General features: G+C 46.2%; 2 protein-coding genes across 2 annotated transcripts; both read left to right on the top strand.

Annotated features, from left to right (window-relative positions):
* Positions 1-35,042: 35,042 nt before the first annotated feature.
* On the top strand, positions 35,043-37,262 carry LOC147863178 (pentatricopeptide repeat-containing protein At2g33680-like). The gene is made up of 5 exons (XM_087321780.1): positions 35,043-35,157; positions 35,546-35,816; positions 36,128-36,219; positions 36,457-36,803; positions 37,077-37,262. The coding sequence occupies exons 1-5, from the start codon at positions 35,043-35,045 to the stop codon at positions 37,260-37,262; spliced, it is 1,011 nt and encodes a 336-aa protein (XP_087177906.1).
* A 2,058-nt stretch (positions 37,263-39,320) lies between these two features.
* On the top strand, positions 39,321-44,879 carry LOC147863179 (uncharacterized). The gene is made up of 10 exons (XM_087321912.1): positions 39,321-39,455; positions 40,336-40,408; positions 40,504-40,562; positions 41,004-41,063; positions 41,532-41,595; positions 43,753-43,806; positions 43,903-43,955; positions 44,046-44,135; positions 44,226-44,296; positions 44,604-44,879. The coding sequence occupies exons 1-10, from the start codon at positions 39,360-39,362 to the stop codon at positions 44,653-44,655; spliced, it is 672 nt and encodes a 223-aa protein (XP_087178038.1). The 5' UTR covers positions 39,321-39,359; the 3' UTR covers positions 44,656-44,879.
* Positions 44,880-72,089: the final 27,210 nt, after the last annotated feature.

Raw genomic sequence — 72,089 nt, forward strand, 5'->3', positions numbered from 1 at the left:
GCTATGCACTCTTCCAGCTTCTACCTCCATGATATGGCGCCACCGCCAAAGGTGAAAACATAGCATGATGTCGACTTCTGATTGTTCAAATTCCCGGCGTAGTCAGAGTCGGTGTAGCCTTCAACTTCGATCGGGTTTGCCAATTCGAAAGTCAGTTGTGCATCTTCGGTCCCTCTTAGGTACCTAAAGATGTGCTTGATGGCCTCTCAATGCTTTCGTCCTGGGTTTGACATGTACCAACTGACGACCCCTATGCCATAGGCAAGGTTGGGTCAAGTCTCCACCATCGTGTACATGATACTTCCTATGGCGGATGCGTAGGGTATCTTTCCATTAAGCTCTTTCTCCTCATCCGCTGAAGGAGAGTCTCTGTCTGATAGTCGGATCAAAGTCGGAAGTGATGTTGGTGCTGGCTTGGAATTTTTCATGTTGTAGTGCTTCAACACTCTGTGGATGTAGTTAGAGTAGGAGAGTCGGAGAGTTTTTGTCTTCTGATTTCGCTCTATCCTCATGCCCAATATATGTCAGGCTTGTCTAAGTTCCTTCATCGCAAACTTGTCATGAAGGCTCCGATTTAGCTTTTTGATCTCGGTTTGATTGCTCCCTGCAATCATCATGTTGTCGACATAAAGGATCAGATAGATCCAGGACTTGTTGGCTAGTTGCTGAACATATAGACATGGGTCGGAGTCGGATTGGTGGTATCCAAGCTGCATGATGTAGGAGTCAAACTTCTCGTACCACATCCTCAATGCTTGTTTTAAGCCATAAAGGCTTTTCCCCAAATGACATACAAGGTGATTTTCCTCCCTCGTCGTCGTGAAGCCTACCAGTTGAGTTGTGTAGGAATGTCGTCTTTACATTCATTTGCTCTAGCTCTAGGTCCTCTGTCGCCACGACTCCGAATAGGATTAAAGGGTGGTCATCTTGACTACTGGGAAAATATCTCGTCATAGTCGGCCCCATGTTCCTGTTTGACTCCCTTCACGATTAGCCGAGCTTTGTACTTGGGCTTCTCGGAGTCAGATACATATTTGTATCAGAATACCCATTTGCAAAGTAGTTGCTTTCTTCCTATTGGTAGTTCTACCAGCTCCCATGTATTGTTCTGACGAATTGAGTCCATCTCAAATTGCGTGGCTTGCAGCCATGCATCAGCGTCTAGTATAGCTATGGCTTCTTTATATGTGCTTGGTTCGCCTGCATATGTGTAGTTGATGTAGTCAAGGCCCGATTGGCAAAATTTTGTTGGCCTTCGATTTCATCTGGATCTCTTGGGTGCCGATGTTGTTGGTTCAAACTTTTCAGTCGGCTCATTCAGTCGATCGGTATTACTTGAACTGTCTTTAGGAGTCCAATTAGATGACTCACCCCTATAGTAGGATTTTGGTGATGGTGATGTCATGGCATCCTCGTCTTCTTCAGGATTAGTTGACTTAGAGGTAGAAGAATTAGTCGACTCGGGTCTGTTTTTTCCTTTGGCCTTTGGTGTGTCTGTCGAATCCACTATGTCGTTTCCGGTTCGCACCTTGTTGACTTTGCCTTTTTTTACCCTTGTCGATTCGGCTTTGTCTTTGATGGCTTTGTCTTCAAGTTCAACTAGTGGACCTCCTACCGATTTAGAATCAATAGATGTATTGTCGGCTTGGTCGTTTCAACTATTTCTCGAATCTCTGGTTCAGCCCGGTGGGTCGATCTTTCTACGATGTCTCTATCGACCTCGAAGGAGACCTCCTTACCAACTATTTTTTGTTGGTTCCTCGCAGAGAGAATAGAGTCTTCATTGTGCCTGACCATAGTGCATGTGGCACTTCGAGCCTGATTGCTTTCAACAATGACAGGTTGATCAAATATATTGTCATCTACAATGCATCGGCCCAGAACTCTAGCTTTAGTCCAACTTGTTGGAACATTGCCATCGCCCTCTCCTGGATCATTTGGTTTATCCGTTCTGCCACTCCATTATGCATGGGTGTGTATAGAATGGTCTTTTGATGTCGAATCCCTTTGTCAGACAGGTACTATTTGAAGGCTTTGGAGGTGTATTCTCCTCCATTGTCGAATTAGAGTGTCTTCACTCTGTATCCTGACCGGTTCTCCACCGAGAGAAGACCTTGAACACTTCGTCTTTTGACCTAATTGAATAGGCCCAGAATTTCCGTATACAATCATCTACAAAGGTGATGACGTACCGGGAGCCTCCTAGTGATCTCTCAAGCATAGGCCCACATATATCTGTGTGCACGAGTTCTAGGGGTTGTCATACTCTCTCGTAATGGAGAGAGTGTGGATTTCGGGTCGGTTTCTTGTATCAACAATGCTCGCAGAAGTCCGTCTTTGCTTGGAGTTTAGGGATGTAGCCAACCGCTATCAACCGATCTACGATAGGCCGATGTTGTGGCATGGCTCTCCTAGAAACGTAGCGTTATGTAGACAAAAGATAATGTGAAATTGAGGAAGGAATCTACGATAGGCCGGTGTTGTGGCATGGCTCGCCTAGAAGTGTAGCATTGCGTAAACAGATGATAACGTGAAATTGAGGAAGGAATCGCTGGGATTTTGGACGGAAGAGACGAAGAGTAGAAATAGATAAATAGCGATGAACAAGATATGACAAGATAGGATATAGAATGATATTTGAAAGGATAAAAGAGATTTATAACTATTTGATGACAGAGTTACAAAATGGTAATGTGATCGTTGTTGATCCCTCAAACTTTGTTGTCCCACAAAGTAATCGATCTTCTCATTCTTGAGAGTAAATCACAATCTTCCCTTCTAGCTTTAGATGAAGGTAATACTCGAACCTCCGCCCTTTTTGTTGTGAGGTAAGCACCATGACCACCAAGGTAGTTGTTTTCTTTTATAATCTTTCTCTTTCTATCTTATGATATCTCTTATATAATATAATTCTATTTTATTTGATTGATATATAATACAATATAGTTCTTCGATTTCAATTCCTTAGATATCCCTTGTGACCATACTTCCTTCTCCTTTTATAGGGAAGAGATGGTTCTACATGTGGGCCATGTGGCGCACATGCAGAGAGGCTCTTGCATGTGTGCTATATGGTCCACATGTAATACATTTCATGGTTTAAACCATACAATACTACTTCAAATAAAACAACACATATATTTTGTGTACATTACAAGTATAGGCTAAATGGTAAGGTTTGAATGTCATAAGGTTGGGGTTGTTGGTTCAAGTCCTCTTTTGCCCATGTAATATGCTATATAGTGTGCATGTAGTATATAGTACATGGTAAGGTTTGAATGTCATAAGGTTGGGGTTGTTGGTTCAAGTCCTCTTTTGCCCATGTAATATGCTATATAGTGTGTAAATTATTAGTATATAGGTTAAATGGTAAGGTGTGATTGTCATAAGGTGGAGGTTGTTGGTTCAAGTCCTCTCTTGCTCATGTAATAAAATATTTTCTTTATTTGCCTCTATATATAATGTATAATATTATCATAGTGTGTTGTTAATATTATCTTTATAAAACATTATCAAGATTTATTTTATTTTAGTTATGTATTTATCTTATTGTAGACTTTTAATGTGCAGCTTTCGTACTTCACGACATCCACCCCCTCTAGACCTGCACATCCTCCGGCATGTGCCATTATTTTTCATCTTCATGTTGATCTACTAGAGGAGGTTCAAGTTCGAACCTTTCCTTAAGAACTCTTCTCCTCTTTCCAAGTACTACATTCTTTTGGTATCGAATTATCTTGAAGGTCTACCTTGTTCCTCTCTTGATTGGGACGAACTGGCATAAACTGTACAATTCTTCGTCCATCTTGGCTTTGAATCTTCACATACGTAGAACAATTGTCAAGGACTTTGGTCTCCATTCGTACCGCTGTGATGTATAGGTAGATCCTTCCAGCACAAAGAAATGTTGATCTACCTCTATATCACCAATAGTAACCTTTACATTTGGGCATGCACCAAATAAATCTTCGGTGACTAATGTCGTTGCATTTACTTGCCAACCATGCTCAATATCAATTGGCCATCTACCTTTCTTGTAAAAAATCAGCACTCATTATATTTATTTTAGAACCATGATCAATATAAGTGCCATCACCGAGTCGGGAACATCTCCAATCTTCACATGATATTCAATAGTCACTCTTGCCCAGCATTTGCGAGAGTAGTGGCTTCTTGCATCTGTTGAGCTTATCATTGAGGTTGACGCATGTTGAGAGTCAACAACGATATTGTTTGACTCGTTGCTTACCACTTCATATGCCACCTTCGGATTTGTCTCTTTAACCTGCTCATTTACTTGCTTGTTTCTTTGCACAATATCAATTATTTCATCATGAAATTTCTTTTTTGCAATACCTAACACTTCTCTTAGTGTAAATTCTACTTGACTGACTAACATTCTTGTTTCTAAACTTTTCTTTAAATCGGTATCCTTTTCAATATTAGACATTAATTTGAATGAAGGACCATATTTACCTTTTTCGACTTTTGCGTCCATCTCTTTTCTTTTGCTTTATGTTGTTTCATGCTTTTTTGTCGAGCTAATCTCATCATCTGACCCTTTCCTTTTTTCTTCCAGTATCACCTCATGGTCTTCGTGTTCTGGCAACTAAGCATAGACTGTCATAGCATCTACCGGAACATCCCATCCAATATTTTTCCTTACAGAATCTCCGACAACACGGTCTTCCATCTTCATCTTTTGCTTTTGTGCGGAACTTACAACCTTCTCCTAGAATGATGATCGGCATGGCATGTCATCGAGACGCATTCCTACTGTTGCCGAGTAGTACATTGCGGAAGCCTTCTTTGCTTCAACTTCTTCAAATTTAACCTTAACACCACCATCACTAAAGTTCTTTGTAAGTGGACTTCTAGTTTCAATTAAATAAAGTAACCTTTTGCCAAGACAAAGAATTTCTTTCTTCTGGCTTTAAGTTTCCATACAATCTATCAAACTCTTTTTTTGTGTCACCCACAAATAACCCTTTATCTTCTTTTAAGATCCATTCATGGAATGAATGCATAGTAACTCGAGAGAAATCTTCACAAGAATATTTAGACACTAGTTCTTCTTTGAATGCATTCCAATCCAAACTATGCAATGCTTGTATTTCATGAATTCTATCTCTTAATTTCATGTCCACTAATTTATAAAAGTTTGTTATCATAATGAAATCATTCCCACCAAACATTTCCATTTCATCATAATATATATATTGACATACTTTGAGATATTTGTGCCATCAAACACACCAATCTTCTCTCAGACTTCTCGTAAGGCATGAAATAATTGATCTTGATTCAATTTTTCAATAAACAACCTTACCGGATCCATTGTACTTGTACCTGCCATATTGATGTTGATCTTTACTTTAGATGTCCCTTCTACTTCCCCGTTTCACGTCGGGTTCACCAAAGTGTGGCGTGGCGTGGCTCACCTAGAAGCGTAGCGTTGTGTAGACATAAGATAATGTGAAAGTGAGGAAGGAATCGATGGGATTTTGGAGGAAAGAGACGAAAGAGTAGAAATAGATCAATAGTGATCAACAAGATATGACAAGATAGGATATAAAATGATATTTGAAAGGATAAAAGAGATTTATAATTATTTGATGAAAGAGTTACAAAATGGTTGTGAGCGTTGTTGATCCTTCAAACTTTGTCTCACAAAGTAATCGCTCTTCTCATTCTTGAGAGTAGATTACAATCTTCCCTTCTAGCTTTCGATGAGGGTAAGACTCAAACCTCCGCCCTTTTTGTTGTGAGTTGAACACCACAACCGCCAAGCTAGTTGTTTTCTTGTATTGTCTTCCTTCTTGTCTTCCTCTTTCTATCTGTTGAGATCTAGATATGAGATATCTTCTAAAAATAAGTCTTATTGAACGGTGGGGGTAAGCCCCCTTTATATAAGATGAAGCATGCGAGCATGTTCGCCACGTGGCTTCATGTATGCATGCCATTCTATGCATTACATGCTAGTTTGTTTATCGTATAATAATAAATGATACATATCATTATTATAAGTTCTATAATATATAAAGTAAAGGTACAAGGTTCAAATCCCAATGTGCTTGATCCTCAACACTATCTTATGATACCTCTTATGTAATATAATTCTATTTGATTTGATTGATATATCATACAATATAATTCTTCGATTTCGATTCCTTAGATATCCCTTGTGACCATACTCCCGTCTCCTTTTATAGGGAAGAAATGGTTCTACATGTGGGCCATGTAGCGCACACGCAGAGAGGCTCTTGCATGTGTGCTATACGGTGCACATGTAGAGAGGCTCTTGCATGTGTGCTATATGGTGCACATGTAGTACATTTCATGGTGTAAACCATATAATAGTACTTCAAATAAAGTTATATACATTACAAGTATAGGCCAAATGGTAAGGTTTGAATTTCATAAGGTTGGGGTTGTTGGTTCATGTCCTCTTTTGCCCATGTAATATGCTATATGGTGTGCATGTAGTATATAGTACATGGTTTAGACTATAAAATACTACTTCAAATAAAACAGCACATATGATTTCTTGTGAATTATTACTATAGGCTAAATGGTAAGGTTTGAGTGCAATAAGGTGGAGGTTGTTGGTTCAAGTCCTCTCTTGCCCTTATGTAATAAAATATTTTCTTTATTTGCCCCTACATATAATGTATAATATTATTATAGTGTGTTGATAATGTTATCTTTATAAAACATTATCAAGATTTATTTTATTTTAGTTATGTATTTATCTTATTGTAGACTTTTAATGTGAAGCTTTCGTATTTCACGACACCGGCTTGAGACATGGCCGAGTCGACCATGCCATAGGTTCGAGTCAGTCTTTTCGGCTAAGTTCACGGCCCCTTCTGGATTGATTGCCATCATTGGGTACAAGTGTGTTGATAATATTATCTTTATAAAACATTATCAAGATTTATTTTATTTTAGTTATGTATTTATCTTATTGTAGACTTTTAATGTGAAGCTTTCGTATTTCACGACACCGGCTTGAGACATGGCCGAATCGACCATGCCATAGGTTCGGGTCGGTCTTTTCGGCTAAGTTCACAGCTCCTTCTGGATTGATCACCATCATTGGGTACAAGTTGTTGTACTTGTGCCCGCTTCCAATTTTCAGGTTTCCACGTCCACGGCTGATCATCCATGTCGACTCGCTGAAAGTTGTTCTGTACCCGTCTTCGACTAACATGGCAATGGAGACCAGACACCTTTTCAATGCGGGTATGTGCTAAACTTGGTGCAGGACAATTGTGTTGCCATTTGACACTTGAATTGGTACTTCACCTACTTCGGCGATTTTGCATTCCTGCCCGTTGCATAGTCAGACTGTGCCACTAGCGTCAACCGAATAGTTCAAAAACCATTCGATGTATGGGGTTACGTGAAATGTGGCGCTGGAGTCCAGCAACCACGTATGTGCATCTTGTGCACTCTAGAGGACTTCTCCGATCATCAAGTTCTCTAAGGAGAGGATTTCTCCCGATCAGGTGTCGACAACATTGACTTGGTTGCTGACTAGAGAGTGGTTCGAGTTGGATCGTCCTCGATTCCACTCAGATCGTTGACCACTCTCTTTCCTCTTCATCGACCAGCAATCAGAAACATTCTGACTGACTTTTCTACAATGGGTGCAAAAAACGCGTGGTCGATTGGTTCTCGACTTCGACCGTCTCCCCTCATTTTCGATTGACTATGGTGTCGACAGGTTTTGTCGGCTTGTTCTCTCGATCGACTCGGTTGGTCGATCCTCTCAGTTGAGTGGTGGGATTCTACCGATTCGTCGATGGTCAGTCCCATCGATTTTCGCCGAATGTCCTCAGTGAGGACTTGGCCGATCGTCTCATCTAGATTTAGGATCAGACAGCTGTTGGCAAATGTCATGCAGAATACCTCCCAATTTGCCGACAAAATCTACAAGAGGGCAAGGGCTTTCATTGCTTCTTCGAAGTTAATCCCTTGGGAGGAGAGTTCAGACAACACCCGGTTGAAGGTGTTGATGTGGGAGGTTGCAGGATATGACTCTCTCATCTTCATATTGAATAGTTGTCGAATCAATATGAGTTTTGACGAGGAGAACTTCTTCTGGTACACTCTTTGCAACTTCTTCCATAACAAGAAGGTTGTCATCTCCTTGGCCATGTTGAAATAGACATTCTCGACCAGATGCATTTAGATGGTGGGGCGCGCAATTTTCTATAATGATCTCCTGTCTTCGGCTGACATAATAGCGGGTTTTTCGTTGTGTCTAGTAGCTTCGACTTGTCTTCTGAGGATCAACACATCCTACATCATCTCCTTCCATAGGGCAAAGTTTTTGCCATCAAACTTTCGGATTTCAACTCCTATATTGGATGTTGAAGCCATATTCTATTTTGAAAGTGAGGTTTTTGACAGACCTGGTCTTTTCCTTCAAATCTTTTTGTTGTTTTGTTGTTGTCGGGTAGTAGGTTCGCTTTGATACTAGTTGTGAACAAATATGCGTTGAAGAACGTTTGAGAACCTGGTCGGTTATTGTTGGGAGACAGGTCCCTCCGGATGGGAAGGGAGAAGAACAGTGCCGACGAACAATCTCGGCAAACTGGATGAGGAGTACCCGGCTACGGAGAGCTGGATGGTGCAGACCCGGTGTGAACCGGATGAGGAGTACCCCGCTACGGAGAGCCGGATGGTGCAGACCCGGTGTGAACCGGATGAGGAGTACCCCGCTACGGAGAGCCGGATGGTGCAGACCCGGTGTGAACCGGATGAGGAGTACCCGGCTACGGAGAGCCGGATGGTGCAGACCCGGTGTGAGGAGTACCCGGCTACGGAGAGCCGGATGGTGCAGACCGGTGAGAACCGGAGGAAGAGACATATTCGTAAATATGTTTCAGAGAGCCCATCGAGGCTATATTTGTAAATAGCCGAAAAGTCATATTAGTATAAATATGACTTAGGGCAAATATGTGTATAATGTTGTTGTTGTTGTTATTTTTCTTGTTGGTGTAAGAAGAAGAGAGAGCACGTAACAGTGTATAGAGAGAGAGAGAGAGAAAGAGGTCGTTGCCTCTGTTGTAACCGCCGCCTGTGGCGAAGATCGTGAGTACGAGGTCGTTGCCTCCGTGAACTCACTGCTTTTGTACATTCCAACATAGTGATAGTCTGCAGCCTGTGGGCTGCCGTGGTTTTTTTCCCTCTTTGGGGTTTTTCCACATAAACATTCTATGTACCTTTTTTCTCTCCTTTGTGTCGCGTGCATTTGTTTCCCGTTTTTTGTGTATGATCTTAAGCTCGGTTGTGGCCGAGCGTTGTGCATAAGGAGCCTTCAGTTCCTGTCAAGTGGTATCAAAGCCGAAACGACACAGAAATATGGACGAATCGTTTGGCGGCATGTTCAAGCTCACCGGATCCAACTATTCGGTATGGAAGTCGAAGATGAGGGACATGCTCGTGGTTAAAGACCTCTGGCTGCCGGTTCAGTTCGGGAACAAGAGACCGGACAAAATCGACGCTGCGATATGGGAGGTGATGCACATGAAGACAATGGCGTACATACGGTGCTTCATCGACATGAGCCTGTACAACAACTTCAATGAAGAGAGCAAGACTCATGAGCTCTGGGAGAAGATCGGCATAATGTTTCAAAACAAAAATGTTGTTAATCAGGTTTTGGTATTCCGGAAGCTAGTAAGACTCCGGTACCAAGATGGCTCCAGCATGGCGGAGCATATGAATGCCTTCCAGGGGCTGATACACCAAGCAACGTCATTGGAAGTACCTCTCGCCGATGAGGTACTAGCGCTACTCCTGCTCGTTCCCTCCCGGATAGCTAGGAGACGTTGGTTGTCACTTTGGGCAACGCCGGACCGGAAGGAAAACGGTTACCCCTAGCAAGAGTAAAGTCGAGCTTGCTAGATGAGGAGGCGCGTCGGAAAGATAAAGATACGAGCTCCGACTCCAAAGCGCTCCTTACCGAATCGGAACGCGGAAGACATAGAAACCGTAGTCCCCAGAACCGGGAGAAGTCGGGGACACGGTCAAAGTCAAGGGGGAGGCCCACTTGCTTCTATTGCAGCAAGCCGGGACACTTCCAAAAGAACTGTCGGCATTTCCGTAAAGACAAAGAAACCGACGGTACCGATTCGAAGCAAACCCCGGACCGGAAGGGAACGACGGCAATCGCGGCAAGTGAAGAAGAGTTGATGCTCATCACCGAGGAGAGTGACATAAACCTTGCTGGCGACGAGATGACTTGGGTGGTAGACTCCGGAGCATCGTTTCACCTTACCCCAGACCGGAAATGCTTCTCATCCTACTCAGCCGGTGACCACGGCTGTGTCCGGATGGGGAATGAAGGTACATGCCGAATTGTCGGCATAGGAGACGTGTGGCTGTCAACACCAACCGGATGCAAGTTGCTGCTGAAGGATGTCTGACACGTTCCGGAGGTTTGTCTGAACCTGATATCAGCCGGTTGGCTAGATGATGAAGGCTACACGGGTAGCATCCGGAACGGTGTCATGAAGTTCAGCAAAGGGAGCCTGATTGTGGCTCGGGCCCGGAAGGTCAACACACTGTACCTGATGAATGCCCGGTTAAGCCCGGAAGAAGTGAACGTGGCATCCGACACTACCGGTGAGCTGTGGCACAAGAGGCTGTGTCATATGAGCGAGAAGGGGATGAAGAGGCTTGCAGACAACAACCTCATTCCAGTAAAGAACGTGCACTTAGAGAAGTGTACTGATTGTCTGGCCGGTAAGCAGAACCGGACCTCCTTCCGACCAAGGCCACCGTTGAGACGTAATGCACCACTGGAGTTGGTGCATACGGATGTTTGTCAAGTAGACATGAAGTCACATGCCGGAGCGCAGTACTTCGTGACGTTCATAGATGACCACAGCCGGAAGCTGTGGGCCACACCGTTGAAGACGAAGGATCAGATGTTATCCGTCTTCAAAGAGCTCCACGCGAGAGTGGAAAGAGAAACCGGTCGGAAGCTCAAGGCGATACGAGCAGACAACGAAGGAGAATACCGGGGGCAGTTCGAGGAGTACTGCCGCTCGAAGGGAATCCGGCTCGAATTTACCGTGCCGAAGACCCCGGAACTAAACGGACTGGCCGAGAGGATGAACCAGACCATAATGGAGAGGGTCCGGAGTATGCTAGCGCATGCAAAACTACCCAAGAAGTTTTGGGCTGAGGCATTGTCGACGGCGACAAACGTGATAAACAGATCACCCTCAGTACCCTTGGACGGAGACACGCCACAAAGAGTATGGACCGGTAAGGAAGTGTCCTACCGGCATCTGAAGGTGTTCAGGTGTCTCGCGTACGTGCATGTAGCAAATAACCGGAGAGGAAAGTTAGACCCAAAGACCCGGCCATGCATATTCCTCGGTTACGGTGACGATGAGTTCAGCTACCGAGTGTGGGACCTGGTCGACAAGAAGGTATTCCGGAGTCGAGATATTATCTTCATGGAGGACAAGACGCTCGCCGACTGGGAGTCGGAGAAGAAGATAATGAACTCCGAGTTGACCGGTAAGGATCGACTCTACGATGAGCAGACCCAACCGGCAAGAGACCGGTTAGCACTCGAAGAACCAGCCGGATACTGTGAGGATACCGAACCGGCCGAAGAAGAAGTAGAGGAAGCTGAGACCGGAACCGGCCTAGACCCCGAATCGGATTCGGATGAAGAGCAAATGGAGGAGCCGGCTACCGAAGCCCAAAGACGGAGATATCCTCTCAGAGAGAGAAGGGCCCCCCGGAGATTTCCGGATGCAGAGCATGTTCTGCTGACCGATGAGGGGGAGCCGGAAAGCTTCAAAGAAGCGAAGGATGACACCCACAGCCGAAAATGGTTAAGTGCCATGCAGGACGAGATGGATTCCCTGCATGAGAACCATACGTACAAATTGGTGGAGTTGCCGAAAGGAAAGCGGGCACTCCGAAACAAGTGGGTGTACAAGTTGAAACCGGGAGATGCCGGAAACCCCCCGAGATACAAAGCCAGGATCGTAGTGAAGGGGTTCCAGCAGAAGAAGGGCGTGGACTTCGACGAGATATTTGCCCCGGTAGTAAAGATGACCTCCATCCGGACGGTGTTGAGTATAGCGGCAAGCATAGACCTTGAGGTAGAGCAGCTGGACGTGAAGACGGCATTCCTTCACGGCAACCTCGAAGAGGAGATCTACATGCAGCAACTGGAAGGATTTGTGGAGAAAGGGAAGGAGCACCTAGTATGCCGACTGAAGAAGAGCCTGTACGGACTGAAGCAAGCTCCCCGACAATGGTACTGGAAGTTTGATTCCTTCAAGAACGATCAAGGGTACCACAAGACGCAGGCCGATCACTGCGTGTTTGTGAAGAAGTACAATACTCCTCCTGTACGTGGATGACATGTTGATCGTCGGACGTGACCAAGTCAAAATACGGATGTTGAAGAAGGCTCTCAACCGAACCTTCTCAATGAAAGACTTGGGTCCGGCAAGACAGATGTTGGGGATGCATATCATTCGGGACCGGTCAAAGAAGCAATTATGGTTGTCACAGGAGAAGTACGTGACAAAGGTGCTTCACCGGTTCAACATGTCAGAAGCAAAACCGGTCGGATCGACACTTCCGGCAAACTGCAAGCTATCCGGTAAGCAAAGCCCGAAGAAGAAAGTAGAGAAGGAGGATATGATGAAGATTCCATATGCCTCTGCCGTCGGGAGCTTGATGTATGCAATGGTTTGTACCCGACCGTGTCGAATACATGTGTATAATGGACGTATTCACACTATCCCTTTGGGCCATTTGTGTAATTAGCATAAAGGGTAGTTGCCCTAAGTCGGTCACTATATATAGTGACCTTGTAACCTTTTTGTAAGTTTGGGTGTTGTATTATTGCTTTGTGGAATAGAAACTCTTTTGTGTCTCTCTCTCTCTCTCTCTCTCTCTCTCTCTCTCTCTCTCTCTCTCTCTCTGTGCAACGACCTAGAAACTGTCATACGCAGGTATTCAAACACCAATCGAATGCTTCTTGATCTTCCGCATAGACGACCTCGTCTCCAACATCTGGTATCAGAGCCTGCACAGTAGTCGGTCCTTCAATCCGCTGTCGGCCGTCGTCTCAGCCTGCACAGCATTCGGTTTCCTGCGTCATTCGAAGAAGAGAGAAGAAGAAGAGAAACGAGGCTTGCATCTCATCGCGTTAGATCATCTTCGCTTGGAGTAAGCCAGCAGGTTGTACTCTGTCCCTTGTGATCGTAACCGCTCGAGGTGAAATCCCCTTGTGCAACATTGACACGATCGTGCTCCATTCGGTTAAACGGCATCCGAAGAGGTCATCAAACGCTGCTCGCCGCTCATTGTAACCACTCGGTGCAGATCGGTCTCAAGACAACAACCCAAATTCGTGCTTCATCTGGCTGATCGACATTCGGGAGGATCAGTTGGATCCGTCTCTCTCGTTGCTGCAGTCAACCGAAGCAGAATCGGTCCAGATAATCGGTTTCAATAATCGGTATTCGGCATATATATCCGAAGCGAACCGGGCTCACTCCGACTCGGCAACATTCGGGAAGACCAGTCGGTTCTGTCCCTCAAGTTACCGGAGTCAATTCGAGCAAGTTCAACAATACATATATCCGAAGCCGAACCGACTCGGGTTCAAATCCAACTAGAACGATATCGGGTGAGCCAACCGGCTGCACTCCAACAAGGTTCGTAGTCAACTCCGAACCGAGCTTCGTTAACCGAAACCAAATTTGATGGCATCAACATCCGGCTCGTCAGAAATGAGTCTACGAAAGTTCGATGGATCGAACTTCAACTTCTGGAAGGAGCAAATGCAGGACTATCTCATAGTCAAGGGGCAAATCGATCCCATCGAAAATGAAGAACCTCCAGAAGGATACAAACCAATTGAGTGGCAGAAGCTGGACAGAATCGTCCGCGCCACGATTCGGATGCACCTATCGGAAACGGTATACTTTACGGTGCAATCGTGTACGACAGCATTCGAACTGTGGAAAACACTGTCGGACACTTACGAAAAGAAGGTCGCCGCAACGAAGATGTTTCTGATCCGGCGCCTCTACAACTTGCGGATGAAAGAATCCGATTCGGTTCAAGCACACCTTAATGAGTACGAAAGCATAAGCTCCCAAATCTCATCTCAGGGGACGGCAATTGAGGATGAACTCAGAGCAATGATACTCATGAGTAGCCTTCCCTCATCATGGGAAACTTTCGTCACAACCGTGTGCAACGCGTCAACCACGGCTGTCAAATACTCCGAAGTCACGAGCGCAATCCTGACCGAAGCAGCTCGGAGAAAGTCTTTCGCCAAAGACTCAACAGACGACGCTTATGTAGTACAAGGTTCGACAGACCGATCAAACATACGAGGAAGAGATTCCTCACGACCGCCGAACAATCAGCGAAGACGGAGCCAGTCACGGGATAACCGAATCTGCAACTATTGCAAGAAACCCGGACACATCAAAGCCGACTGCCGCGCACTCAAGAACAAGAACAACAAGAAGAGTGGCCGGCATGAGGAGATCAATTACGTCAGCTTCTCAGCTGATGTGCTACCAGACGACCCGAATATACTATCAATCGAAAATCCAGTCGGATCAGAAGTCCTACTCACGACTGAAGAGTCGAGCACATGGCTCTTAGATTCGGGCGCGTCATTTCACGTGACTCCTCATCGATCCCAATTTCGGCAATATACGATCCGTCACTCCGACTCAGTTCGAGTCGGCAACTCACAACACTGTGACATCATCGGAATCGGCACAGTAGAGCTCAACCTTGCAGGTGGCTCTACACTTGTACTCCACAATGTCCGACATGTACCCGAGCTCTCAAGGCCATTGATCTCAGTCGGACAACTAGATGAAGACGGCATTCGTGCCGGCTTTTCTTCGGGAGGGTGGACACTCCACAGGGGGAACCTCCTGCTTGCTAGAGGACCCAAGATACACTCACTGTATCCGTTACATGTTACGCTCAGAGAGGGTAACCTGTTTTTGGTGGATATTCCTGTGTCATCACTATGGCACCGAAGATTAGGACACCTCAGCAAGGCCGGCATTACGCATCTATCTAGAGCCGGATACATCCCCAAACTCTCCTTCTCCGACCATCAATTCTGCGAGCATTGCCAGTATGGCAAACAAGCAGCCGCATCACACCCGACATCAGCACCAAGAGAAACGAGACCTCTCGATCTAGTCCACTCGGACGTCTGTGGCCCAATGCCGCATCAGTCTCTTGGCGGTGCCTCTTACTTCGTCAGTTTTATTGACGATTCGACTCGGAAGGTGTGGGCTTATCCAATTTGCACCAAAGATCGTGTCTTCTCGATCTTCTCCGATTGGCTCGCTATGGTAGAAAATCAAACCGACCGAAAGCTGAAATGCTTTCGGACAGACAATGGGGGAGAGTTCAAATCCGAAGAATTCGTCAAATTCTGCCGACAACGCGGCATCCGACGTGAATTTACGGCACCACACAGTCCGGAGCAAAACGGGATTGCAGAACGAATGAATCGGACAATCCAAGAAAGGATAGTTTCCATGCTCCAACACTCCGGACTGTCGGATGGCTTCTGGGCAGAGGCTCTACTCACGGCAGTACACATAATCAATATGTCGCCAAGTAGACCTCTAGGACTTCAAATTCCTCAGGAACTATGGATCGGCAGTAGGCCGAATTACGACAAGCTGAGGATCTTCGGATGCGAGGCGTACGCCCTTATTCCGAAAGATGATCGCCGAAAACTTGCACCTCGGTCCAGGAAATGCATTTTCCTTGGATATGGATCAGACGGCGAAATGGGATACCGACTCTGGGACCCCGAACGCAGACAAATCGTTCGAAGTTCGGACGTTGTGTTCAACGAGTCGGCTATGAATCCATCAGTCGAAAAACCGATCGAAGTCCGAAGGGTAACATTTTCCGATGTGCCGACCCTTCAAGAAGGCCCCGCTCTTAACACACGGTCAGCTTCACGGGTAGCTGAACCTTACACTACCGACTCGGACAACTCCGACTCGGCACAGCCGAATGACTCGCTTTCGGACCATCCGACCTCGATACCCGATGCGACCAGTCCAATCATACCTCGACGATCCGAGAGACTGTCGCAACCTCCGGAGAGGTATTCTCCTGGAATTTTCTTCACCGACGCCGGCGAACCGACGTCTTACGAAGAGGCATCGACATCTGTCGATTCCGCCACCTGGCATCTGGCGATGGAGTCGGAAATGCACTCCATTCGGGCAAACAAGACTTGGGATCTGGTCGAATTACCTAAGAATCGACGTGCTCTCCCTTGCAAGTGGGTTTATCGACTTAAAGAGACGTCTGATTCGACCACCCCAAAGTACAAGGCCAGATTAGTTGCGAAGGGCTTCCGACAAGAATATGGCGTCGACTTCGACGAGATTTTTTCACCAGTGGTGAAAATGACAACCCTTCGTTTTCTACTCGGCGTAGTGGCAGCCGACAACTTGGAGCTGATTCAGCTAGATGTCAAAACCGCCTTCCTCCATGGTGATCTTGAAGAGGAAATTTATATGGAGCAGCCAAAAGGCTTCGTGGCAACTGGCCAAGAACATCTAGTCTGCCGACTCAGGAAGAGTCTATACGGCCTCAAACAGGCACCGCGACAATGGTACAAGAAGTTCGACGACTTCATCCAATCAATCGGCTTCTCAAAAAGCGATGAGGACCATTGTCTTTTTACCAACACAGCTCAAGATGGATCACCCATCTTCCTCATCATTTACGTGGACGACATGCTAATCTCTGGACGCCACGCGGGCGAACTTGCCGATCTCATTCGGCAACTGCGGTTGAAGTTTGCCATGAAGGACCTCGGTCCGGCACGACACATACTCGGCATGAAGATTAGTCGGCATCGCGATAAACGACATCTTTTTTTGTCTCAGACCGACTATATCCGACGTGTCTTAGAACGCTTCAACATGCAATCAGCCAAATCTGCATCAACCCCGCTCCCCATGAATCTTCGACTCTCTCAGCGAGACTGCCCGACATCCGGTCCGGAGGGGGAAGATATGAAGTCGGTACTGTATGCACCGGCAGTCGGCTCCCTTATGTACCTGATGGTCGCGACACGGCCTGATATTTCTCATGCCGTAGGAGTCGTTAGCAGATTTATGCACAATCCTGGCCGATCGCATTGGAACGCAGTCAAGCATGTGTTCAGATATCTGGCTGGCACAAAAGACCACGGCATTCTTTTCGGTCCGAACCGAACCTCAGGCGTAGTCGGTTACACCGACTCGGACTTCGCCGGCTGTATAGACAGTCGGAAATCAACAACCGGATACTGCTTCAAATTCGGCAATGGAGCAATCTCGTGGAAGTCGAAACTTCAGGAGTGCACAGCGACCTCAACGACCGAAGCAGAATATGTAGCTGCGTCCGACGCAGCAAAAGAAGCTTTGTGGCTCGGTCGGCTGGCGCACACGTTTCGACAAGTCGACCATGACTCGGCTCCAGTTGTCTACAGCGACAGTCAAGGTGCTGTTGCCTTGTCGAAAAATCCGGTTCACCACAACGCCTCCAAACATATCGACGTTCGATATCACTTCGTTCGGGACTGCGTCATTTCAGGGAAAATCGGTCTAGAGAAAATATCCACAACCGACAATGTCGCAGATGGAATGACCAAGTGTCTTTCGGCAGACCGTTTTCGGTCTCTTCGGCATCAGATGGGCGTAATGACAAACCAGTCCGGTTAGAGCCGGACACAGAGCAGGATGGTTCCCGACAACCGACATCAGTTCCTTAATGATCGGCTTCAACTGTTCCGACCCGACCAGTTCGGTCTTCTGCCTTCGGACCCTGCCGACTCGAACAAAGCTGATACGTCCGAGAACCTAAGTCTATACCTGTAATCTTAGACAACCCATGTATACGCCCATTACGGGGGAGTGTCGAATACATGTGTATAATGGACGTATTCACACTATCCCTTTGGGCCATTTGTGTAATTTGCATAAAGGGTAGTTGCCCTAAGTCGGTCACTATATATAGTGACCTTGTAACCTTTTTGTAAGTTTGGGTGTTGTATTATTGCTTTGTGGAATAGAAACTCTTTTGTGTCTCTCTCTCTCTCTCTCTCTCTCTCTCTCTCTCTCTCTCTGTGCAACGACCTAGAAACTGTCATACGCAGGTATTCAAACACCAATCGAATGCTTCTTGATCTTCCGCATAGACGACCTCGTCTCCAACAGACCGGACATAGGATACGCAGTCGGAGTGGTGAGCCGGTTTATGAGCAATCCCGGCAAGGAGCACTGGAACGCGATCAAATGGATACTCCGGTATTTGAAGGGCACTTCAAATATGTGTCTCTGATTCGGCTTCAGAAAACCTGAAATGGACGGTTTCACCGATTCGGACATGTCGGCTGATGTGGATACCAGCCGGTCTAAATCCGAGTATGTAATGACATATGCAGGGGGAGCTGTTTCGTGGTAGTCGAGGCAAGACGGTTGCATTGTCGACCACAGAGGCGGAGTACATGGCGGCTGTGGAAGCCGGCAAGGAAATATTATGGATGAAGGACTTCATCGGAGAGCTCGGTATCCAGCAAGAGGAATACCGACTCTATTGCGACAATCAAAGTGCCATCCACCTTGCTAAGAATGCGACCTACCATTCTCGGACGAAGCACATCCAGCGAAGATATCACTGGATCCGGGAAAGAGTAGATGACCAGGAGTTCGCGCTAACGAAGATCCACACGGCCGAGAACGGGTCAGATATGCTGACCAAAGTTCTGATACCCGACAAGCTGGATGCATGCCGGAAGTAGATCGGACTGATAAGACACCCCATGCCGGAGTGAAGGGGGAGTTTGTTGGGAGACAGGTCCCTCCGGATGGGAAGGGAGAAGAACAGTGCCAACGAACAATCTCGGCCGAGGCCGAAACCGGATGAGGAGTACCCGACTACGGAGAGCCGGATGGTGCAGACCCGGTGTGAGGAGTTCCCGGCTACGGAGAGCTGGATGGTGCAAACCCGGTGAGAACCGGAGGAAGAGACATATTCGTAAATATGTTTCTGAGAGCCCATCGAGGCTATATTTGTAAATAGCCGAAAAGTCATATTAGTATAAATATGACTTAGGGCAAATATGTGTATAATGTTGTTGTTGTTATTTTTCTTGTTGGTGTAAGAAGAAGAGAGAGCACGTAACAGTGTATAGAGAGAGAGAGAGAGAGAGAGAGAGAGAAAGAGGTCGTTGCCTCTGTTTTAACCGCCACATGTGGCGAAGATCGTGAGTACGAGGTCGTTGCCTCCGTGAACTCACTGCTTTTGTACATTCCAACATAGTGATAGTTTGCAGCCTGTGGGCTGCCGTGGTTTTTTTCCCTCTTTGGGGTTTTTCCACGTAAACATTTTGTGTACCTTTTTTCTCTCCTTTGTGTCGCGTGCATTTGTTTCCCGTTTTTTCTGTGTATGATCCTAAGCTCGGTTGTGGCCGAGCGTTGTGCATAAGGAGCCTTCAGTTCCCGTCAATTATGCACAACAAACAACATACACGATATGTAGCTAAAGAAGTAGATAGACAAGAAGTTAAGCTTCAATGGTGATTCTCATTATTCACTGTTTTCTCTCTCGTAGGGACTCAAGATGCAAGATAAGCAAGCAACACGTATTACAACGTTAGGTTAGGGCTTATGTACTCAAGCCCTAACTATTGGATGTGTTCACACTAGTAAGGATACAAAGTGGAAGGAGTCGGCCTTTTATGCCAACATGAACCACCAATAGACGGTTTATTATTGTTATTATTATTTCATTGTTATTATTCTATTTTATTCAATTTTTTATCGACATATTATTATTCTTTTTTTATCTTTTATTATTGTTATTATTATTTCATTGTTATTATTCTATTTTATTCTATTTTTTATCGACATATTATTATTCTTTTTTTTATCTTTTATTATTGTTATTATTATTTCATTGTTATTATTCTATTTTAATCAATTTTTTACCGACATATTATTATTATTTTTTACTGTCGGTTGACGTCACCCACACCAGTTGCCTTTGCTGCATTGTTGGCCACCATCTGTATGTTGTCAACTCTCCACTTGCTACCCGGCAAATCCACCCCTACCAAACCGCACATCCTTCGGCATGTGCTAGAAAAAGAGAATGATTGGCAAGGATAAAGGTAGTCAACTTTCCATTCCTTCATTTCTTGCGCCTCGCTTACACCGTCTTTGTTCCTCCATCTTGACATCAAACTTGAGCATATGACGAACGATTATCAAACACCTTTGATTCCACACTCTTAGTTGTTGTGAAATATTTTTCTTGTTGAGTAGACAAGCTCAACCGGATCTAGATAAGCTGGAGTCGAATTGGTATCCAAAACGAAGAACTGGACTAGTATCCGGAACCAAGAGCCGGATCGGATTGTAATCGGTAGGCCGTTAGAGGGTTACGATCCTAGCCTAGTACATAGCCATATTTTTAGGAGTCAAAGTGAACCATCTCCTCGATTCTTTGCGCAGGGAAAGCACGGTCGAGTCTCCACTACTTGCCAGCTCTTCATCTAATTGATCATTTTGAATACGTCGTTCTTCATTTGGCCCGTTGAGCCGGAATGAGATCAGACTCTCATCTAGAGTACCAAACTTTTCTTCCTCTTTTGTCCGGATTGTTTCGGGCTCACTGACCTCATCTTCCGGAATCAGATCGGAGTCGGGGGTCGTAGTCGGTAAAGAGTACCAGGATGCCGACTCATCAAATTCGACATCTTGGCTTACTCAGACTATCTTTGTCCTGGGTTTATAACACTTATACCCCTTTTTCTCATGTGAGTATGCGACTAGTATGCACTTCTCCGACTTCGGATCTAGCTTCCTCCGTTTCTCATTTGGTACATGCACATAGGCAATGCTACTGAATATCTTGAGGTGTCTTAAGTTCGTGTGCTAACACCTTCTCCCCAATCCGTTTCTAGATGTAGATAGCCATCTGGACCGCTTGGGCATGCTCTTCTCCTTTAGCATTGCACGTGCCGCTTCGACAATCAACCAGTTCTTCCGCTCGGCTACATCGTTATGTTCCGGCATGTATTGGTAGCTGAATTCCCTATGAATTCCTTTTTGTTGCAAATAACTATTGAATTGGCCGGAAAAATATTCTTTTCCGCCATCTGACCGCAAGTACTTCTTGATCTTCCTCTTCGTTTCCCGTTCGACAAGATTTTGCAGGTTCCATAAACAGTCGAAAACTTCGCCTTTCCTTTCAATCAGATAGATCCATGTGTGTCGACTATCGTCGGCGATGAAGGAGATGAAATATCGACTCCTGCCAAGACTAACGTTTTGTGTTGGTCCCCATACATCCGAATGTATTAAGTCAAGCTTATTACAACTCCGGTTTCTTTCAGTGGGGAACGAAAGCCGATGTTACTTCCCGAGCTGGTAGGCTTTGCAAATTTGGGCCTTCCGGCCACTAAATTTCGGTAATCTGAAAACCACATGTTTCGATTGTAGATCTTGAGACCTCTAGTAGTTGATGTGGCCTATTCACTTGTGCCATAAGTCAATGTGTGACTCGACTTTTTGTCCTTTGGTGAATAGAGTAGTGCCGACGTCATTGGTGTCAGGGATGAACATCCTCCTGTCCTAGCGTCCTTCTATGATTATATGGCCTTCTTACTCGACAAATCACCCGAGGTGCAGCGTAAACTACACCTTCATCCCCTGGTCGACGATCTATTCGACCGACACGAGGTTCTTCATGATTGTCGGAACATGTAAAACATTCATTATCTTTCCCTTTCGTCCGACATGACTCAAATGGACTTCTTTGACATGCTCGATCGGGTGCGGAGTGTCGTCTCCAGTTTCGACAACTCCCGGTTGCTCCGACTTCTCTAGATATGAGAACCACTTTTCGTGGCTTGTCATGTGGTTTGATGTTTTGGAGTCAACATACCACACTTCCTCTGATTTGGATGTGGTCTTCTTCATCGAGTTCACCTTGTGCTTCATCACAAAGTCTAGTCCTTTTCCGATCTTTCCAGTTTCGAATCCTTCTGATCCTCCGACGTAGTGTGAGCTTTACCGATTCTCTTGTTCGGCCTTACCGGATCCGGATTTATCCGAATAGGTGCGCTTCTTACATCACTCGATTTCTCAGTGACCCTTCTTTCCACAATCAAACGACGTGAGTGGGGTGACAAGGGCTCATCAGGGGCGGGATCTGTTGCGGCAAGAAAGCTCGAGGGACCCCCGTCGGCATGAAGGGAGAAAACCCGGGATTCGCTAGAGACAGGCTCGACGTCAACCAGCGTGGTCAAAGGCCCGTCCGAAGGAGCAGCTCTGGAAGAGCTAATGCAGATAGTACAAGACCTCCAGATTGCACAAGCAAGGAGGGATGGCGGCGAGCAGCCTCATGACCGAAGGCCTCCGGCTGGGCATCGGTGCTTGTGGTGTGACACGGTCCGTCACATCTGGAAGGACTGCGGGGACTTTGCAGAAGTGCTCAGGGCTAACGTGGTGTACCTATGGACCGTCTCCTCGATTCTTTGCGCGGGGAAAGCACGGTTGAGTCTCCACTACTCGCCGGCTCTTCGTCTAATTGATCATTTTGAATACGTCGTTCTTCATTTGGCCCGTTGAGCCGGAATGAGATCAGACTCTCATCTAGAGTACCAAACTTTTCTTCCTCTTCTATCCGCATTGTTTCAGGCTTACTGACCTCGTCTTCCGGAATCAGATCGGAGTCGGGGGTTGTAGTCGGTAAAGAGTACCAGGATGCCGACTCATCAAATTCGACATCTTGGCTTACTCGGACTATCTTTGTCCTGGGTTTATAATACTTATACCCCTTTTGCTCATCCGAGTAGGCGACTAGTATGCACTTCTCCGACTTTGGATCTAGCTTCCTCCGTTTCTCATCTGGTACATGCACATAGGCTATGCTACAGAATATCTTGAGGTGTCTTAAGTTCGTGTGCTAACACCTTCTCCCCGATCCGTTTCTGGATGTAGACAGTCGTCTAGACCACATGAACCTACTCTAGATGGGTAAATCCTTCAGACCCTCCACAAGTAGGGGGAGTCAAGTCGATGCCGGGAATTGGCAATCGAAGGCCAACATCTATTGCAGCAAAGAGTCAAACAATACAACTAGTACACCAAAAGAGAGAGAGACAGTTAGGCACAATATAAAGAGTATATTACAGCTTAAAGCAACAGCCACTAACTAGGTTACAAAGTCAGTTTATATACTGACTCACTTAGGGCAACTGCCCTTCTCACTATTTACATAAATAGCCTAAGCCTAGTGTGTACAAAAAAAGGAGACGGTATGAATACGTCCATTAGAAGCCCATATTCAACAATATTCCTCGAGTAGGTTTCTTTCAAAAGTTACACAATCCCAGCTTGCTACTTGTATCTCCTGGATTCGAGAATGAAGATTCGAAGGTATGAACTTTGCAAAGTTTGATAATTTCCTTGCCACATGAATGTTCCTCATTAACATTTCAGTTTTATTGGCCTCTAGGTATTGGGTTACATCTTTCCCATCAAAGTGACCATTTACATCTATGATCTTTTTAATTGCTTTGTCAAGGCTTGCAATGTTGTCTCTCTCACGAAACATGTAGTCCATCATCATGGCCATCACTCAACCCAAATTGTCATTCTATTCACCAATAATCGATTCACAGGCCATCCTCCCTTGCCACTCTTTCATGTCGAGTTAACCAACATGTCACATAAAAATGCACGTGTTGGAGGATTGTGTTGTGTCTATTTGCAACCGAATAATAAAGAGATCTGGAAAAGGAATCGTGGTCACAAATGGTGTAGGACATGTTGTTGAGATCATGCACGTGCATGTGCTGCTCGAGCGGGACCAACTAAGAAGACATAGAGGATAGGTCTTGAACTCGAAGGATCCTTAGACGTTGTCGTGAAGAAAACCGGCTAGAAGCGGAAACGGCGAAGCAGGGCGCATGAACTGGCCCTACACTTTTCCACACCAATTAATACCTTGTACATAACTAGGAGTAGGACGGAGGGTGTAAATAGACTAGATGTGATGCATCGAATGTCTAGGAAATCAAAGAGTATCTCTGTCGGAAAGGACAAAGAAGGAATTGATGAGAACGAGGGTGCAACGGCCTACCTCGACGGCCTATAAAAGGGAAGGAAGCATGCGGATGAAGGGATCGCGTTTTGGGGGGCGAGGACAAAGTGCTATCGGATTGGGACCAAGCTCTCTCCTCCATCGTTCGTTGTTCTTTGCAAGATTTTGGACTGAGTTGCCTTTGCTTCGTGGACAGCCCGTGTCGTGTGCTTCCGACAGAGGCTCCACAGTGCAGTCGGGGTTGTGTGCGTGCATGAGCATCGTGTGTGTGTGTGTATTCGCCTGAGTTGGGTCCGTTGCCGGCTTGTTGGTTGTAATCGCTATTAATTTTGTAATTAAGACTTTGTTCTCTCTCTCTTTCTCCCTTTGTGTTTCTGCAAGCTGCTCTCTCTCTCTCTTCTTTCTTACGCTCCTTGGTTCAAGGCCCCCACGGTCTCGCCTCTTTCCGCACACGAAGAGCGTAACAACTCGACATATTTGGTGAACCCGACGTGAAACAAGCGGCAAAGGAGTGAAGCATGAGGGGATCCGAGCTTGCTGAAGCTATGGCCATAGCCGTCGACCGGCTAGTGAGCGCTTGCAAGGGAACGGGTGCCCTTGACAGGGCCATTGAGTCGATCGTCGGCACCATAGGTCGATTCGGTGGGAAGAATGCCACGAGCTACTTGGAGGCCTACCATGCCAAAATGATCATGAGGGATATCTCGGTGGACAGGCAGCAGTCCGGATTCCCTCAGGTGGTGACGCCGAGCATCCACGCAGAGGTTCTCGAGGTGCTGGCCGGATGACAGACTTGGGAGGAGTTCGAGTTGCAGCTCCTCGAGATGTATGGGTTCGATGACTCACTTCGGCTATCGAAGTGAGACTCATGACATGGGTTGAGAGCCCTGGAAAGAGGAGGAACACGTCAGTGCTCCTCTAGGAGTTCGAGAAACGGTTCGCACGGCTGTCAACGTTGGACCGGACCGTGCTCGACACAAGCCGGGTATTACTATTCGTCAAGTCAGTGGACGCCATGGACCGGGAGAAGGTGGGTCTCCTGTTGGAAACGAATGAAGGGTTCTTGGTAGACTGGGCCATGGTAAGGAGGGCCTACGGTCGTTTCGACAAGCAGCGCGAGTGGAGCGACGAGGGCTCGTCAGCGGCAAGGCCAGTCCCGGTGAGGGAGCTCAAGGAGTCGGTGTCGATACCGGCTAGGAAGGAAGAAACTCAGAGTTGGCTTGAGACGGGCTCAGCCCCGAGCGGAGTGGTCAAAGGTTCCTCCGAAGGCGCAGCTCTAGAAGAGCTGTCGCAGATGGTGTGAGATCTCCAAATCGCACAGGCTCAGAGGGACAACGGCGAACAGTCTCGTGACCAAAGGCCGTCAGCGGGGCAGCGGTGCATGTGGTGCGACGTGGTCGACCACATCCAGAAAGAGTGTGCGGATTTCGCCGAGGCACTCAAGACCAATGTGGTGTACCTCTGGAATGGGCGGGTGCACGCAAGCGAGACTCGGAAAGCCCTAGAGTTGAATACGGGGCACGGTGGAATGAAGTGGTTGATGGAAGAGGCCGCGGCACGACATGTGGAGGCCGTTAACTACTCAGCGTTGGCGGGAATCCGGGTCAGGGGTGACGAGGCCCAGAAAGCGAAGGACTTCGGATTCTGGCCGCTGGTGCTAGAAGGTCTCTCCGGAGTACGACTGAAGAAGGAAGAGGCAGACCACGCGGAACAACGGATCCGGGAGGTCACCAGATGGGACGACCTAGTGGAAGAAAAGACTGGCTTCGTGGCAGCCGCATGCCAGAACTACGAGGTCTGGTAGAAGACAAGCGCGCGGGAAAGGCCGGAGGGGCAAGCCCCTCACAACGGTACGAGACCCGGTTCGGACCGAAGCCAAATGATGACGCCAACACTGACGCACCGGAGAAGAAGAAGCAGGCCGGTTTCCGGCTGAGCACCGAAATCGAACGAACAACGGACTTGCGGAAGGTCCTGGAAGAGAGAATTCTTGACAACAAGGTCAAGCTGTCGTTACGGGAGGTGCTGGGAATCGCCAAGAAAGAGTTCCACGACTCCATCGTGGACTTGGTGAAGAGGAAGAGGCTCTCGACGGAGCCGGAACCGGAGAGGCCAGTGGAAGTGCAGACGACACACTTAGAAGACACGGCCCTAGAGGATGAGTTGGCGGAAAGCCACTACGCGAATCCGCATTGGGTTAGGGCCACTACGGAAACCCTTGTTTGGGTCGGCGACATCCAGGAGCCGGGTGGTGGCATTGGTAGAGACCACAGTTCGGAGATCAACCTAATGTCAATGGACTTCTATAAAAAGGGGAAATGGCCAATCAACACCAAGCACGGGTGGAAGATACGCGCGGCGACGCGCGCTACAGAGGAGCTGCATGGTGCATGCCCGAACGTACGCATGAAGATCGGCGACGTCGAGATAGATCAGCATTTCTTCGTGCCGGAGACTTCCTCACACCCGGTAATTCTCGGCGAACCGTACATTACGGCAACATGCATGGAGACAAAAGTACTGAACAATGGTTCGGCGTATGCGCGCATCAAGAGCTAAGACGATCGGCATTCCGTACAATTCATGACAGTGCGACCCAACCACAAGCGAAACCGTGAGACCCTCGGCGCCGACAGTTGAGGGGATTTTTAGAGAGGGCTATCAAGGCGTGGGGCCGCGATAGTCCGGACACCCCGGAAGAACCCCACACATGTATTATAGATAGGAAATTTGGGTCTCCGAAAACAGAGGTTGGACACTAACTGGCATTAGTAGCCAGGAGAGGAAGCGGGCAGAGAGACGACTTAGGGAGTGTGGAGTCCTCTCCCCCGACGAAGAAGTTAGTGGCGCCGTGGAGGCGGTCTCTTTTGATGACACCTTGGGCGAATTACGGGAGGTGGTCGGTAAAGGCCTTAGCGAAGACCGGACCATTCCGGTTAGCTCGATGGGAATGTACAAAGTCATCGCAAACTTCGGGGAAAGGATCGGGTCGGATCGAACGGCCCGCGTGGATACGAAGTACAAGATTGTGGACCGGAAGGTGAGGCCAGTTGCGGCACCCTTGCCGGAGAGCAGCGGAGAGCGGATGAAGGGGGTCGCGTCGGACCCAAGTTTACGGAATCCAGTCGGCATAGGGCACCGGTTCACTGACATAACGCTACGGGAGCTCAAGGTTGATGGGGGTGGCTTTCTACTACCGAAGGAGGAGGACCGGTTTCGGAGGATGCTCGAAAGGCACGGGAAGGCCTTCGCATTCTCACCGGAGGAGATCGGGTGCGTAGACCCGACAATCGTCGAGCCAATGGTGATCTTCACTGTACCGCATGTGTCGTGGAATCTCAAGCCGATTCCGGTGCCCAGGGCTCACATCCCGATGCTGATAAAGCTATTGAAGCAGAAGGTGGATATGGGCATCCTCGAACCGTCGAGTGCCCCATACTCGAATCAGTGGTTCATGGTGCCAAAGAAGAACGGCGCGTTGCGCTTCATACAAGACCTACAAGATCTGTAATGCAAGAATCGGGCCGACCATAAACGAGTTCGCGGAGGCCTTCGCCGGGAGGTCGATCTATTCGGTCGGTGACTTATACTCAGGGTAAGACTAATTCCAACTAGCCGTAGAGAGTAGGGACATCACGACAATGCTGACTCCTCTCGGCTTGGTCCGGATGTGTACCCTACCGCAAGGAGGAACGAATTCGGTGGCGCACATGGTAAACGCAATGAACAAGGTGCTGAGGGACTACATCCCGAACATCACTATGTCGTTCCTCGACGATGTACCGATAAAAGGGTGTCCAGTGGAGGATACATACGAAATGGTCGGGCCGGACGGATGTCGGAGGTTCGTCATGAACCACATCAACGACTGCGAGAAGGTGCTGCAGAGGCTCGAGAGCGCGCGGCTCACCTTCTCCAAAGAGAAATCAGCGTTCGGGTAGATGGAGATCCTGGTAGTCGGACACCTGTGCGGGCCCTACAGTCGGAAACCATCCCCGGCAAAGGTAGAAGCCATGTCCGTGATGAAGGGCAATTGCGGGTCGGTTACGGAGGTCCACCGATTCTTGGGTGCGTGCGCGTTCTACCACATCTGGATTCCGCACTACGCACATGTCGCGGAACCGCTCTACGGGCTATTGAAGAAAGGGCATAGGTTCAAGTGGAGGACGGAGCACACGGAGTCGGTCCGGAGACTGAAGGAGGCGCTTGTTGCGGCACCGGCTCTCCGGAAAGTGGTTTACAACAAGGAATTCCCCATCTACGTGACGGTGGACACGAGCCCGACCGGGATCGGGTGGGTGATCGGTCAGGAGGACAAGGACGGCGTATGGTCCCGATCCGGTTAGGGGCGAAGGTATTGAGCGAGTGGCAGCGAGGATACGCCCAAGTTAAGCGCAAGCTATGGGGTATCATTTCGGCAGTTAAGGTCAACAAAGACTATCTAATCGGGACGGAAGTAATCATTGAGATGGATTGCCTACCGATTCTCGGTATGGTTTTCGGATGCGCGATGCCGGACCTGGCAATGCTCCGATGGGTAGCGTACGTCAAGTCCCTGAATCCGAAAATGCAACACATTTCCGGAAAGGACAATGCCATGGCCAACATGCGTTCGAGGGCGCGGTTCAGCGACAAGGACGACATGATTTCGGAAGACGAAGAAGGTGGCGAAGACTTATTTGGATCAGCTGGCGTGACAACTGGGACGGGGAGCACTCCGGCGCTGAACGAGTTCGACGAGAATGAATACGATGGAGAGTGGCTCCGAATCGGGAGGTTCCTACGGACGATGACGCCGGACACGGTGTGGATGAGAGAAGAGGCCCGCCATGTGCAGAAGAAGGCGTATCGGTTCTTCCTACGGGAAGGGCGCATATGGAAGCACCCGAAGAGGCGAAGCGGCACCCCACTCCGCGTAGTGGCGAGGGAGGACGAGAAGAACGCGTTGCTCATGGCATACCACAAGAGTCCTTGGGCCGGACACCGTGGGACATGGGCCACATTTGAGAAGCTGAAGGGGAAGTACTGGTGGCCGGGACTATACCGGGACGTGCATCCGTTCGTAACGACTTGTGAAAGCTGTCAAGTGCACTCCATAGTCCGACATCGAGACGAGCTTCACCCGACCTACCCTCCGACCATCCACTTCAAGTGGATGGTGGATCTGGTGACGATGCCGATGGGGGTAGGGCAGATGTGATATCGGGTGTTCGCTCGAGAGGACCTGACGAGCCAGGTGGAAGGCCGAGCGTTGTAGAACAAAACGATCGCGGCCGTGTGTCGGTTTCTAATCGAAGATGTGGTATGCCGGTATGGGTGCGTCGTCAAGATCATGGCCGACCGCGGAGAACTAGATGCGCAAGAGGCTAAAGAGTTGTTTGACCGGCTAGGGGTTAAACTCTCGCTCACCACAGTGTACAATCCGGAGGCTAACAGGAAGGTGGAACGCGGACACGGACCGATCGTCAAAGTGATAGTACGGGCGTGTGGAGGCCAAGTCGGAAACTGGCCGCGGCTCTTACCCTATGCATTGTGGGCGGACCGGACTACGCACAGTTCGGTAACGGGGTTCATGCCAGCAGAACAAATGTACGGGCAAAAGCCGATCATGCCAGTGGTACGGACAATTTCTTCGTGGGCCGCGGTGGGCTGGAAGGACGAAATGAGCTGGGAAGAGTTGTTGGCGGCGCGAATCCGGCAACTTGAGCGGAGGCCGGAGGATGTGGAATGGGTGAAGGAGAAGCTGCGCGCGACAAGGGAACGGAACAAACCCCGGTTCGACCGGACGCACTGGCTACGACCGAAGAAGATCGAGGAAGGCGATTGGATGTTGGTTTACGACAACAGCCTCAACAACCAGCACAAGGCGACTCGCAAATTCGCGAGGAGATGATTCGAGCCCTACACAATGACGAGCGCGAACGACAACGGCACATACCATCTTGCGGAGCTCGACGGGACACGATTGGCGGTACCGGTAGCCGGGAAGTGGATTAAAGCGTTCCAGAAACGGTACGAAGATGAGCCGGAGCGGGGGAGCGATAACGACAACAATCGGCCCGGGGATGCCGATAATTCGGAGAGCGACGAGTGAGCGCGAGCCGGTTTTCTCCGGTATCTATCCCTCTCTGGAGCATACCGGTGGATGCACGGTTTGGTGGGGGTTGATGTCGTGAAGAAAACCGGTCACAAGCAGAAATGGTGAAGCAGGGCGCATGAACCGGCCCTACACTTTTCTACACCAATTAATACCTTGTACATAACTAGGAGTAGGATGGAGGGTGTAAATAGACTAGATGTGACGCATCTAATGTCTAGGAAATCAAAGAGTATCTCTGTCCGAAAGGATAGAGAAGGAATTGATGAGAACGAGGGTGCAACAGCCTGCCTCGACGGCCTATAAAAGGGAAGGAAGCATGCGGATGAAGGGATCGCGTTTTGGGGAGCGAGGACAAAGTGTTGTCGGACTGGGACCGAGCTCTCTCCTCCATCGTTCGTTGTTCTTTGCAGTATTTTGGGCTGAGTTGCCTCTGCTTCGTGGACAACCCGTGTGCTTCTGACAGAGGCTCCACGGTGCAGTCGGGGCTGTGTGCATGCGTGAGCATCGTGTGTGTGTGTGTATTCGCCTGAAGGTCATGAAGGTCATAAAGAAATTACAACATAGGAAGTCCATGGACCACACATGATTGTGAGCAGAACACATCATATATGTGCGAGAGTGTCTAACTCCCCTTCTAACTCTAATATTCAATCGTGCCATCGCCGAGGGTTTTCCACCACACTAGACTATGAACATAGTTGCCCCCATACATAAAGGAGGAGACCCCATGGACCCAAATACATATAGGACCATTATGATAGGTCATACATTCGCTAAAATATATGGTGTAGTAATGGAAGCAGAGCTTCACGATTATATGGAGACCTTAAATATTCGAGCACCTGAACAAGCTGGCTTTAGATGGGCCTTCTCTACTATTGATCATATCATCACACTTAGATGCTTAATTGACCAGACAAAGGCTCACAAGAAGAAATTATATTGTTGTTTTGTGGAGCGGTTGTTTGATAGGCTTAAAAGCTTGAAGATACCAGATGACATGATTTGGGCCATCTACGGACTATATGAGCAAGTCTCCAGGTGGCCTATCCAACTGCTTCACTAGCACTATTAGTGTAAAACAAGGTTACCCCCTATCACTGACTCTTTTTGGGATCTACATTGATGAGATCATGGATTTTATTGCTCATAAGGGAGGCAGCGGAGTAATCCTTGGGGGTACACAGGTTTGTATCTTGCTTTATGCAGACGACATAGTTTTGCTCTCTGAGTCCGAACACGACCTACAAAGGCACCTTATGCCTTAGAGGACTTTTGCACACAACGAGTGTTACGGGCATGACCATATAATATCCCGAGGATTAAAAGTAATCCCCCCCTTCTTTACACTCTCGTTTAACCCTCACACTTATCCACGTGTATAGAATACTACGGTAAATTCTTACCACGGGATATTATATGGTCATGCCCGTAACAACGAGGATTGGTAGTGAACCTAGGGAAAACTAAAGTCCTTATCTTCCACACATCGGCTCAAGTTAGAACTAAGTGTCACCTAACCATCTCCCATAGCCCAGTTGAGGTAGTTGGATCATATGTATATCTCATAGTCACTTTCAGTGCCCGCTCAAGTAAATTTTCTATGACACAGGAAGCGAAGGATAGACTTACAAGAGGACATGCATCCCTCGCACTCTTAGAGAGACAATGCTACCAAGCCTACTTTCAAGAGCCACATACTACTAAGGGGTGGTTCTTTGACTCATTAGTGACCCCCTCCCTCATGTATGCATCAGTGGTTTGGGCTCCAAGACTACCATCTTTCATGTGGGCGCAATTAGAGAGACCATTGGTGATGATGCTATCACGCCAACTCCGAAGCAAATCGACAGTACCACATGACATTATTAGAGTTGAGTTCACCTTACCCCCGATGTTAGCAGTAGCACTTTTACAACTCGTTGTCTTATTCATAGGATACATAGCCAACCACATGATAGGATATCTCATCAACCTTTTGAGACATCTAGATCTCTATATGAGTCCGGTTATACTAGCTCATGGTATGGCATGATGGTGAGTTGGCTTCTTGCAAATGGTCTAGACATTAATAATCTACATCCCCTTAGGTACAACCACACAATTGATAACGCTTTAATCTCTCATGAGGACCATAATAACGTAATACGCCAAGAAATATGGCAAATTTACACTCGGTATAAATGGATCACCCCGTTAGAGCCACTCCCATCTAAAATGTTGTACTATAAATAACACTTCATGCACTTCTCTAAGTTAGGTTTTCTTACACGACCAAAATATCTAGATGCATTCTTACCAAATGCACTAAGAGTTGCCATTGGACAACTTAGAATATAATCTAACCAACTTGAGATTGAGAATGGTCGTACTAATGGAGTCCCTAGAGAGGAAAGGATATGTAGATTATGTCAGATAGAGATAGAGGATGAGTACCACTTTACATGTAAGTGTCCAACTTACGCCGAGATAATGGAAAAATACCGAGACATACTCAATACCTCTCCCACCCTCCCCAAACTATTACATACTCTAGATATAAAGAAATTAGGTAGATATATCTTAGAGCTAAAACAACATAGAGAGAATATACTACAAAATGTTGATGTTGAGAATCAAGCTCAACTTGTTCTAGTGTGTGAACTCACCTTGAGAGTGAAGAGACACTCCAACGGTCAAGAGTCACCATTATGTCACCACTTTGTATTCTAGCATTTAATATGAGTCATAGAATCATATTCTATGACACATAACTTATGAGCTTTTACATTCCCCATGCTCCATGAGGCTTGTAGTTAATGAAGAGAGAGGGTGACTACATAAAGCACCCTCCTCCCACCTTGTATATTGTTGAGTCTTTCTCCTTTGTCAATATACATTTACCTTGCGTATTCTCTGTGTTTCACCCTCTCTCTCTCTCTCTCTCTCACACACACACACAGTTCACACCTATTCCGCTTCACAAGAATCCATCTCTTGATTCTTTACAGTTGACAATAACGTTTCTAACATTCACCAACATGTAACAAAATGAAGTTTTTCAGGGATAGGGGGAGATGACAAATTTGGACACATCTGCACCACTCGGCTTCTTCCTTGATGAAGCAGAAAATCAAAGAAGAACCAAATGCCCTTGGATGTCGAGTTTCAAAGCAACTCAATGTGGTGCAGAAGTAATTAAGAAAATAGGGGAATGTGAGCTACACCGCCTAGAAGCCATGGTCTAGATGAAAAGGAAACTAGGCCTAGTACAAAGTCATTTCCTTTATCGAATATGTTACACCATAACATGTTTTGTACAAATACTAGAAATCTTTTAGCTTAAGTTCTATTTTTATTTTTATTTCGATGATTGGGTAGACACCCTATTTAATTGTACACCAATTGTCTCATGGGCCAAATTTTGGCCTTAGAAGACGTTAATATATCTTTCTTCTTTCTTTCTCTCTCTCTCTCTCTCTTGGAGGTAGGCCACAATTAGTACATGAGCTCAGAGTAGGGCAAGCAATTAACGTAATGATCATAGTATTGGGCAAACAATTAACACACTAGTCACAATATTAGGAAACGACAACAAGTTTATGATTGAAGATCCTTATTAAGGGTTATAAAATGTTTGATTAATTAAGGGAAACCCTTTATATCTCAAGGTGTACAACAATGATGGCAGGCGATTACAATGGTAGTGGTAATGGTAACCACTAGTTAAGCAATAGAGAAAGAAGGAAAGAGAGCTGAAGAAAGATTAAGCTTCTAGTGAAGATGGGATGAGTAGGTCGCCGAGAACGCGACTACCACCAAAGGCTTTGACACTACAAGTTGGGATATAATTCTTAGGCACTTCGTTTACTCTTTGTGTGACCGACGTACAAGCTTGTCAATCCACTCCTTGAAGCTTCTCTGAGTTCTGATCACAGAAGATGACGAAGACAAAGACGACAAACAATGTAGAAGAGCTTGCAGGAGACTAGAACACCAAAAAATCCTCCCCCCAAAATGTGCCCTCCACCCTCATTTTGTAGGAAGAGAGCGTTCCCTTTGCATTCAACGTTTTCCTTAATCAGTGTCGCGCTGACATGTCCTTTGTTCCCTTCAATTCCTCTGCACATACCATTGCTCCTTTTTCTTTTCTTCTCCCTTGCGTCTTCTTTTTTTTTCCCCCCTTTTTTCATCTCTCCCTCGCTTTTTCTACATGCTTATATGTATATATATATATATATATTCTGTGGTAAGCGAGGGCGGGGAGATCAGAGGAGACGATTGCGTTCTGACATAGAAACAAATTGAAACCCTACCAGACATGCAGTTTAGGGTGACACATGGCATGATCCCCTTCATTCCTACGCATGAGACATGGTCCCCTGCCTAACAGCGAAATATCTGTAGAAGATCAGTATAGACATTGTCCTCGTGTCCCAATGAATATGCCTTTCAATGAACACATTCCCGTAAATGATTCAGAAACCTTGATAGGGGAAAAAGCAAACACCACTTATTATCCAGAACATTCTTCCGGTCTTTCATCTGGTCATAAAATGGAGGATGTTAGAAACTCCACAAATGATGATATTTGTGATAAAAGGTCAAAATTTAGGAGAAGAAATTTGGGGGGAGTGTTTTGCAATGATATTTTGCTGGTGGTCTAAAGGATGCAGCCATGAGCATAGGTGGTATATGCAAGCTATGGTCATTGACAAATAAAATCAATTTCACAAGAACGTGGCTCACTTCAAAAATCTCGGGATATTTTTGTATAGTGTGTAGTGCTTTGGTGGTCATGTATGCCAAATGTGGCTCACTTGAAGAAGCCCGAGATATTTTTCATAGTCTTTGTGTTCATGATGTTGTGACATGGACCATGTTAATTGTTGCTTATACTGACCATGGGCATGGTGAGGAAGCCCTGCAATGATTGTGGAAACATGGGGATAGATAAGAGGGGCAAAGATTTCCATAATGATGTTGTTAATGAAGGGTTCCGATACAGATTCCTTCGTTGGCAACATTTTAGCGGATCATCCTCTTCATTGTTACAACATGTGGTAGACTTTTAGCTCAATTTGATCATACATTACATGTTTTAACATATTCAACTCTATAGAAATTTTGAGTGATGATGAAATTTTGAATATATGCGGTCTTCCAAAAATATATGTAGTCTTTTGAATATATATGGTATTTGGAATATATTTGGCTTGTTGCAAAGTTGAGCCTGGTGGATTTTTTGGCAATATTGAAACAAAGTTATTTTTTTGGCAATACTGTTATTTTTGTACAAAGATATGTTTGAAATGTTATATGAGCAAGATATATGGTCTTTTGAATTCTGCCCATACAAATGGAACCCTTTCTTTGGATACACTTTGATCAACATGTATATGAATTTTGGCTGTCTTGAAAGTGCTGGAAGAGTGTTCAAATATCTACCCAAGAGAGATATAGTTTTGTGGACAACATTGGTCACTGGGCATGTAGATTATGGATTCAATGAAGAAGCACTGAATGCTTTTGAAGCAATGCAAAGTGAGTGTATTGTTCCATATGCATTTATGTATGTTTGCATTTTCAAAGCTCGTAAAAAGCTAACAAACCTTGAGAGAGGAGGAAATATGCATGCAAGGGTAGTCAAGAATTGTGTTTCTTAGAAGAAGTGCTTTTGAAATGTGGTACACTTGAAGAAGCACAAGATATATTTGATAAGCAACAACCCATTTGTTGCAATGTGATTACATGGACTGCCCTTAATAACAGGCTATGTCGAGCACAAACGCTATGAAAGAGGCACTTTTTACATGGAAAAAATGCGAAACAAATGCATCTTGCTAACCCCCATATGAGAAACATTTCCTGTGGAATTCTCAGAGCATTAGATAGAGCACATGAAATTCTTGTTGGAGCTTATGCAGAGCAAGGCCATAGTGAGGAAACCCTCCAAAATTCTGAAAATATGCATTGTGAGCATCTCTCTCCAAATGCCACTACCTTTAACATGCAGCTTAAAAGCTTGTGGAAGTATAGGAGCGAGAACTAGAGGCGAGCATCTCTCCGGTTGAGGCTACGTTTATCTCTGGCTTAACAGCATGTGGCAATCTAAGGGCAATAGGGTGAAGCTATGAAGAAAGGGTTGTAAGAAGTGGTCATTGGCAACACCATGGTTTCTATGTATACAAAATGTGGTTTGCTTGGAACAGCAAAAGATGTGTTTGATAGGCTCCTATTCAGGGATATTGTCTCGTACAATGCATTAATGACTGGATATGGATGGTCACTTGAGGAGGAGAACATAAGCGTTCTCAATATCCTTCAGAAAATGAAGCAAGAAGGTATTAAACCTGATGCTACCTCATTTGTTTGTATCATTAATGCATATAGTCATGGAGGTTTGATATGGAAAGGGCAAATGTATTTCACAACCATTAGCAAGGATTATGGTTTCACACCTACCCCCGATCTTTATAATCGTGTGGTTGATCTCATTGCTCGTGCTGGACACATGAACAGTGGAATGGCTATTATAAGAAGATGCCATTACATCCTGGTATTATGATGTGGCATATGATGCTTGGTGCTTGTAGGAAGTGGGGCAATGTTACGGAAAGTTATGGAAAAATGTATTCGATTCATGGGTGATTCTGGTTTGTCTTGATTCAGTCTTCTTTCCTTGGAAACAAGAGCAAAACGTTATTTATATATTTGTTTTGGTGATCTGGTTTTTGCAGCTCATTTGTCTTTTCTGTGGATAGGGCTATAGATCTAATGAAAGCTTATTATATGTATATCATTGTCAAGTTGATTGTTGTTCGTTATGCAGTCCCTTCATTGCCAAGCTCAAAGAGCCCCCTCTAATCCCATTTTACAAGCCCAAATCTATGCTGCAATAGGTGGTACGTCTAATGATGAGAAATCAAGTTTCTATCTTGAGCAATCATTTATATTCAGAGGGCTGGATGAGATGAAGTATCCAAGCTGCAAGACAGTACTCAACATCAATCCATGAGAAGATAGTCTACAATGCTTGGCTGAAATATGAGAAAAGAGATGAAGAAATGGGCATTAGCCCAATTCCTAAGTGCAATTGTAATGTTCTAGAATGCCCACAAGCAGCTCTCATTATGTAAGGAACCCTGTCCTTCAATGATTTGTGATCCTTGCCCTTGTAAAACTGTTTTCAGCTGAAAAGAAAACTGATCTCACTGATCTGATCACTTCATGGAAGATAATGTCGTGTTCCGAATCGGTGATAGAAAAGTAGCTTCTAACAGAAAGAGCCTTGCTGCTCGCTCGATGACTCATGCTTCCAACAAAGGCATTACATAAATTGAAGCTGAAAATTTGAAGAAAGACACCTGAAGAGTTCATTATTAATGCATCGAGAATAATTAATCAATGTATTCTAAGAATTGGGAGTGGCCCTTTAAATAACAATGCTCACAAAAGAGATCTATCATGTGTAATTTAGTCTCGAAATTAAAGGTTTCTGATTGCTCTTTATGTTCAGAACTTATCTTGAAGTCATGATAAAAGAAACGGGCTTAGCGTTTTTATTTGAGAACTTATTATGCCCTCGTTTAAGTAGTAAGCACCTGAATTTCACATAGATCCTTATTTTAGCTTTCTTTGCATACATTTATGCTAATATTCATTCTTTAAACAAAACCAAGAAGTGTTCACATCTTACATTTCTTTTGCATTCAGCTGCTAAATTTTAGTCTTGAGAATCAAAGATTTGGAGGCACCTGCATTTTTGACAGATTCTTAACTGAATTGATTTTTTCTCTTTTTGTGGTAAAATATAATCTTGAAATTAGAAGATTCTTTTTTCTTCCTCTGACAACCGTTCCTCCATTCCGGGGAATAACTACTTCTTTTTTAGCATAGATACTTTATCTCATTTTACATTTCTTGTTGTGCATATGTGTTTGATTTCATTTTGAAATGAGAGACTTGGTTGGTCTTTTGTGCTGGTAAAACTCTGTTATTCTCGTCGCTGCATGTATTGCTCGTAGATTAATGAGGTATTAAGTGTTTTGTTTTTAATCTTCTACATTTGTAATGGATGCTTGCGGAAAACACTATTTTTGTGCAGAGTTGCTTCCTCTTTCCTCAAAATGACATTGACTAAAGATAACATAACTAACTTGTTCTATTCTGGTGTTAAATTGGATTGGCACTACTGAAGATTTATAGATTGTATTACAGTTTAAGTTAGCCAACCTGGGTAGTTTGTAGGTAGGTAGCCAACCCATCCCAGCCGAGTTACAAAATTTGTCACCTATACTTACTAACACTAACTATATATATGTATGTATGCTTTTTATTTATAAACGTGACAGACAGACGAAGTGCGGAGGAGGAAGGACTTCCGAGAGGGAGGGATGGAGGGAGTAACAATCTGCAACGGTTCGGTTTGAACCGGAACCGTGAAACAAGGCTTAACGGTTTCAATGGTTCGGTTTAGGTTTACGCTTTTTTAAACGGTTTGGTTCAGTTTCAACAGTAAAAAACCGTGGTGCGGTTTAAACGGTTTAACGGTTTTTAATTTTTAATTTTTAAAATGTTTTTTTAAAATTAAAAAAAAAATAGTGCGGAGGAGGAAGGACTTCCGAGAGGGAGGGATGGAGGGAGTAACAATCTGCAACGGTTTCGGTTTGGTTTCAACAGTCAAAAACCACGGTATGGTTTGAACGGTTTAACGGTTTTTAATTTTTAATTTTTAATTTAAAATTAAAAAAATTGTTTTTAAACAATCTTTTCATTTTTACACCTTATTCTCACATTTTAGGAACATCTTACAAATTTTTAAAATTCTAAATAATGAAATATTATAAATTAAAACAAATAAAAAATTTGACCTATGTTGAAACTCGAAACCACGGATTTTACGATTTAAAAAATGTTTTAACGGTTTCGCGATTCAATTCAGGTTAAAAAAATTGAACGGTTCGGTTTGGACCCTCTCAAACCGAACCAAACCTTTGCCTATTGTTAGGAGGGAGGGAGGGAGGGAGGGCGCACACAACCGGGACAGAGACAACAGCACCTCTCAGCCTCTCTCCTCTCCTCTCCTGCACCTCTCACACACACACATACACAGATGGTGATACAGCAGCACCTGCCTCTCCTGGCCTGCAAGCGCGTCGTCTTGGCGTCCGCATCACCTCGCAGGAGAGAGCTTCTGCAGAGCATCCTGGTAAGTACGTACGTACGTACGAACATCTCATCTCCTCTCCCACACCCACACCTCTGCTCTGCCTCTTTCTTTTTCTTTTTCTTCTTCTTTCTGGACAACCAAGCTTAGCTTAGCTTAGCTTAACTTATTATTATATATATAGCTTAGATTAACTTATATATATCTATGTAGCTTTAGTAGGTATACGTGTTTCCATCGGGACTTTGATTTGATGTTGATGGATAGAAGGAAGTCCAGCAGAGCAGAGCAGGTAGGTAGGTAGGTAGGTAGGTAGGGGTGGGTGTTTTGCCTGGTCACTCAACTCCGGATTTTTGGCTGTTGAACTGCAATTCTGCCCCTGACTATATATATATATATATATATTATATTATCAACCTGAAGAGCTAACTGCTTGCCTCCCTTTCCCCTTCCCTTTTGGTGGGAACTCCGAGTTCTTATGGGAGCTGCCAAAGCTACATACAACAAACACACGCCATGTTGCCTGCACTTTCCTTCTGTAGTGGAAAAACATTGGATCGCCTATTTTTCTGCTAGGCCAAACACTTTGAGCACCACTACGCGTCCATTTGTACACTTTTATTTTTGCTGCTACTTAATAACAGCCTCTGTCTGCTCTTTGACTGTCTAGCTAATTTTTACAACTGCTTTCTAACAGCCTACTCACAGGTTGGCTGTGTCTATTTTGCTTCCAACTGTTCAGCTGCTGCTATTAACAGATTTTCTCACAGTTATAACTGTGCTTAATTGAAGTAATTGCAATCATCAGTCATAGCCACAAAAAAAAAACGGAATTTAATAAATGAAAATTAGTGTTGTGATGTGAAGCCAACCTGATAACTTCTTGAATACATATGTGAAATATGATGGTGTGGTTTTCCAGGGCCTAAATGCAGAAGTAATACCATCGACCTTTGATGAAAATCTTGAGAAGTCTGCTTTCTCTTGTCCAGGAGGTAATAGCATGTTCAAGAAATGATAATTTATAAATATACAAAGCAGATCCAACATATTCTTTTCTCTCACTGTTGCTGTTGTTCTATTTTTCTAGAATATGCTGCAGAAACTGCATTACACAAAGCTATCGAGGTTTCTGGTCGCACTTTTGTGGTATATTCAGTTTTCTTATTATCATTAGCATTTAGTTACACGTGAAGGTTGCGTAATTGCATTGCAATATAAAACATAGAAAGATCTTTGTTTGGTTGAGAAATTGTTTAATCCTACACATGTCATTCTAGTATTGAAGGACATAAACTTTTATTGGATTCAACTTTCTTGCTTGCATATTTGAAATACTGGCTATATATAATTCATACTTGTCTTAGCATCATAACATGGTAAAAAAACCGGCTGCTTGACATGGATTATTAGTGTGCCCATATATTGTGCAACATGCAGTTTCATTTAAAATTCATATCTGTTTCTGAACCATTTGAAAAAGATATATTGGCCTAGACTCTAAGCCCTCTTTTAAGACTTTGTAGATCTTCCCACGTCAAGCTGTACTTCAGCTTAATTACAACAGTTTCTTTTTGGATTTTATACCAGGCAGTTGATGGAAAACAAGCTGATCTTGTCATTGGAGCAGATACAGTTGTGGAGCTTGATGTAATTTTCAGACTGAAATAACTCCATCTTTTAGTAAATATGGTAAATATATTGATCGCACAAAAATAATTCGTGGCGGTAAGAAGATATTAAACTTTTTAGAATCTAATAATTCTTATTTAAGCATTATATTCATATATTTGAAACTGCTAATATAGAATAATGAAGCCAGCAAATAGTTCTTATCATTTCTATCCTCTGAATACTATTTTAGAAAACAAAGGGATAAATAACTAAAGAGAAAATAGCCATAAATAGAAGTAATGAAGTCAAAGATCATTTCATTTCTTTCTGCTATAGTCCTTGGATACTTATCTTTGCATGCAACAAATATTGTCTCGTTCAAAAGGCTCTAAAGAAATGGCTAATCTAATGATCAAAGTGCGAGACTCAACTAGGAACGTGTAGCATTCTTATATTGTGTTATGTTTTCGTATTATGTTTACCCCTCAGGAGTCTATTTTTCAGGGGTTGATATTAGAGAAGCCAAAAGATGAGGCTGATGCTTTTCGTATGCTTTCCATGTTGAGTGGTATGTATTGCTTTTTTTTTTTGCTTGTTGGTTACTTCACTAGGCTAGTGAAGACATATAATTATGGGAGGTACTTCTATGTTGGTCTTCCTTTTTTTTTTCTCAAAAAGATTTCCTTCATTAGTATTAAGAAAAGTGCCAAAGGGCTACAAAAATGTAAAATCAGAGAGTATTATATACAAAAGAAATGGTCAGGGCAAGGACCAGGGGTGTTGATATCTCTATAACGGTCCTTTAGAGGAGACTGAACAGAGCCAACTTCCTCCATAATTGCAGTAATTTTTTCCTTCTCTTCAGAACCTCCGAAGAGCTTGGCATATTGCCATATTGCCCCGCACAACCGCCAATAAGCTCCCCCATAATTACGGCAATATATCTGAGAGAGGAGGAATTGAATTATGGACTCATATCCTCTTTTACAAAGATACTTCCATAATATCCATAATGTAACCATAGATATTGTTTTCCATATATGGGCTGCACGCATTTACTTATGAGGTTGCTGAAAAGGGGAGACAGTAATTAGATGTCTGTTGATGATTGTCATAGCCTCCGGAGCATCATTTGCGTCATACAATAGGAGACTGGAATGGAGAACCCCCCATACCGCTGATCCCTAAGAGAAGAGGCAGCCTGCATTAATTGTCAGGAATAAAGAGATAACTTTATTCCATACCTGTTGGGCTATTGAGCATGATCAGAGAGCATGCTTGGTAGTTTCCTGCATGTTACTGCAATAACAACATTGTCTAAGACAAGTTGCCACATCTCCTTTCAATGACTGACCTACTAGTAGTGCTGCATGTAGTAAAAGCCATATGAAGAGAATATATTTGGTTGGTCCCTTGCAATTACAATACCCCTTGAGCCGAACCCCGAAGGACTGAGGATTCGGCACCGTGTCACCTTAACCGGTAACAGTATCAAGGATCCTTGCTGACTTAAGGTCTGCGACATAGTGAAGCGTTGCCAAGCAGTTGGTATCAAGGTTCGAATTGTGACAGGGGACAACCTCATGACTGCAAAAGCAATTTTTGTAGAGTGTGGGATCCTTCAGGATGGAAATCTTGCAACTCTGTAACTAATCAAAGGAGGAAAGAAAATGGCATTTGCCAAGCTTCTCTATGCTGTGATGGTACTGATGATGTGGATGTCAGTCTTGCCGTGGGCATCAGGGCACAGAAGCTGGAAAGGAGAGTTCAACATTGCGATTATGGATGACAATTTCGTGTCGGTCGTAAAAGTAGTACATACAATGGGGGAGATCAATTTACTGCAACATAAAGAAATTCATCCAATTCCAATTGACTGTGAATGTGGCAGTATCATCAGGGGAGGTGCCATTGGCTATTGTCCAGCTGTTGTGGGTGAATCTGATCATGGATACGTTGGGAGTGATGGTGCACCTATAACCTGCTGGACATTCCCCGAATCGGGCTGAAAGAGCCCCTCATCTCCAATGTCAGCATTGGAATCAGCTCACTGAGCTGGCCAATCTCTTTTCACAATGAGAGAGAAACTTTTTACAAGAAAAAAGAATCTCACAAAAAACCCTAACTGCGCACTTTTTTCTCAAGATCAAAGTGTACGGATAACCGAATGCTTATTGTATTAGTACATGGTATATATCTTGAATCAGGTACATCAGCTTAGCAAGTTGTAATATTGCTAGTACATATTTTGATGAGTTTTATTGAAGTATGGAAGAGATTTAGGTAAGTCAAAAGGAATTGAGCAAATTCATGTAGTTGATGACTGGTGTCCAGACTCCACATCATATCTGTTCTCGATGAGAACTTAGCAGGTGATCCTGTTGAATGGGTAATTACAATTGAGGGATATGCGACTAGAATTGGGAAACGATAAGGAACATAGTGTGATGGAAAGGACACTTGTTGATGTTAGCCAACCTAAACTAACTGCTCTAGGATCCACTGATTGTCATGATGGCCCAGTCCCTTCATTCGGTTGTGGGGATTGGAACAGATTGACATGGAGTAAAGCTACCATCAACAATCAAAATATAGCCATTGAAATCCATAATGAATGTCATTGCTAAAATAATTGAACAATAGTTTTCAATTTCTTCCCCTTGTAAGAAAGACATTATAATTTCTCCTATGGTTTTGCAATGAGTTTACTAGGTTTCATCTGCAGGACGTCAACATCGTGTCTTTACTGGTGTCTCCCTCATTTTTCCTTCAGCTTGTGGTATGTACCACTTACACTGAAGTTCTGAAGCCATGATATATTATATATATGTTTGAGAGGATAGATCGTATTCTTAACATTATTGTGGCTCTCTAGATCCCGTTCTCGGTAAACCACCCCTTGTACGCAGTTTTTGGGAGGAGACAAAGGTGAATCTTCATGTGTAGCTAAGGCCTGTCACTGTCTTCTGTTAGTTAGGTCGCGGGCTTAACTTTCTAGGTTGATTTTTGTTTTTCCAGGTTGATTTTTGTGAGCTAGAGAAAGATGCTATAGATGCTTACGTGAAATCCAGGGAACCAATGGACAAAGCAGGGGCTTATGGAATTCAGGTATTTTGTTAAATAGATAAAATCGAATTTGCTAATACTGCTATGAACAGAGCATAGTGCATAAGTTGCTTGTCTGCTGTATTGTATCAGGGCATTGGTGGATCATTTGTGAGATCGGTTACTGGATGCTTCTACAATGTTGTTGGCTTTCCAGTTTACCGGTATGTTATTAATTTCTATTTCATGCTTATTAACGAGGCTTGCTTTTTACATGATCTTTTTTTGTAAGTGTTTTTTATGCTTGAAAGATTCCTCTAGTGTTGAATAAAAAGTATTCTATAGATTTCACAAAGTATGCTGTTTTTTGCTTGTTGGTTTTGCGAAGTTTTCAGAGAGGTTTTTCTCTTTTGTTTCAAGGTTATGAATCATAACCTTGAAACAGGTAAATGCTTGTTACATTATTGCAGTGATGGCAATTCTACGATGTATACCTCATGTCAATATTTTTTGATATCAAATTTACTACAGGTTTTCTGCTGAACTTGATGGATTGATAAAGAAGGGAGCACTAGTTGTCTAGGCTTATTGGTGGCAAAGATTTCTCTTGACAATTCATTTATTGCAGTTCTTTGGAAATGTGTCTATGCAGCAATCACCCATGCAGATGTGAAAGCAGCACACTTCCATAGGCATCACATATCGATAACATTGATAAAATGTGTCAAAAGTGCTTCCTGCCTGATGTATACTTGCTAAAGAGGTGCAGTAATTGGATTTTCACTTTCAAAGAATCCTTTGTGATCTGATCATCTTGTAGACACTCAAAAATGTGAAATTACTGACGGCTTCCAATTGCAGAAAATGCAGGATCTTACCCTAACCCTCACACAGCAAGATCACTTAGAAGAGTAAATGAAAAATCAGTAGATTAGGAAAACGGGCTACTGATTACAAATATGTAGTAAGGCTTATATAACCAATATCTACGGGGAGCTGGAAACCCGATGTTCACTTAAGTTCACACTATTCTAACTATGTTCACACATAACAGTTACTTAACTAGGCTCACACTATTCTAACTATGCTCACACCCAACAGTTACTTAACTAGGTTCACACTATTCCAACTATGTTCAGCCCAAAGCTTTCATAGGATGCACATTAAGTGTAACACCAATGACTTCATATCGAACATGTTGATATATCATGATTGCATGTTCAATTACATGTATGTGCCATAAGGATCATCAAATGCTATATATAGCCATTAAAAATTGACTATGCATGATGGGTCTAGTTAGGGTATATGATTCTAGCATGGGTTGTGTAAATAATTGATTATAATGAATGAGACATTGTTTCTTGAAGTAGATGGATGTAAATAATGGACAAGGTGTTGGTCCGTAAGGTAATCGTATTGTGCATGGTGTAGGCCAGATCATCTCATTGAGTGTCACTTGAATGATTACTATGCTATGTAGTTACTGTAATAATACAAGGTTGTTTTCTCACATATCATTGGCCAATACTAGATTTCTCAAATACCAATGATTAGAATGAAGGAAGCTGTTTGTACTAATGTGAGTTGTATACATAAGCAAGAATGAGAGCAACATTTTCCTAGCATTTTGAATCTACAAATGCTCATGGATTTCTTGCAACATACAAACCAGGAGGTGGTTTTGGCGTAACTTGGTTTAAAGAAAGCGTTGAATCCCCTTGCCTAGCTTTTTTTGGCTCAAATATATTTTTGATACTAGAATTTTTCTTCTCATCTACATAATGGGTAGTTGGATTTTCATTTGATGTAATTCATAATTGAAGAATTCAGAGCAAATCTCCCTTTCCTAGTACATATGTCAGATAAGGGTGTCCAATTCTTCGCTCTTTTCAGTTACAAGAAATCCTATTTTGAAAATGATATTTCATTTGGCCGAAAATGGAGATGTGCAGCAACTAGCTAGCAAAGCCTCGGTAGATGATTTTTGTTTTTGACGCTTGACAAATTTATCTATTTAAACTACAAAACTAGCCTTTCCATGTTTGTCTAAAGGTTTTGCATATGATTATGCTACCCACACCTTCATGTTACATGCCATTGTTTCCTTAGAGGAAGATTCGAGTATTGTAGATTACAGAAAATTGAATGCAACTACAATTGTTGATGCATTCCCATTGCCCTTCACAAATGGTGTATGAGATGCTGTAGCCGAGTTTATATTATAAGAGAACAAGGTTTATATAAAGAGTAGGCTTAAGGGGTTGAAGATTGGTGTTGAACCAAATGAGTTCGTATGAATTAGTAGACAACTAACTATTTACAGGTCCTTATGGAGTATTCTAGAATGTTTTAGATTATTTTTTATATTTAGGATAATCATGGAGTATTCTAGAGTATTTTAAATATAATAATTAGTAATATACTTATTATGATTATATACAATATATCTTTGTATATGTTATCATAATGGTTTAAGGTTTGACATATATATCAAGAGGTTGTGGGTTCGAATCCTTGTAAGCCAAAATGTATGTAATCATGACATTATCCCCCTTTTTTGATGACGAGTTCCATTAGTCCTAAGACAAGACTTCAGACTTGGCTTATGGGTATATTTGGTGTGAAAAGCAGCAACCATAATGGAGGCGTCAGCAAGATTGTCTACAGGCTCCCATGTTCGATCATTAGGTATATAACCTAACTAGTCAACCAAATAATATAGTTTCTTGCGGACGATCTTGGAGTCAAGAACAATAACTTCATATTCAGAGCCATCTGAAACTTTGACTATCTAGGTAGGGGAGATGTAACACGACTCAGAATAGATCTTGTTGTGTACGACTTCAAAAGTGAAACATGGAAGACGTATATGAGGAGGAAAATCAAGGCGAAATGCCACATCATTGATTTTACCAGATATCACATATGGGCCAAAACGATGATAATCCACTTTGCTGCAAGGTCTCATGGTTTTAATGTTAGCTTGTAAGAGCTATACTCGAACTCTCACTTGAAACTTAGTCGATGACAATCGACAACGTTCTTGTGAGCGTTTTGAGCATCACATAAATTGTGCGAAAGGATAGCCTGAATTTCTTGGAGTCGGGTTAGCCGAGCTTCATCAGTCAGGTTTGTTGGGAGTTCTGGATGTTCAAGCATTGTCCAACGAGGATGGTACCCAATGTTCGCGAAAAATTGTGAATATCCAGTAGAAGAATGTTCTAAGTTGTTGTAAGAAAATTCCGCCAAATGTAGGAGATCGACCCAATCATCTTGTTGATAGTTGATAAAACAACGAAGATATTGCTCCAATGTTTGGTTGGTGCATTCACTTTGCCCATGAGTTTCTGGATGGTTGCCGGAAGAGAGGTTGCAAGAAGTATGTAAGAGTTTGAACATGTGCCTCCAAAATTTTGAGATGAACTAGGGACCCCGATCACTAATAATATTTGTCATGAATACATAGCATTATGGCTTCACCTAAGCTTGAACCTAAGACCTTGTAATACATAATCAAGAACCCGGCCATTAAGATAGCCTATGGTCATATGAGATGATAAAAGTTATTTTTTGTAATATAATGATTACTGTAAATACTTTGGAACATTCTAGAACATTCTCCAATATCCTAGAACATCTTACAATATTCTAGGTGTAGAACATTCTAGAACATTATAGAAATCTCTAGGTTATTCTATAGGAACCTATAAATATAGACATACAATTCTTCTCAAACCGATTCGAATCAACACCAGCCTTGTATCCATTCTCTTTCTATCTTAATACGCCCATTCTTCTCTTATCACTTCATTCCTTTCGTCTTGTGTTCTCTTATATTTTTCTTCTATCACTCCATCTTTTATTCTTGTTTTTGACAATTTGATTCGAATTCTCTCTCTCCTTTATCCTCTTCTATAAAACTCACAAAACCATGACCGCCAACAACTCACAAGAATATCTCACACTTGTTGTAGAAATGGAGAATCTTAAAACCAAGTTCGCATCTCTTGAATTAGAGAATCAACGTCTAGTTGGAGATCTAAAAAAGGTCATTGTAGAGAAGCAACAACAATAGGAGTTTACGTGACAGTTGGAATCGACCATTGTAATTTTACAACAACAAAGAGTAGACGACCAAGGAATCATCAAGGAGCCAAAATCAACCTCCCAGCTAAATTTGATGGTTCGAGGGCGCATTTTCGGGGTTTCTTAAATCAAGTACGCTTGGTATTTCAAATGCATCCCACACGCTAGCTGACAAATGCATCATGAGTCGGGTTAGTTGATACCTTATTGACTGGCATAACATTGTCGTGGTTTGCTCCATTACTAGAGACAAATTCTCCTCTACTCAATAATTTTGAAGAATTTATCAAAGAATTTAAGGCTTGCTTCGGAGATATAGATGGGGCACAAACAACAATCAACAAGATTCGTCCACCGCGTCAAGGTGATCAACTAACATCCACATATGTAGCCAATTTCTGTCTCATTGTGAGCGATATTCCTTGGGATGAACAAGCCCTAATGTAGCAAATTTGTTGCGACCTTTGTAGTGATGTGAAAGACTTACTTCTTACCTTCCAGGAGTATCCAAAATCATTTACAAAAGCTATTAGTCGAGAAATATGGTGTGATAATCGCCTTTTTGAGCATCGATGTGAGTGACAACAACAAATAACAAGATCAAGATTCACAACAACTTATGCATCAGTAACGACACAATCATCTCCAAGACAAAGATATAACCTTGCTCTAACTCCAAGGCAAACATGCAGTCCACTCCCAATGGATAGTTTTACACCCATGGAGATCGATATGACCCAATGATGAGGACCGTTGGACGAAGAGAAGCAATGATGCCGAGAAAACCGGCTGTGCTTAAATTGCGGAGGTCCAAGACATATAGCCATTCATTGCCCTCGCAGGCCGAGACATCAAGTAAATCAAATTCACTATGACAATAAAAATGAGTCCAACATTTTAGAAGCAGTTAATGATTCTAATATTATGAATAATCCACCTTTGTCCAATAAATTTGAAGTCCTAAGACAATAAGAAGAGGAGTCAAATGAATAAGTTCGGCCAAAATGAGAGGCATTTGGTTGGACAACCCTAGATCTGTACAACCTAGTGTGGGTTCCATTTCTTCCAAGCATGTTAGTAGAGTCTTCTTAGCCCAAGTAGAAGTTAGGACACCGCGTTGTCAACTTCAAGTCCAAACCCTCTTAGATACTGAAGCCAATTCTTGTTTCATGGATAGAGATTTTGCACAAAAACACCAAATATCCTTGCATACCCTTCCTTGCCCAATTTTCGTAGTAGTGATTGATGGACATTCCATAGTTTCCGGGAAGATATTTGAAAAGTCTAAGCCAATTCACATACTCTTAGGTGATTTAGGATGTGTATTTTCCTTTAACATAATCTGTAGCCCCGAGCATTCTTGGTTTGCCATGATTAGAACTACATAACCCATGAATCAAAGAGAAATTTGGTGCCCTTCAGTAGAAAACATCATTGCCAAGGATCGAACCCAGGACTATTCTATTAAATAATATAGTTCTACCAGTGCACCATCTCCTTTTCATCAAATCTCAACCATCACATTACAACAATTATCCCAAGTGGGAGGAAAGGAGGAATTTTTCTTATTTGCAGTATCAATGACACCTTCTAGTGCCACTCGAGGGAATTCAGACATCCAAATTCCCAAAAACTATCAAGAATATGCTGATATTTTCGACAATGTCAAAGCTAGTATACTGCCAAAGCATCGACCGTATGACTGTCCCATTGATCTCCAACCAGGAAAAGAGCCACCGTTGGGTTCGATCTACATTAATGTGCGGAAGCTTAGAAAAACTGGCTTAGTCGGATAACAAAAGAAAACAGAGACAAGGTTTTAATGGAAAGCTTGAGAGTGCACAATATGCGGGAGAGACAAAGAGAGCAGACCATTGAACTCTATTTCAAAGATAAACTCAATACTCTGTGCTTAGTGAGCACTTTTTACAAGTCCTTAAAAGGACTGACAGAAGTACTGACATGTACTTCAATGCTCATACTGAGTGATTGACACTGACTCTTAAAAATATGACTACGTACTAGGCTAGAATGGTAGGCTTGTAACGGCCTATCGATTACACTTAGATCCGGACACTGATCCGACTCTCCGTTCCAAACACCAATCCAGCTCTTCGTTCCGGGCACAAATCCAGCTCTTGGCTTATTCAGCCGATCCGGATGATGTTTAGCTTGCTCTCTCAACACTCCCCCTCAAGCTCAACTTGAGGTTAGATCGTGGTGTTAGTGTCTGTCGGTGCTTCTGTTCAGCTCCTCCGGGCGTCTTCCCACCTTGCTCGCGCTCCTTGACACGTTTGGTCCCGCTTTCCATGACCCGTTCAGTTCCACGCACCTTGACCTTTTCAGTTGGCTCATAAGCTCATCATGCCCATCTTAGCTCCTTCGTTGCCATGACTTCGACGCTTCTCGACTAGTCGGTTCCTCCGTGTCGGTGTTGACTTCTGCTGCATTCTCATCCATTTGGCCTTTTGTTGATTTGGCTCCTCCGACATGTACACATCTTCCGAATTGGCTGCCTTTGATTCGTTTGAGCTCTTGTTCGAATTGGCTGTCTCCAATTCGTACCACATCAGACCATGTCCGGGTCTTGACCTTCTTCTTCCAGTTTGGCTGTCCTTCTTGACTTTTCCGCCGTTGCCGCTCGTTCTGACTTTTTCAATTGACTCGACTCCCTTTTCCGTCTTGTCTCTGGTTGCTTCTTCAATGCCTTTACATGTTCCGGTTCCCATTCTGATTCTCCCCCTCAAGTGTGGCATGTCGAAATGTTGTAGCCCAAGCATCTCCGAAAAATGTTGCAACTTGTCTGATCCGAGTGGCTTGGTGAAGATGTTGGCAATCTGCTGATCCGTTCGAAAAGAGCGGGGTCCGACTTCATTGCTTAGGACCTGCTTGAGCACAAAGTCATAATGCACTTCTATGTGCTTCATCCGAGCATGGAACACAAGGTTCTTGGCCATCTTCATGGTACTTATGTTGTTGCAGTAGATTGGGATCGGAGTTGGAACTTCAATCGGGAGGTCTGGCAATAGTCGCCGAAGCCAGATGGCTTCACAAGTGGCGATGGTAGCACCCTGACACTCAATCTAAGTGCTCGATAGAGCCACTATCGGCGGCTTCTTTCTACGCCACCCAACAACCGCACTCCCGAGAGAGAATATACAACCGGATGTTGACCGATGATCCAACGCATCACCAACCTAGTTGGCATTTGTATAACAGACTAACTGTTCGGTTATACCGTGTCGGTACAATAGTCCCCGATCCTTAGTGTCGCTCACATATCTCAATAGTCAATGCGCGCACTAAAGGTGCTCGACGGTCGGCTTTTGCATAATTCGGGTGATTGTTAAGTATATAAGGCTTCCGACAATTTGTTGAACCGTTTCTCATTGTAGGCCGGTCCGGAGTTGGGACGTAGCTTGAGGTTCTGGTTCAGAGGTGTCGAGACCGGTTGGCATTTGGTCATGCCGAACTTGTACAACATATTCAACACATAGGGTCGCTAAGATAGCATTATGCCGTCGGGGGTATGGATCACTTCGATCTCGAGGAAGTAATGAAGGTCCCCAAGGCCCTTCATTTCAAATGCGTCTGACAGTTGGGACTTCACTCGGCCAACTTTAGTGAGGTCGGGTCTAGTAACGACTAAGTTGTCGACATACAACAAAATGCATACAAGACCTTTCAGACCCTTTCAGATGAATAAGGAAGTGTCGGACTTCGATGCCGCAAACCCCATCTTACGCAACCGGTGCGTTATCTTCGAATTCCAAGCACGGGGAGCTTGCTTCAAGCCATAAAGTGACTTCTTGATTCGGCACACTGTTGTTGTTCATCTCCGATTGAAAACAAAGGGGCTAAATCATGTAGACTTGTTCTTCAAGGTCGCCTTGAAGAAATGCATTCTTCATGCCCATTTGGTGAAGATGCCACCCCCTTGCTGCAACAACTGCCAACACCACACAAACCATCGTCATCTTCACTACTGAAGCGAAGGTCTCGTCATAGTCGATTCTGTGGGTTTGTGCATATCCTTTGGTCACTAACCGAGCCTTGTACTGGTTGACTAAACCGTCAGCATTATATTTTACATTTGGTGAGATATCAAGCTCAACTAGTTTAATCTAGTTAGTCAGCACATGTAACTTAGTAGTTACCTAGATCGAATCTAGTTAATGTGTTGACCTTAATCCTTTAAATAGGACCTTGTACTTAAGTGGGATATTCTAGATCCTCCACTCCTTAGTACATTTAATGTAGGACTTACACATAAGTACCTATGTTCTACCCACACAGGTGCACCTTTGCACATGGATTGTATATATACCTCATTGTGGGTATTTTTGTATGTTGATGACACTTTTCAATATAGTCAATCATCCCCCATTTATCTTCGTGTTCACAAGTGTAACTTCCTCTCTCTCTCTCTTCCTCTCACACACTCTCACGTGCATATCATACTAATCTTCCGCTGCTTAACGTAACCATATAATTAGTCTCTAATTAACCCTAGTTAATTACCTAATTACTTAATATGGTATCAGAGCGTGTGGTTTAGGAAATCCACTAAGCCCACCACTTATTCGTGATTGTGTGTTCGAGACACCGACGAGAAATCCCGGCTATTCGCTATCCGCCACCGTAGTGCCGCTACGAAGGACGTGTACGCGACCAAGAGAAGAAAAACAAAATGGAAGACACAACAATCAACATGAACAAACAAATGGGAAGCTCACTCCCTAGCGAAAAGCTAGACCGAAACAACTATTCATCTTGGGAGTACAAGATGAATCAATACCTTGTCAGCCAAGGGTATTGGAGCTACATCAACGTCGCACAAGAAAACAAACCCAAAACCACACACGCCAACTACCCAACATGGGAGCAAGGCGCGAGTTAGGTAATGTATTGCTTGGCAACATGTGTAAACGACCACATGCTTAGCCACATTCGTGACGCCAAGACGCCCAAAGAGGTGTGGGAAAATCTCAAGAAGATTTTTGCCGCGGACACATTCGCGTGCAAGCTTCAACTCCGGCAAGAGTTGGACAACATACGACAAAAAGAAATGTCCGTGACGGACTACACCGCCAAGATCAAGAGCATCTGCGACTCTCTTGGCTCCATCAACGTCAACATCGACGAGGACGAGATGGTGCAAGTATGCTTGGGCGGCCTCGCACAACGATTCAACCCGTTGAGAACGACAATCTTGGCGAGAGATACCCCTCCCTCGTTCTTCAACCTCCAATCAATGCTATTGGTCGAAGAAAACCACATTCAATCAAAGAACAACACATCGGAAGGACAAATGCTCTTCTCCGATACAGATGGTGCCCATAGACGAGGTCGAAGTGGAAGAGGTCAATTCGACCTATCCCACGAAGGGAATTCACAACTTCGGCAAGGAAACGGAAGCCATCGAGGAACCTTCACAAGAAGGGGGAGCTTCCACGCCGAACAAGGTCGGCGAATGAATCCACCTACGTGCAACTATTGCAGAAAAATCGGCCATCGCGAAGAGGAGTGCCGAAAAAGACGAAGCGAGTCGGCCTCAACAAGCCAGCAACTCACAAATTACGCCGCTAACGCGGAATATGCGGACTACGGCGGACTCTTCGTGATGAGGCATAGAGCGAACTCTATGATGGCCTCCGATCCCGCAAACTCCGCAAGCACCTCCAACTCCGAACACACGTGGTTCGTAGACTCCGGCGCCTCGCATCACATGACGTCGCACCAAGAGTGGTTTCGCGACTTCCGAACGCCGGATCGACCCCGCTACATAGAGACTGGAGATGACACTCTGCATCCCATTCGGCACATCGGCGATGTCCCATTCGGGAAAGAAGGCGAACAAACTTGCATCAAGAATGTCTTGCACGTGCCCACAATAACAAAGAATTTGGTCTCGGTTGGCCAAATCGTGGAGCAACGCATGCAAGTCCGCTTCAACAATGAAGGTTGCTTCATCGAGAAAGACGGCTGACTCATAGCCAAGGGAGGGAGAGACGGTCGCTTGTTCATCCTCGACTTGAACGAGGTAAAATCGGCCATATACACCAAAGGTCTCAAGACCGAGACAAACATCGAGTTGTGGCACAAGCGAATCGGCCACGTAAACCTCCAACGGCTTCGCGGAATGCAATCAAAGGGAATCGTAATCGGACTCCCGGCCTTCGAATCGAAACGAGTCGACCGAGTGTGTGAAGCATGCCAACTCGGCAAACAACATCGACTCCCATTCCCGAAGGAGAGCTCCGCGAGCAAAGGCCTCCTTGACATAATCCACTCGGACGTATGGGGACCGGCTCAAACGCCGACGCTTGGCGGATGCCGCTACTACGTCACCTTCATCGATGACCATTCGCGCTACGCGTGGATATACCCGATGAAGAAGAAGAGCGAAGTGCTCTCCCACTTTCAAAGGCTCAAAAGCTAAGTGGAGAAAGAAACCGGTCGGCACATTCGATGCCTACGATCGGACGGAGGAAAGGAGTACTTCTCTGACGAGTTCACCTCCTACCTCCAAGGTGAAGGCATTCATAGAAAATTCTCATGCCGACACACTCCCCAACAAAACGGAGTAGCCGAGAGAAAGAATCGGCAAATACTCGAGGAAGCACGCGCCATGATGCGTGCGAAGCACATGCCGAACTTCTATTGGGCGGAAGCGGCATCCACGGCCGTCTATCTCATGAATCGATGCACCGCAAATAGCGTGCATGAGCTTACTCCATACGAGATCTTCGTTGGAAGGAAGCCCATCCTCTCGCACCTCAAGGTGTTCGGAAGCATTGCGAATGTACGCATCCCAAACGAAAGTCGAGAAAAGCCCGACGCAAAGTCGGAAGAATGTATCCGCGAAAAAGGTGTACAAGTGCTTCAACCCTTCGACCCGAGCGGTGCGGATAAGTCACGACGTCGTTTTTGACGAATCGGCATCTTGGTATAAGCCCGATGCGACTCCATCCGACCCGATCTAGGAAGAGTTGAACGCCAACTCGGACGACAAAACTCGGCCAAGTCCTCCACTGAAGGACAATCCAAGCTCTACTGAGCTAATTGGCCCACAAGAGCCTCCACGCGATGAAAACACGTCGCGGCCAAGTCCGACATCGGACAAAGGCAAAGGTAAGATGCCTGAATATGAAGTCGAGGTCCACCCTGACGACCGTGATTCGGATGATTCGGCTCGCTCACTAGACAGTGAGTTCGGTGTACCCATCATGAGAAACTCCGCCGCTCATCACGAACGAAGACCCAAGTCACTCGTTACGCCTACAACGAGTATATGGCCCATCACTATGCCCTCACAATGAAGGTAGTGGCTGAACAAGAGCCCGAAGATCCAAGCCGCGGAGAACAAAGCCGCGGAGAACCGCGCAATGAAGCCGTGAATACGCGAAGAAAGCCGCGCAACGCCGCGCAACAAAGCCACGCAACGAAGCCGCGAAGACGTGAAGAAATCCATGCAACGCTGCGAAACAAAGCCGCGGAGAGCCGTGCAACGAAGCCGCGAAGACGCGAAGAAAGACACGCAACACCGCGAAGAAGCCGCAAGACGCACCGATGCCGACGAAGCCGAAGGAAGCTAAACCGGACGTTGGACGCCTCACACTTGAGCTTGAGGGGGTGTGTTGAGATATCAAGCTCAACTAGTTTAATCTAGTTAGTCAACACATGTAACTTAGTAGTTACCTAGATCGAATCTAGTTAATGTGTTGACCTTAAGCCTTTAAATAGGACCTTGTACTTAAGTGGGATATTCTAGATCCTCCACTCCTTAGTACATTTAATGTAGGACTTACACATAAGTACCTATGTTCTACCCACACATGTGCACCTTTGCACATGGGTTGTATATATACCTCATTGTGGGTATTTTTTTATGTTGATGACACTTTTCAATATAGTCAATCATCCCCCATTTATCTTCATGTTCACAAGTGTAACTTCCTCTCTCTCTCTCTTCCTCTCACACACTCTCACGTGCATATCATACTAATCTTCCGCTGCTTAACGTAACCATATAATTAGTCTCTAATTAACCCTAGTTAATTACCTAATTACTTAACAACATTGTATACCCACTTGCAGCCGATTGGTTTGCAATGTCGGGGAGGGTCAACCAGGTGCCAGGTGTCATTAGCATCAAGTGCCCGCATTTCTTCCTCCATTGCAGCATGCCAATTCGTGTCTTCCACCGCTTTTGCGCAACTCTTCGGCTCACACACTTCCGCCACTTTTATCATGTACACATTGATTCACCATGTATTCATTATACCCATACCGCTTCACGAGATTCTTTTGGCTGGTCGATCAACGCAACTTCTCATTAGCCGATTTAAGGGCTGGGCCTTCTTGGCCGACTCGGACTTCGTCTCCAAAGGTCCGTCTTCATTCTTTTCGGAATCAGATTCGCTCCGATCCGACTCGTCCCTATCGGTGTCGTATTCCGGCCCAGAGCGTGAACCGTCTCCTCGGTTCCTTGGACGGGGACAACATGACTGAGTCTCCACTATTCTCTGGCTCATCATCCGACTGGTCGTTCCGACTCAATCTTTCATTCAGCTCACTCAGTCGGAATGAAATCGGACTCTCGTCTAGACTACCGAATTCTTCTTCTTCCTTTGCCCGGATCATTTTGGGCTCACTTGCCTCATGCTCAGTGATCGGGTGGTCGGAGTTGGAGTACGTAAAGAGTACCACGATGCCGACTCATCGAATTCGACATCTCGGCTTACTCGAACTTGGTTGGTCGGGGGTTTATAACACTTATACTCCTTCAGTTCACGTGAGTAGTCGACCAATATGCATTTTTGCCGACTTTGGGTCCAACTTCCTCCTTTTCTCATTAGGTACATGCACATAGGCAATGCTGCCAAATATCCTTAGGTGTTGTAAATTCAGCTTCCACCCGAAATACCGCTCGTGTACCGACACCTTCGCCCCGATCTGGTTTTGGATGTACACGACTGTCTGAACCACTTCGGCCTAGTAGAACTTGGGCATGCTCTTCTCCTCCAGCATCGCCCTTGCTGCCTCCACAAATGACCGGTTCTTCCTCCCAGCTACTCCGTTTTGTTCCGGTGTCAAATTCTCTTCTGTTGTAGATAGTTGTTGAATTGGCCGAAAAAGTGTAACTCCTTTTCACCATCCGACCGTAGGCACTTATTCTTCCTCTCCGTTTCTCGTTCGATAAGTCTTTGTAGGTTTCAAAAAAAGTCAAAGACTTTGCTTTTCTTCTCAATAGATCCACGTGTGCCGGCTGTAGTCGTCGATGAAGGAGACGAAATATTGACTCCCGCCAAGACTAACATTTTGTGCCGGTCCCCATACATCTGAATGTATCAAGTTGAGCTTGTTGCGGCTCCGGTTTCGCTCGTTGGGGAATGGAAGTCTGTGTTGCTTCCCAATCTGGCAGGGTTCACAAAATTTGGCCTTTTGGCCACTAAACTTCGGCAATCCGAATACCACTTGTTTTGATTGCAGATCTTGAGGCCTTTGATAATTGACATGGCCGATCCGCTTGTACCATAAGTCAATATCCGACTCGACTTTTTGTCCTTTGGAAAATAGAGTAGTGCTGACATCGTTAGTGTCGAGGATGAACATCCTCCCGCCTCGGCGCCCTTGCGCGATGATTTGGCCCTCCTCCTCGATGAAGCACCCGAGATGCATGAATCGAACTTGCATCCCCTGGCCGACGATCTTCCCAACCACCACCAGGTTTTTTGTGATAGTTGGGACATGCAACACGGTCATGAGTTTTCCCTTTTGTTCGACATGGCTTAAGGGAACTTCATTGACATGTTCGATTGGGTGCGTGTCGTCTCTGGTGGCGCAGAAATCCGTGGACCACCGGGGGCTTGGAACGAGGAGCCGATAAGGGAAACTGAGAAAGAGAGAAGATTATCCGGATATCCTGTCGGCACCCAGACTTGAGTGTGCAACCGATCTAGACCAACCACCGGATGCTGGACGAGGAACGCACAGGCTCCGGCATGGGAACTACTGTGGATTTGTTGTCGGATACCAAGTGATGAGCGCACGGGATCAGGACTCGGATAGATGCATGGCACAGATGGAAAATTGAATGGGGACGTGGACTCGACACAGAGAGGGTAATCAGATACAACAGAAATGAAATGGATTAAACAGGAAAGGGAGTACAACCGGACTTGGCCGCAATAGAACTACGCGCTCTTGAAACACACACACACCCAGAATGATGAGCCTCTGGTCGGGAGCACACAGACTTCCTACACGAATATGGGCCTCACCTTCCTACCTGAATCAGTATAGAACGAAAATAGAGGGAATAACAGAGATCCAGATCTCAAACCGACAACACTTCCTTCTCCTAAATGATGGATCCTCTCTCAGTCTTCTGTCCCTCCTTTTATAGCTCAAGGAGTCTGAGAAGCTGTTACATTAGGATGTTAAGACAACTACTTTTCCCTCAAATTTCCTCGATTTTTTCCCCTCCATACATGTGATCATAAAGTACTTATTAATACACTCTACCTAGTACTACTCAATATTTACATTTGTTTTAACTATGTACACATGCCTCTTTCGTGTGCACCCTTGCACACCCCCATTCACGTGCATCCGACTTGCTTTTTCCCTATGGCCAGAAATCTTCACGACATCCACCCCCACCAGATGGTATGTCGTCCCGCAACCGGTACCACCATCCTCATCTTGTCGAGCTTGGATGGATGGTATGTCGCGTTGTCGTTGGTGCTCATTACCACCTAAGACCCGAACCACAGCCTTGCGAACTTTCGGGTCGACCGATGCTGATTGTTGAGGGTACCGTCGTAGACCAACACCTAGTTTCCTTCCTCGATCTTCTTCAACTAGATTCAATGTATCCGGTCGAATCGCCCTTTGCTCTGTAGTCACACCACACCGCATGTAGCCTTGCCTTAGCTCATTTTACATCCTTCGGTCGCCTCTTGAGTTGCCGAATCTGCGCGGCGAGCAGCTCCTCCCCACTCATCTCATTAGACCAGTTGATCAACGTGCACCAGGCTATCATTTGCTCTATTGGTATTATCGACTTCTGTCCAAGCATGAGTTCTACCGGAATGTAATCGGTCATCGAGGTGTGCGTAGTTCGGTCGGCCCATAGTGCATAAGGTAGGAGCCTCAGCCAATTCCCCACCCATCCGTCGCATGCTCGTACTATGGCCTTCACAATTGTCCCATGCCCACGTTCGACCTTCCCGTTCGCGATCGTAAGGGAAAGCTTGATCCCTAACCAGTTGAATAGGTCCTCTGCTTCGTGTGCATCTAGTTCCCCTCGGTGGGCTACTACCTTCCCCACGCACTTGTACCGGAAAATCACATCTTCGATCACGAATAGGCAAACGACCGTGGTTGTTTTGCTTGTTGTAAAGAATTGGGTATGATTCCTGTGTAGCGGAATAGGTGAGAGATGTGTGTTATGTGTGTGTGTGAGAGAGAGAGAGATAGAGGAGAGAAATGAAAGATATATTTTTGAGAGACAATAGAATACTCAAGAAGATGTATATTGTGAAATGCACATAAATGGAATCCAAAACCAGCCTGCTTAGCTTCTTACTTCCTATTCAATTTATAGTCGTACAAAGGTACCCATTTGGGTTGGCTCTACTTAGCTACATGCATCCTAACAAGGGTATGCTAAAAGGGGCACAAAGGAACACATGCACACCCAACATGAAGGTATGCCCTTGCATCTAAGGGACACCACATTTCCCCCCTGAGAGAAACAAGAATTTTTACGACATGGGGAAAGGACGAGCGCTAGAAGATGGGCTTGGGGTAGCATAGGGCTTGATGTGGGCAACATGGGCGGAGGTGAAGCGGCCATTGGAATCGTGTCGGAGCAAGTAAGTCGTGGATTTGATTGCACAAACCACGGTGAATGGGCCGATCCATCGGTGCATGAGTGATTCGCTGAGACCGCGCCGCCGGACCGGGAAGTAAACAAGGACTTTGGTTCCATTATCATAAGTCGGGGTAATTCGACCCACGTCGTAGTGTCGCTTTTGGCGTTGTTGTGCGACTTGTAGGTTTCGAGAGTTTGCTTGTCGAAGGGGAGGGAGCAGTTGTTGGAGATAGAGCCCCCAAGTGGCACCATCCATGTTGGTAGGTTTGGAATGGACGTCAATGGACGGTTTTGGTGGGAGCAGAGGGTCACGCCCATAGAGTGCGCGAAAAGGGCTAATTCGTGTTGACGCTTGAACAGATGTATTGTAGGCATGGGTGACAAAAGGCAAGATTTGATCCCAAGTTTTGTGGCCTGGATCGATGTAAGCGGCAATCTCCTGCTTGAGGGTCTTGTTGAGGCGATCGATGAAGCCGTTTGTTTGCGGATGGTACGGGGATGTAAACACCTGCTGGAAACCTAGTTGAGTTGCAACCGCGTTGAGGACGTCCCCATGGAACTGGTGGCCCTGATAAGATAAGAGTTGGACATGGAAATCATGTTGAAAAATTACCTTGTGCAAAAGTTGGGATGCGATTGTTGGCGTAGTGACGTCAGGGATGACAACAGTTTCAGCCCATCTGGTGAGGTATTCTGTTATGACCAGGATATACTTGTTGCCACTGGGGGTTTTGGGAAAAGGTCCCATGAAATCCCATCTGACGAGCTCGAAAGGCGATGTGACGGTGATGGGTTGGAGCATTCCGGCGGGCCTGCTCGCGGATGTGTTGACACAAAGCACATTGGTTGATGCAGGTAGAGACAGAGTGTCGCATGTTGGGCCAACAATACTTGAGATGTAATTTTTCAAGAACCTTGTGGAAACCCAGATGACCCGACAATGGGTGGTCGTGATAAAATCGGAGATACGTATGTTGTAGGGCATGAGGGATGTAGAGACGCGGCACGTGATGTGCCTAAATGAAGAACACCAAGTTATCGCAGAGCATGAACCATCGTTGTGAGGGAAATGGTTGGAGGGAGCGCAACTGATGGGTTATCTCTTAGATGGCGGGGTCGTGTTGCTGAAGTGTAGCGAGTTGTGGTAGTGGCAGTGGAAGGTCAGACGTCACGGGTAGAAATCGGACAGCTTGGAAATCGGCGCGAGAGAGACTATCGGCAACCAAATTGGTTACACCTTTTCGATAGGAGAGGGTAAACTGATAATCTTGAAGTGCCAATGTTCAACGCAACAAGCGGTCCGGGGGGTGAGGTCGATGAATCGGAGAAAGTAAGGGCTGGTGGTAAGTCTCAACCGTAACCTGCCCACCATGAAGGTATGGGTGAAGACATTGGAAAGACCAGACGATAGCAAGTAGTTCCTTCTCAATGGTTGAGTAGTTTCGTTTAGCCGGCGTGAGAGTTCGGCTAATGAAGGCGGCCTCTTGCCCGTGGCAATCGGTTTTCAAGAGGACGGCTCCTAACCCATGGTTAGAGGCATATGTTTGCAACGTAAATGACTGGTCAAAGTTAGGATGGGCGAGCAACCTTGATTCCTGAACCATTGTTTTGAGGTGACGAAAGCTGTCTTCGCAAGCAGGATCCCAAACGAATGACACACCTTTCTTTGGGAGATGACGGAGGGGGAAAGTGACAAAGGCAAGGTTCAGGATGAAGCGAAGGGAAAAGATGATCATGCCCAAAAAACGTTGCAATGTTTTTATTGAGTTGGCGCGGGGGTAGTCGGTGATGGCAGCTACCTTTGCAGGGTCCATACGGTGTCGTGGAGAAAACCGTCCCTAGGTGGAAACCGTGTATAACGTGCGTAAACCGGCCCTTACACATGGGCACAAGTTTTGTTGTATAGTACGTAGATAGGTACAAGTCGGCTGAGGTGAAATCCTAAGTAGCACGCATTCAGTAGGGAGAAAATCGAGGCGTATTCCTGTCTGAAAGGACAGGGAATAAACATGATGTAACGAGTGGTAACGGCCTCCCTCCTTGGGCTATAAAAGAGAGGGAGAGGTATGGAAAAAGGGATCGCATTTGTGGAGGACGAAGAGCTGCCGGACTGGAACCGAACGCTTCTCCTCTCCTCTGTCGTCTCCATAATCGTTCTGTGCAGGTTTAGGGAGGTTGACTCTGATCCGCGGGACACCCGAGTGCTCCCGGTAGAGTCTCCATCTCGCGTTCTGTGTGTGTGTGTGTGTGTGTGCGTGCACAGGCGTCGGAGCCCATCACTTTCTGGCTTGCCGGTTGTAACACCTTGATTTATATATACATAAACATTCGTTCTGTCTCCATCTCGCGTTCTGTAGCTAGTTGCAATTCCTGTGATTCTATGGGTCTGTGCGCATATGAATTACATCGTTAGTTTCCTTCCCCTCCCCTCATTCGATTATTTCTCGGTCCGAGGCCTTGGTGGTCCCGCCTCGTTTTCCACGCACGCGCGTAACAACGTGACATATTTGGTAAACCCGACGTGAACATGCGGCAGAGGAATAGAAAGATGAGAGGGTCGGATCTTGTAGAAGCCATGGCTTTGACTATGGATCGGATAGTGAGTGCGCGCAAAGTCATAGGCTCCCTCGATAGGGCTATTGAAGCGGTCGTTGGCACGATAGGCCGGTTCGGTGGGAAGGACGCCACGAGCTATTTGGAGGCCTACCGAGCCGAAATGGTGATGAGGGACATCCCGGAGGACAAGCGATTGGCCGGATTCCCTCGGGTGGCGATGCCGGGCATCCACGCGGAGGTGCTTGAGGTACGGGCTGAGAGTCGGACCTAGGAAGAGTTTGAAGGTTGGCTCCTTGAAAAATACGGGCTTGATGATGCGCTTCGGCTGTCGAAGTGGGACTTCATGGAATGGGTCTTTGGGAGTTTGAAGAACGCTTCGCACGACTTTCGGCGCTCGACCGGACTGTGCTGGACACGAGTCGTGTCCTATTGTTCGTTAAATCGGTGGACGCAAGGGACCAGGAGCAAGTGGGCTTCCTGTTGGAGACCGATGATGGCCTAACAACCAACTAGGCCGTGGTAAAGAGAGTCTGTGGCCATTTGGACAAACGGTGTGAGTGGGTCGATAAAGGTTTGATGGGGGCGGGTTTTGTTGCGACAAGGAAGGTCGAGGTACCCCCACCGGTGCGAAGGGAAGAGACCCGAGACTGGCTTGAGACCGGCATGGTCAAAGGCTCGTCCGGAGGAGCGGCTCTGGAGGAGCTGACTCAGATGGTGAGGGACCTCCAGATCGCGCAAGCATGGAGGGACGGCGGCGAACAAGTCCGTGACCGAAGGCATTCGGCTAGGAGCCGGTTTTTGTGGTGCGATGCGGTCGGCCAGGCCCGAAAGGACTGCGGGGACTTCGCCTAAGCGATAAGATCTAACGTGGTGTACCTATGGAATGGTCAGGTGCACGCTAGTGAGACCCGGAGGGCCCTGGATCTGAATGTCGGACGAGGGGGTATGAAACGGCTGATGGAAGAAGGGGCGGCTCGTCATGCGGACACCGTCCACTACTCGGCGTCGGCTAGAATCCAGGTCGGAAGCGATGAAGACCGGAAGACGAAGGAAGCCGGATTCTGGCCGGTGATGCTGGAAGGCCTCGCCAGCGTAAGGCTGAAGAAAGAGGAAGCGAACCGCATGGAAAGACGGGTCTAGGAGGTTACCGGGTGGAGTGACCCGATCGAAGAGAAGACGGGATTCGTGGAAGCCGCGTGCCAGAACTACGAGGTTCTGGTGGAAGACAAGTGAGCGGGAAAGACCGGGGGGGGGCCGGACCCTCACAACGGTATGAGACCCGGTTCGGGCCGAAGCAGAGTGATATCGGTGCATCCGGCGCACCGGACAAGGCCAAGAAGGCCGATTATCGGTTGAGCACGGAGATCGAAAGGACAACGGACCTACAAAAGGTCCTGGAGGAATGGATCCTCGACAGCAAAGTGGAACTGTCGCTGAGGGAAGTGCTCGGTATCGCCAAGAAGGAGTTACACGACTCCATCGTAGACTTGGTGAAGCGGAAAAGGCTTTCAACGGAGCCAGAGCCAGAGAAGCCGGTGGAGGTGCGAACGACGCACCTAGAAGGCATGGCCCTGGAGGACGAATTGGCGGAAAGCCACTACTCGAGGCTACATTGGGCTAGGGCCACAACGGAAACTCCTGTTCGGATCGGGGGCGTCCAGGAGCCGGTGGTGGCATTGGTAGACCACGGTTCAGAGATCAACTTGATGTCCATGGACTTCTACAAGAAGGGAAAGTGGCCGATCAACACCAAGCAAAGGTGGAAGATACGGGCAGCAACGCGCGCCACGGAGGAGCTACACGGAGCTTGCCCGAATGTACGAGTGAAAATCAACGATGTTGAGATTGACCAACACTTCTTCGTGGAGGAGACGTCCTCGCATCCGGTGATACTCGGAGAACCGTACATCATGGCAGCGCGCATGGAGACAAAGGTGTTGGACAACAGTTCGGCATATGCACGAGTCAAGAGCCAGGATGGGCGTCACTCGATCCAGTTCTTGATATTGTGACTGAACCATGAGCGCAACCGCGAGACCCTCGGTGCCCAAAACCGAGCGGATTTTTAGAGAGGGCTATCAAGGCGTGGGGCCGCGATAGTCCAGACACCCCGGAAAAACCCCACAGATGTACTATAGGCGAAAAGACCTGTACCATAGGTAGAAATTTTGGTTCTCCGATAGCGGAGGTTGTACAATAGCCAGCGTAGTTGGCCGGGAAAAGAAGCGGGCGGAGGAGCAACTTCGGCCGAAAGCCATCCTAGGCAAAGGTAGAAGCCATCTCCGCGATGGATGATTGCGGGTCGGTCATCGAGGTGCGAAGGATCCTTGGGGCATGTGCGTTCTATCACATTTGGATTCCGCACTACGCGCATGTCGCGGAACCCCTTTACGGGTTGCCGAGGAAAGGGCGTAAATTCGAATGGAGAGACGAGCACACGGAGTCGGTCTAGAGACTGAAGGAGGCGCTCGCCGCGGCACCGGCTCTCCGGAAAACGGTTTACAGTAAGGAAGTCCCCATTTACGTGACGGTGGACACGAGCCCAACCGGGATTGGGTGGGTGATCAATTAGGAAGACGAAGATGGCGTACGGTTCCCGATCCAGTTCGGGGCAAAGGTATTGAGCGAGCGGCAGCGAGGATACGCCCAAATCAAGCGTGAGCTATGGGGTATCGTTTTGGCAGTTAAGGCCGACAAGGACTATCTGATCGGGACGGAAGTGGTCATCAAGACGGACTACCTACCGATTCTGGGTATGGTTTCCGGATGCGCGACTCCAGACCTGGCCATGCTCAAGTGGATCGCGTACATCAAGTCCCTAAACCCGGAGATATGGCACATCTCAGGAAAGGATAACACCATGGCCGATATGCTTTGAAGGGCGAGGTTCAATGACGTGGATGGCATGGTTTCGGATAATGAAGAAGTCGGCGAGGACTTCTTCGGGTCAGCTAAAGTAACAACAAGAAAGGGGAGCACTCCGGCGCTTAACAAATTCGACGAGAGCAAGTACGATGGGGAGTGGCTCCAGATCGGTGGGTTCCTGAAGACAATGACACCGGACGCGGCGTGGACGAAGGAAGAGGCAACCGGATTCGGAAGAAAGTGTACCGATTCTTCCTACGGGACGGGAGCATATGGAAGCACCTGAAGAAGAGAAACGGCATCCCACTCCAAGTGGTGGCGAAGAAAGAGGAACAAGAAGAATTGCTGACGGCGTACCACGAGAGTCCCTGAGCCGGACACCGCGGGACGTGGGCCACATTCGAGAAGCTAAAGGGGAAGTACTGGTGGCCGGGACTATACAGGGACATGCATCGGTTCAAGATGACTTGCGAAAGCTGTCAGGTGCACTCCATAGTCCGACATCAGGACGAGCTTCACCCGACCTACCCTCCGACCGTCCACTTCAAGTGGATGGTGGATCTGGTGACGATGCCGATGGGGGTAGGGCAGATGCGGTATTTGGTGCTGGCTTGGGAGGACCTGACAAACCAGGTGGAAGTCCGAGTGTTGAAGAGCAAAATGACTGCGGCCGTGTGCCGATTTCTGATCGAAGAAGTGGTATGCCGGTATGGGTGTGTAGGTAAGATCGTGGCCGACTGCGGGGAATTGGACGTGCAAGAGGCGGAAGAGCTGTTTGACCGGCTAGGAATTAAACTCTCGCTCACCACAACGTACAATCTGGAGGCTAATGGGAAGGTGGAGCACGGACACAGGCCGATCGTCAAAGCGTTAGTACGGGCGTGTGGAGGCCAAGTCGGGAACTGGCCGCAGCTCTTACCCTACGCGTTGTGGGTGGACCAAACTACGCACAGTTCGGTAACTGGGTTCATGCCGGCAGAGCTAATGTACGGGCAAAAGCCGATCATGCCAATGGAGCAGACAATCTCCTCATGGGCCACGGTGGACTGGAAAGACGAGATGAGCCGGGAAGAGCTGTTAGCGGCACGGATTCGGCAGCTGCAGCAATGATCGGAGGACGTGGACCGAGCCGCGGAGAAGCTGCGGAGGGCGAGGGTAAAGAACAAAGGACGGTTCGACCGGACTCACCGACTGAGACCAAAGAAGATCGAGGAAGGCGACTGGGTTCTAGTGTACGACAACAACCTCGACAACCAGCACAAGGCAATGTGGAAGTTTGCAAGAAGGTGGTTCGGGCCTTATGTGGTGACAAGTGCCAAAGACAATGGGACCTACCATCTCGCGGAGCTCGACGGGACAAGGATGCCGGTATCGGTGGCGGGGAAGAGGATCAAAACATTCAAAAAGCGGCACGAGTTTGAACCGGACCAAGACGACCTGGATGGCGACAACGACCGGCATGGAACGGATGCCGATATGGAGGACGAAGGATGAGCATGGGCTGGTCTTCTCCGGCAAGAGTCTAATTTTGGTGCATACCGGTGGATGCGCGGTTAGGTGGGGGCGGATGTCGTGGAGAAAACCGTCCCTAGGCAGAAACCGCGTATAACGTGTGTAAACTGGCCCATACACGTGGGCACAAGTTTTGTTGTATAGTACATAGATAGGTACAAGTCGGGTGAGGTGAAATCCTAAGTAGCACGCATTCAGTAGGGCGAAAATCGAGCGTATCCCTGTCTGAAAGGACAGGGAATAAACATGATGTAACGGGTGGTAACAGCCTCCCTCCTTGGGCTATAAAAGAGAGGGAGAGGTATTGAAAAAGGGATTGCGTTTGTGGAGGACGAAGAGTTGCCGGACTGGAACCAAGTGCTTCTCCTCTCCTCTGTCGTCTCCATAATCGTTCTGTGCAGGTTTAGGGAGGCTGACTCTGCTCCATGGGACACCCGAGTGCTCCCGGTAGAGTCTCCATCTCGCGTTCTGTGTGTGTGTGTGTGTGTGTGTGTGCACAGGCGTCGGAGCCCATCACTCGCTGGCTTGCCGGTTGTAACACCTTGATTTATATATACATAAACATTCGTTCTGTCTCCATCTCACGTTCTGTAGCCAGTTGCAATTCCTGTGATTCTGTGGGTCTGTGCGCGTGTGAATTACATCGTTAGTTTCCTTCCCCTCCCCTCATTTGGTTATTTCTCGGTCCGAGACCCCGGTGTTCCCGCCTTGTTCTCCATGCACGCGCGTAAGAACGCGACAACAGATTCCATCGCCAGAGATGATGAAGCCGAGAAAACGGAGGCTGGTGCTTCCCCATCGACACTTCTTCCATTGGAGTTGCAAGTTATGCTTAGTTATGCAAGCGAGGACTTCAGCGAGAGTTTGTAGATGATCCTCCCAAGTGGTCGTGTGGATAAGGATGTCGTCGAGATAAACAAGGAGGACGACTTTATTGATAAGGTCGGCAAAGATGGAGTTTGCCATGCTTTGGAATGTGCTGCCGGCGTCAGACAGGCCAAACGGCATGCGGGTGAACTGGAACAGGCCGCGTCATGTGCGGAATGCGGTCTTGTGGGCATCAGATGGCTTTAAGGGGATCTGCCAATATCTCGAGGCTAAGTCGAGGGAGGTGAAATAACGGGAGCCCCCGAGTTGGTTCACGAGGTCGTCCACACGAGGGAGCGGGTAGCGGTCATGGATCGTCACTTTGTTGAGTGGGCTAAAGTCGATGCAAAAGCGGAAGGTGCCATCATCTTTCTTGACGAGGTGGGGTTCTGAAACCCAATCGCCGATGGAAGGAATGATAATACCTTTGGTGAGCATATTGGTGACGGCAGCATCGATGCGATCGTGGTCGAAGGGGGAACGTTGGCGTGTAGCCATGCGGATGGGAGCGGCATCCCTGGTACGAATGACATGTTCTACGGGGAAAGAGACAGTAGCGGCATGCGTGGGTTGGGGGGCTAGTAACAATTGGCAGACGGAGACTAACCGCTCCTTGGGACTGAGGGCCACTTGAACTTGGCTGAGGTGGGGGACATGGGGGCTATCGTGTAGGAGGGGGATAGGGGGAGCTTGTGGGACAATCAGTTTGTGAGCATCGAAATCAATCATAGTGCAACGCTTGAGGAGCCAATCGCAACCTAAGGTGAGGGGGAAAAGTTGGTGGGGCAAGACATAAAAGTGGTGTGAGAATGTGAGAGTGCCTAAGGTAACGATGCAATGGGCTTGCGTGCAAGAGTGGTATAGATGTTGGTGATCGCCAAAAAGGACTTGGATGGAAGGAGCGGTGGTTGTGGGGAGGCCTAATTGGTGAACTAAGGCGGTGCTAATTGGAGAGATACTACTACCAGAGTCTAATAGGATGGTGTGTGTGGAGTGATTAATGGTGGCGAGAGCGGTGTATCCCTTTGAACTAGAAGAGGCGGACGCTTGGACGTGGGGGGGCTGGCCTTTCCATCAATACCCCGGAAGTTAGTTTCCCGGAAGCTTAGCCAACGATGCGACGTCAGCCATGGTTATCTGGGCTTGCTGCTTGTGAGATTGTTGCTGCAATTTCCGGCAATAACGTCGGACATGTCCATAATTGTGGCAGTAGAAACACTTCGGGCATCCTTGGGCATCGCGATTAGGAAGGTTTCGGCGAGTCTGCATCTGCACATTTTGGACGTTGTCGTAGTGTAGGTTGCACACTATGTGGAAATTATATTTTCGTCCCTCCGGATAGAGAATGGAGTGCTCGGTGAGAACCGGAAGAAAACGGCATACCGGCAAGGTGGAAAACGGCATACCGGCAAGGAGGAAAAACGGCATACCGGCAAGGAAGAAAACGGCATACCGGCAAGGAAGAGCCGGATAAAGAGACATAAATGTAAAAAAAAAGGAAATACTCACTACTGCGCAGGGCGTGATTCAAACTCTGCACCTCCACGTTGACAAACCCCAACCTTACCATTACATTAACTTATCTTAAGTGTTTTAAATATAGATAAGACCTTTATTTATGCATACCTTTATTAAAAGGTAAATCGTGTATTTTTTTAATATATGAAAAAGACGAGACACTAAAAATAACTCATGCACATCTAGCGTGCATGAGCCCTATACTTAGGAAATAAAAAAGCATCACATGCACATTTAGTGGACATGAACACTTTTGTAATAAAAAAAAAGCATGAAGCCATGCTTAGCTCTTCCTTCCTTATATAAGGAGGAGAGAAATATGTAAAGGGTTGTTGATTATTTGGATTAAGAATTAATCAATACAAAAATTATTCGTGGGATTCACGATTTATACATCTACTTCTCTCCTCCTTATATAATATAGTATACTCGTGTGATTCACGAGTTTCTTATCTTTCTCTTTGCTATTTACTCATAATTAATCTCTATCTCACGAACTTCTTTCTCCTAGTCCAAGACCTCTGTGGTTCCCACCCGACTCACGCAACGATCCGGAGCCGAAAGGCACGACACAGTTGGTGAACCCGACGTGAAAACGGGTGGCAAGGAGATGGAGGCTCAACAAGCTAACAATATGATGGCGATGTTCGAACGGATGCTTCAAGAACAACGCACGATGTCGGAGATTTCGGCATCAGTAGAGCGGCTCGTGCAACGCAACGGGCAATTTAATGGTAAGGACGTGTCGCGATATTTGCAGGACTACAAGGCGGAGATGCTCCGGTGCCGGGCTTCGGAAGGACTGCAAGTGACATCCTTTAACCGGGTGGCGACCGACGGGCTTCAAGGGAGTATCCACGGGTTGCAACAACAAAATCCGACGTGGGAAGCATTCGAAGAGGCGTTAAAGACCACATTTGCCATCGAGGACTCCTCCAAGGCAACGCGGAGGGGATTCGAGGATTGGGTGGAAACGTCAGGTAAGGGGCTGAAGGTCCTCGAAGTGTTTTCGACATTCGAAAGTCGGTTCGGGAGGTTGTCCACGAGAGATCAAACTATTCTTGCACCGGACAAAGTCATCATGTTTTTGCGAGCTGTGGACGTCCGGGACCGGAAAGATCTCGGAGTGCTTCTTGAGGACACGACCACCGAAAGCGGCCTCACCGAAACATGGGAAAGCGTGCGGGATATCGTCGCGCGGTACACGAAGAGGGGGCAATGGCTTGCCAACGAAGAAAAGAGGGTTTCGGAACCGATTCCGAAACCGAGAACGGGACTGGAAGACCATCAACCGAGGGCTCGGGAGATTACGGCCGAGAAGGGAGTCGACGCGTCTACGGTGGAGCAGCTGCTGAAGGAGATGGAGAATCTAAAGATCGCGATGGTGAAGAAGTCGGATGACCGCCCCACAAGCTCCAAATATACGGATCGACGGTGCATATGGTGCGATAGCGCCGAACACGATCGGAGGGATTGCGACGACCATAAGGAGGCGCTACGACGGGATCTCATCTACTACGAGGGAAACCGGATTCATTCGATGGACTCTCGGAAGCCACTCCGACCGAACTTCCAGAAAGGCGGCATGAAGAAGGTGCTCGAGGAGGAGTTAGCAGCAAGAAGCAACTATGCGACAACCGCGGGAATATGTGTCGGGGAGTCAACGGGAGCGAAGGCGTCTTTCTGGCCGGAGGTGCTAGGAAACACCGAGAAAACCGACTCCAACGATATCCGAAACACCGCGGAAGGCGTCCGGGAAGCTACGGGATGGGAGTGCCCTGTCGACAAGAATAGCATATACGCCCTGTGTCAATTACATGAGGTGTATGTGGACGAGAAACGACGGCGCACGGAGGATGCGGCCGGACCATCGAAGATACCGGAAAGCTGGAACTCCGGAGGTAAGGGAAAAGAAAAGGCGACTCCGGCATTCAAGCTCGCCTCGGACATAGAACAACAAACCGACTTGAAAAGAGTGTTCGAGGAAAGAATCTTGGATAGCCGGGTAGATTTTTCGCTGCGGGAACTACTCGGAATAGCGAAGAAGGAGTTTCACGATCTTCTCGTGGATCTTGTGAAAAGGAAGAGACAAAGTACGGAGGAAAATGCTCCAAGGGTGAATGCAAATACCGTTTCAATGAACGACACCGAAGTGGAAGGCGAAATTCCGAACTCCCACTATACAAGGCCACACTGGGCACGTGCGACTACGGAGACTCCGGTCCGAATCGGCAACATCAAAGAACCCGTGCTAGCATTGATTGATCACGGATCGGAGATCAACTTGATGTCCAAGGAGTTCTACCGAAAGGGGAAGTGGCCTATAAACACCAACCATGGATGGAAGATTCGGGCAGCCACGAAAACGACAGAAGACCTATTTGCGGCTTGTCCGGATGTGACGGTAAAGATCGGGGATGTCGAAATTGACCAAAATTTCTTTGTGCAGGATGAGGTTTCACATTCTGTCATCCTCGGCCAACCCTTTATCACGGCTTCACGGATGGAGACGAAGGTGCTCGATAGTGGTGCGGCTTTTGCGCGAATTCGGAGCCAAAACGGAGGGAAATCCGTCCAATTCCTAACGGTGCCGGCAAATCACGAAAGGAACAAGAGGGAACTCTTGTCCCAAGTGAGAATGGATTTTTAAAGCGGACTGTTGCGGAGTGGGGAAGTGATAGTCCGAGAAGCCCTGATACTCCACACAGGAAGAAAACTCTCGGAGC

This window comes from Azolla caroliniana, unplaced genomic scaffold (genome assembly GCF_043228905.1).
Source record: "Azolla caroliniana isolate FFs.n. ecotype wild unplaced genomic scaffold, voAzoCaro1.0.p SCAF_6, whole genome shotgun sequence".
NCBI lineage: Eukaryota > Viridiplantae > Streptophyta > Polypodiopsida > Salviniales > Salviniaceae > Azolla > Azolla caroliniana.

Coding starts and splice junctions, on each gene's coding strand:
- LOC147863178 (XM_087321780.1), top strand. CDS start 35,043: ATGTATGCCAAATGTGGCTCACTTGAAGAAGCCCGAGATATTTTTCAT. Junction 35,158..35,545: donor TTATACTGACCATGGGCATG/GTGAGGAAGCCC, acceptor TTTTGTACAAAG/ATATGTTTGAAATGTTATAT. Junction 36,220..36,456: donor AAATTCTGAAAATATGCATT/GTGAGCATCTCT, acceptor TGCTTGGAACAG/CAAAAGATGTGTTTGATAGG.
- LOC147863179 (XM_087321912.1), top strand. CDS start 39,360: ATGGTGATACAGCAGCACCTGCCTCTCCTGGCCTGCAAGCGCGTCGTC. Junction 43,807..43,902: donor CATTTTTCCTTCAGCTTGTG/GTATGTACCACT, acceptor GTGGCTCTCTAG/ATCCCGTTCTCGGTAAACCA. Junction 44,297..44,603: donor GTTGGCTTTCCAGTTTACCG/GTATGTTATTAA, acceptor AATTTACTACAG/GTTTTCTGCTGAACTTGATG.